The 68,760-nt window shown below is 39.6% G+C and overlaps 2 protein-coding genes across 2 annotated transcripts in view; both read left to right on the plus strand.

The window, feature by feature from the left end:
* The first annotated feature begins 28,021 nt into the window (after window positions 1-28,021).
* On the plus strand, window positions 28,022-57,610 carry htr2aa (5-hydroxytryptamine (serotonin) receptor 2A, genome duplicate a). Its single transcript, XM_027023301.2, has 3 exons — window positions 28,022-28,448; window positions 49,457-49,657; window positions 56,763-57,610. The coding sequence occupies exons 1-3, from the start codon at window positions 28,022-28,024 to the stop codon at window positions 57,554-57,556; spliced, it is 1,422 nt and encodes a 473-aa protein (XP_026879102.2). The 3' UTR covers window positions 57,557-57,610.
* A 9,552-nt stretch (window positions 57,611-67,162) lies between these two features.
* esd (esterase D/formylglutathione hydrolase) overlaps window positions 67,163-68,760 on the plus strand; it is a 4,000-nt gene continuing 2,402 nt past the window's right edge. Inside the window, exons 1-6 of the mRNA XM_027023269.2 lie at window positions 67,163-67,258; window positions 67,593-67,670; window positions 67,985-68,073; window positions 68,194-68,292; window positions 68,365-68,489; window positions 68,607-68,726. Of these exons, the coding sequence (XP_026879070.1) occupies window positions 67,603-67,670; window positions 67,985-68,073; window positions 68,194-68,292; window positions 68,365-68,489; window positions 68,607-68,726 (501 nt within the window). The 5' untranslated portion in view covers window positions 67,163-67,258; window positions 67,593-67,602. The remainder of the gene's footprint in view (window positions 67,259-67,592; window positions 67,671-67,984; window positions 68,074-68,193; window positions 68,293-68,364; window positions 68,490-68,606; window positions 68,727-68,760) is intronic.

Here is a 68,760-nt window from a genome sequence, read left to right on the forward strand (position 1 = left end):
ACACCATCTCGTTTAACTGGCCTTGGAGGAGACATTGCCATTATTTATACTGACATATTAAGCATAAACCAGAAAGCTGGTTATGATTTTGAGTCCTTTGAAATTATTTTTACTAGCATAATTAATGTAGCCAGCAATAAGAAGCCTGCCTAGTCTCTTCCACTAATTGGCACCTACAGGCCACCAGGACCCCATTCAGAATTTATTAACGAGTTTGTAGATTTCCTCTCTAAACTAGACACTCTAGTAGAAAGAGCTATTATTGTTGGTGATTTCAATATTTACATTGATAGTGCCCAAGACCACTGATCAAATGACTGAATGCATAGAATTAGTATTTCACTGCACACTTAATTATGTTGCTCCACTTAAGAATAAAAAATTAGGAACAAAAATTTGTACCTTGGTATAATAATCACATTCACAATTTAAAATAGAACACTTGAAAAATATAACTTAAATGGCATCACATTAAACTTGTAGTCTTCAAGCTCTATATTGTTACTACTGTGGTGTCCGTTGTCAGCCAGAAGAGTATGGACCTCCCTTTGAGTCTTGGTTCCTCTCAAGGTTTCTTCCTCGTGCTCTAGGGAGTTTTTCCTTGCCACAGTTGCCCTTGGTTTGCTCACTGGGGGCTTTGACCTGAACATTTGTAAGGCTTCTTTGTGACAGCAACTGTTGTAAAAAACGCTATATAAATAAATTTGACTTGACTGGTAGGAAATTAAAATAAGAGTTAAATGCCAGAGCTTTTTGTCTGTTTCTATGCAAAATGCAAATGAGTCAAATGAGAACATCGCATAGGCATTTCCTAAAAGTAGTAATGTAACATTAAAGCCTTTTGACCTGTACAAGTTCTTCTTTTGATATATGACGTAGATATAAACGGAATAAACACTAACATTCCTGGTTTTGACAAAATTTTCATCACTAGCTATGTAGGTGTTATTTAATAAATACCATGAAACCTAACACCTGACTTCTAGAATCCAAAGAATCTATAATTTTAAAGAACCTACATATGTGAAATTAACCAATTAACCAGCTAATAATTTCTAATGTGAGACAATCTTGTTGCAATCACCAGCTCTGACAAGATAGGTTGAGCAAACTACAGCTGATGTTGTAAAGTACCTTTCTGGAAGCTGCTCTTTTCTTTTGATGTTGTATTTAACAGTTTATTCCAAATTGAATATTGAAACTGGTTATTATAATTTATGAATTATTTATTATTTGTTACGACCATTTGTTATTTAATCCGAAGAGCCCTTAATTTGAAGTGTCTCTTTTAATATCTACTGATTTTGCAGTGCACTTGTGTCATCATTGCATTACACGACATCATTTCTCTTTCTGATTTTTTGTTTCCCCTCCCCCTCCTCAGTCTACTTTTTGCACGATGATGCAAATGATGGCGGGTGATACCATTTATTAACTGCATTTTATTCACTTCATTCAGTAAACCAGATTGAACCAGTAGACTTTGTCTGGAGCTGTGTCTCATGGGTAAAAGGAAAACTGGCTACATTGGTGCCAAGACCCAGATGCTGCGGAGAGGATCAGCGTCAGGGATGTACTTTATTCACATGCACATGATAAAATGGTAAATAAAAGTAGGTCTAGATCGATGCATGGATTTGGCTCAAGATAGTTCTCTACCATAATCTTTGGTTAAAATGGCCTGGTTTGCTCTCACATCCTCCAGGCTTTACACTAGGGGGCAAAAAAAGATATCTGCTTTTGCCACACAGCTGTAAATATGTGCAAAGGTTTTCTAAGTTCTACAGCCATATTAGTTTATAATTAAAGTTATATTAGGAATTTAAAGATATGTTGATTGTGACATAAAAAAAAAAGTTGCAGTGCAACTTGCAGGAAAAAATAGAAATACAAATAGATATGCTTGTTTGGTGTTTGATTTGGTTGGTGTTTGATTTGCCATCTTTTTAGTTTGGGGTTTATTAACCCACCACTGATCAATGATCAGTGTTACGTTGTCTACCGGAAGTTGCTGCATTTTGTCTGCAGATTCTAATTATTTTTTAGAATGAAAAAAGGACATTTTAGAAGTGCAGTTTGATACTGCATTTGTTTGTTTGTTTTCTGAGTGGCAGCTAAGTTGTGAACTGGAAGAATATGCCACCAACTTACTGTGTAGAACAAGAGAAAGAGTTTACTGTAAGAGTAGGCGATGCGGAATTTGGGTTAGGATGGGGAATGGTTCTTTGGAGAATTCGTAAAGATCCCAGGACCCATAACCACAGTAGATTCACTTGTAATGTTCTCTACAAGCATATCCGGTAGCAGTGTCCATATTGTATAAGGAAACAAGGCTGAGGTGTCGAAGATCCTAGCAAAGAGGTGACAATGATGTTTGTTAAATGCAGTCCTGATCCTTCCTTGTCTGTAGAGCTTAATATCAAGACAGCTGACAAGTGACAAGCTAACGAGGTTTAGAAATGCCTTGATGAATACCTTACTGTGGTGAAGGCATCATAGCTACAGACTAAAACAAGACAGTCTGCTCCAAGACACTATGTGGCAACTCATGCTCAGACAGTTGTGCCAAAAAAAGCTGCAGCGAGTGGTAATTTGTTGATGCCTCCTGACCACACTGAACCAGGTGTAGTCGCTCCACATCTGCTGATAATGTGTAAATGCTCATTGATCTTCTCAATTGTGTACTAGAGCAAAACAATCAAATGGTTTCCTGAACTTCGTACCATAACAACAGAGCACTATTGTTCAGGAAGCCATGCAGAGTGTAAAATGTCTCAGACCACTCTGTCACCATTCACTATAGGTGAGATGGGTTGAGTTTGTCATGTTTTGAGCCAGAACACTTAAAGAGAGATGGTAAATGGCAGGATATGAAAGCTACTCAGAGCCACATGCTCCTCACATTTAAGCTAATAGGCCCACATTTGGAGAGGGTACGTGTGGGCGAGAAAAACAAACCCTCAACACACTAAATGGAAATCTGGAACAGTGATATGCAGAGATATGCACCACTGTGGGAAAATATGTCAAGGTTGTGATGCACAATGCAGAAAATTTAACAATTTAGCGAGCTGTTGTTTGATCTGGTTACTATAAATGAACAGTTTCATCTTAAGGGAATATTTGATTCAGGCTCTATTGCCTGCACCTTAAGTGAGGGAGCAGAAGAGAGAATGCTTAACAATAATGTTATTTCTTAAGACACGCAGTTGAATATTGTGTTAGTTAGTTGTGGATACCACCAGATACACACAAAATGCATTTCTGAGATATAGTTAAATGTGTACTGGGCAACATATGTGGTTCCAGGAAAGCAGGATGGTGTCATCATTGGATTAATGTGATAAAACATCATACATAATATAAAAGTTAAACTAGCATCTGTATGATGAGACTAGTATCTTATGATGGCTCACAGCCCTCTTCAGATACTTCTCTGTTTCTCAATATGGTGACTAGGCTGAGAAGATAGGTGAAGGGGTGAAGACATCCCTAGAAAAATTGGCACAGTAAAACTCATACAGGCTGTCACGCCTACTCTTAGATGAGAACATCTTGTATGGGTAAAATCACCCAACATTGTTGAGCCCACATCATCAAAGTCTTTGACATATAACATCAGGTTGGCCAAGTTATTGCGCCCATATGGTACGTATAGATCAAGTCCAAAAATGGTAATCAATCTCTCAGACCAGCCTGTTACCCTGAAGAGGAACTGTAACCATATATTTCACCCTGTCTGGCTATTGAAGGGAATGGACCAAGACACAGGTAGTCATATGAAGTGGAATGCTCAGAACACTGAGTCTGGTGAGGTTGGTAAAGAACTTCTTCAATTGCTCGTTACTTATAGTGATGTGTTTTCAAAGCATGTGATTGTAGCAAAGCAAAAAGATTTGAGTACTATATCTACCTCACTGATGAGCAACGTTGTGTGAAGGATGGCAGGATGCAAATGTTGAGAGCGATTATTAGGGGCAAGTTTATCCTCATAGTCCATAACAAGGTGCTAGAAGGCAGGGAAGTCATCAGAAGAGACATAATTGTAATTATATAATAGAAACAGAGAACAGGAAAGAAAACACAAAACACACAAATGAGCAGAACTAGGAACAAAACAATTAACAAAGTGGAGAACATTGCAAGCTGGAACAGGAAAGCCCCTACACTGAACACTACATGTAATACAGTGACCAGCAACACAGTGTAACAGACACGGGGCTTAAACAGACAGGGAAACAATGAGGACAACCTGAACACAATAAGGGGCAGAAGCAGGAACAAAAGGAAAACAGAGCCATGAAGAAAGCAGCACCAGGAAAACCATGATGGATTGCTGGATTGATAAACTCGCTCCATACAATTTTGATTTAAAACATATTGCTGGCAGTAAGAATATTGTAGCAGATGCCCTCAGCAGGGACCCTTTTGCTAAAACTGTTAATCAGTAGCTGTTAAGCGAACAGTATGACTCTTTACTGTGTGAAACTGATGGTGTTGATGAACAGGAAGTTTGAGATGCTTTACGCTTAAGAGCTCAGTGTAAGCAAAATGGAGCTCAAGCCAATGAATGCCCCGAATTTTATAAGACCATGTTAGCTGGGAAATCAAACCTGAAGCCAGACAGGCCATTCATTGTCTTAACTGACTCCCACCTCCTGGTCAAGGTGCACTCTCAGTATTCTCTTTGAAAGAGCTAAGACAGAGGCAAGAAGAAGATCCTTCCATATCTTAGATACTATTTTGTGAATCGTCAGAGATGACCGGCTTGATGTGAAAAGAGGGACAATACATCAGTAACGCATCAGTCCTGGCTTTAGCCAAGTGGTGCAGAAGACTGCAAGAGGGAATGCTTTTCCAAGTGTCAAAGGAGACTTAGAGAGAAAACACTGAGTCATCTTCATGACCTTACTGGACATCAAGGACAAACCAGAACACTTAATTTGGCAAGGTGTCATTTAATTTGGCATAGGATGGAACAAGCCATCAAAACATATGTCAGATGATGTCAAAGATGTATCCCTGTGTAACCCTATTGTGAACTATTCAAATATGGCTACTGGAAAATCTATATAAAGGGTCTAGGATCACTATCCAATAACTAGGAAATGTACTGAGTTCTGACTAAAAAAAGAATTTTAATTCTCTTTTATGTTTTTCTGATAGCTGTGCAGTACTCTTTGTCTATCCATCCACACAAACACACACAGAGACAGCAGTTATGGAGTAAATGTTATTTTAAAAATCCCTCTTACAAAAGGAAGCCACCAGACTTTTGTCCTCTCACAGCACTAAACTGCACACATACTGCACATACATCGATGATGCATGAAATGTCCACAAGCAAACACCATTAGTCTACATGAAATCCATTGGACTTTAATAGTTATGCAAAACATAATAATTTAAGCTTACAGCACAAACACAATGAAATATCTGCAAAAATTGTTAATAAACAAGTTTGCAAAAGTTTATAACAAAGACGTTTGCAGAGATCACAACATGGTACATAACTCAGAGCGCAGAAGTAAATTACAGTATAGTGTCTCCAAAATAACTTGTATTTTCTTTCCTAATATGAAAAAATAATACATTCAGACAGAATATGTAGGTTTTTATAAAGTAAAACAGTGGATGTAGTATCCACACTGGATGCAAGTTCCTATGAGCAACCACCAGAGTTCTCTCATAATGCTAAACTGCACATGCATGTGACCTGTAGGGGGTACTGCAATATAGTTCTCAGAGCTACATACTATAAATGAAGAGAGTATTTGTCTGGGCAATGTTTCTGAATATAAATTAAAAGTCTTGCATAAAAAACAAAGCCACTTTCTGGGTGGGTTACACTTGCAAAAAACCCCTGATCTGTCTGCTAGAGCATTACTCAAAAACATAAAGACTGGTGTCACTACGGAGATAGCTTGTTGGGTTTTGTAGTGCTGAGGATAGCAAGAAGAATTCTGTTGATGCGTTCATAACAGACCATTTCACAAAACTAGCGCATGCTTTTCCTTGCACTAGTCAAACTGCTACACAAGTAGCCAAAAATTATGGTATAATGTTTCTATGTGGTCCCAGAACAATACACATAAATCAAGGGTCAAATTTTGAAAGTGAGTTAATTGTGGAAACTACGGATCGGCTGGGATTGATAAATCAGGAACCACAGCATGCCACCCTACAGGGAACAGAGGGAACGTGTTGCACTTTGACTGGAAGCAGCGCTTCCAAACATTCCCATTTATATATAATGCCACTATACATAAAATAACAGGTTATGCCCCATTTCACTTGATGTATAGGACCCAGACGTCCTATTCATGTCATTTTCAGACAAGTCCTTAAAAGATCCTGTGGTGACCAATTATGGAAACTATGCAACAACTCCTATGACACATCTGCATGTGGCAGGGATTTATACCAACAACTTGCTGAAAAAGAACAAAAAAAGCCTAAATAAATGTATGACAGGAAAGTAAAAGATACTCACCTCAATGCTGGGGACAGAGCTCTCCTGGCAAACAAGATTGTAAGAGGTAAAAGAAAGATAGTAAATAAATGGAATGCAAATGTAAGAATCCACAGATAAAGATAAGAGTGGGAATTCCAAAGCAATAAAACCTGCTGTTAGACGTGTTCTCACCTTCTTGTTAAGCTAGGGTTAGGGAAATCCATAGACCAATGACTGGAGAGTCAGATAATGTGGGATATTGAAAGCACTTATGTTAAAGTGTTTTACTTAATCAGAAGAGCCCTTAATTTGAAGTGATTTTTACTGTACACCTATTTTATAGTGCAGTTTGGTGTCATCGTTGCACTGTGTGGGTTTTTCTCTTTCTCATCCTGATTTTTATTTGCCCTCAGTCTACTCGGTGCATAACTGATGGGTGCACGTGTGAGATGACGAAAGCTGATTCCATTTATTAACTGCATTTCATTCAGTAAACCAGACTGAACCAGCAGTCTCTCTCCGGAATCAGGTCTTTTCACAGCACAGAGCCATAGCCACATCTCAAGGGTAAAAGGAGAGACCAGCTACGTTTGCAACAGAAAACAGAACACATCCCATCATTAAATTTAACTTGCAAAATTCTATACTACACATGGCTTCTTCTCTGACATGCCTCATTTCACTGTAACATTATGCTAAGGATATGGAAAGCCCCACCCCACAAAATGACGGAATTAGTTTGTAAAGACTGTAACATACGAAACCCTGGCTGTCTCAATCAGTGTTTCTGAGACCATTTGGTACATTTCATTTCCAAATACTCCGTTCTAAATACTGCTTATTTCACTAAGGAATTGTTTCCTAGCATTAAAAAAATAAATAAAAATTATTTTCAGTCTTTCAATCTTTGTGTGTACTGGTAACTGTGTGTACTGCTAACTGTTATCCTCACAGTACAAACATGTTTCCAAAAAAGTTGAGTAATACACTGGAATGTATTAAAAACAGACTGCAATGGAATTAAATAATATATATTAATACCTTGAAGGACCCTGTGGCAAAACTGAATTAAAACAAAACTGCAAAATAAGCATTAACTTGGTCCCATAATAATTTTTTTTCCCCTTGAAATGCAAGGATTATATTTAAATTACATAAAATAATCAAAACATGAATTCAGGTGAACATTCATATATGTTCAAATACCCATATCCTATACATCAAATATGTCATTAAATAAAATTAAATAAATGATGTGACATTTACTTTGTATATTTTTACGATGTGATCCATATATGTGATGTTTTCCCCAAATATTATAAATAAAATGGCTGTTTGCAGAAAAACTGCAGCCCTCCAATTTGCAGCATTTGCAGAACACAGTTATTTCTACATGGCGCAAAATTTTGCACAACACGTCCAGAATCAATGCCAAAGCAATTTCATTTGGAGGAAAAAAGGGTGCTATTCTCAACATTTCCTCATCTATCAGGCTAAGGCAATAAATAAAACAGGCTCTTGGTAAGTAGGCTTTTGGTTCTCTCTGAGATAAAAGAGCATTTCATCAACCTGTTAAAATGTTAGATATGGAGGGTCCTTGTGATTCTGGGAGTTTGTGCAATAAGCCATTTAATCCTGAAGGAGGAAGACTTCTATGGAGAACTAACACACACAGAGCCACACCAGAGTAGATGAGTGAACACACAGATGCTTCCAGACTGAATTTACATTGAAATCTGCACAACTGAGAGTGTGTGCAGTTCTCTTTGAAGCGTGCTGACATAGGGCACAGTTTGCTTTAGGAAGTGAATGTGTGTGTGTTTATGTGTGTTTGTGTGTGTGAGCAAGTTTAAGAACCTGACAACATGGTATTTTCAGCATACAAGAAAGAAATTCTGACTTGTTTAATGTTTTGAACCAGAAACCACTTATACAACTCTTTACAGCATTGTTTTATTCATTTCCATGGTCATGCTTAAATTAAACTAATTTAGTTTTCTGATTTCATTAAAGTAATTATTCCCCTATTATTATTTTTTATAATAAACATCTGATAGTTAAAACAGCAATGTTAAAATTCTGCTGGCATAGCCAAAAAAGAAAGGAAGAAAGAAAACCACCTCCAAAAAGAATTAAATAAATAAAATAACCAAAAAGCCCTACCTCACTGTCATAATTTTCTTGTAGCTAGACTGTTGAAAGGTGAATTTTGGGCCATAATGCTGTCCTATTGTTCTCCAGCTCTAGCCCTGTTAAATCAAAGCAATAAGTATTGTGAAATACAAGAGAGCAATCTAGTTCTTTTTCTCAGTATTAAATACACTCAGTATTAAATACACTCAGTATTAAAACACCAAATGCAAACTTTCCTTATAGAGCTGTTGAAAGAACTGTCTGTTTGTGAAAGTAAAAGGTTATTTTGGATATTTAAAAAAATTATTATTTTTAAAAAGCTTTACTTGTGCTTATATCTGATGTGATAATTAACAGTCATTGTTGGAAAATACAAATTCTATGTATCATCCGCATGGACTTTGCCATGGCAATTTGCACATTAACAGAAGACAATTGGGTAAAGCGGTACAGATTCATTAACCTCTTCACCTCTTCCAGCTGCTGTGGCTCTTCCCATTACCTCCCACCCTCCCTCCCTTCGCTGTGGCTCCTCCCATTACCTCCCTTCCCTCCCCTCGCTGTGGCTCTTCCCATTAACTCCCACCCTCCCTCCCCTCACTGTGGCTCCTCCCATTACCCCCCCTGCTGGGGCTCCTTTCACCTTAACCCCAGCCATCCACTTCTCTGTGACCACAGGCAGCTGTTCCTGTCTCATTCCTGTACCATATGGGTTTTGAACACACGTACACTCATTAAATCCAGACTTACTTGTTTACTTGTTCCTGTTATTTTGTTCTTTATTGTTCAAATTTTTGCTGTTGTGGTGTTCAGTTCTCACCAGATGAGAATGTTGAACTTTGAGTCTTGGTTCCTATCAGGGTTTCTTCCTGATGCTCCAGGCAGTTTTTCCTTGCCACTGTCACCCCTGGCTTGCTCACTGGGGGCTTGGACTCAGACATCTGTAAAAATGCTTTGTGACAACAGCTGTTGTAAAAACCGCTATATAAATACATTTGACTTTGACTCTAACACGAATCTCTGACACTAATCTCCTACATTTATTTTTAAATTTAGTCAGATTACGTAAAAAAATATTCTTTAGTATCTTTTATACTAAAAGTGGTCATGTGGTCATGTAGCTAAAAATGACATGTAATTAACACAGCCAGTAGGGAACATACCAAATTGTGTAGGTTATATCAGTGATTCGTATTTCTGTTCTCTCAGTTCATTGAGTGTGCTAAAATTAATGTGACAATCACAAAATCACACTTTTAAAGTGGGAATCCATAGCAATATATTTTTGAGAGGCTTCCCAAAGGATGAGTCAGAATTTAGAACTTAATCCAATCTAGGAAGCAAAATTCATCTGTATAAACAGGCCGCAGGTGAGTAAACGTCCTGCCCATCACTAGTTAATCAGATCAATATTCTACAAATGCTCATCTGCTGGACCCAGCCTTGAACATCTCTTTTTTAGTCAGTGTATACTGAGCACATTTCTGGTACAATACCAACTGGGGCACTGAGCAGAGCATAGACTGTCACGTGTTCAGAGTGCAACACGCAGCGCACTTGCTCTGAGAAGAGCAGGGCTGACTGGTCATGAACGTCATGCTTGCTAAATTAAGCAGAGAACGTGTGATTCACAACTATAAATCTCAGAACTGTGACCTAGTGATAATGTACTGAGAACGCTGTGAGAAGTCCCCATGAATTTGTTGGACCTAAACCTAAAACCAGTTACACCACATTCCTGTTCCTCACAGCAGAATGAGAAATGCTCCACTTCCAATATATTAGAAATAAAATGTAACACAAGTCAATTTTAGACAAATTTAGAAAACTAAACACCAACAGTACCAGTGTAACAGTGCAAGTGCAGAGATAAACATTTATTTTGAGCAAATTCATAATAGCAAACTTTGAAACAGTCCAAGGTCAAAGAACTGTGAGACAGCGAAGCAAAACCAGAGAATACGATGAGCTAAGCAAGAAGGAAAAACTAAATCAAAGATACAAAGCAAAAATGCGAACAGCCTTAACAAAAACAATAACTGCATCAAACACAACATCAATCACCCAACAAACAAGACCGGAGAACACAGCATATATGAATACAACAATGACAACCAGGAGTTATTACAGTGAAACCTCCTATTGATTATAATGGCAAGTAGCCAGTAAAATTGACAATAGCTGATTATGTCCAGAGAATACCATTCACTGATGAATAGATGCTGATGGTGTCAGAGACTGCGCCAAGGGACTATGCAAATGAATGGCAAATTGGTAACCTGGAGAGTGTCATATTATCTTTATTATTGTTTGGTTGTACACACTGGATCATATTATCAGTCAATGTGATGAGAGTATTGTTTTTGAGAAGGAGGTTTTATTGTGTATGAGAGACAGAAGCAAAATGAGAGACAGAAGCAAACTTGAACTCATAGCTTCAGCCACGACATTAAGAGCACCAGCTGGACCCTGGCTTTCCATGGCTCTTGATGTCAGTGCCATCCAAAGCTGTCTTATCTGTCCATGTGAGAGCCGAATATCCTCCAGTTTTGCAAAAGCCTTTCTCTCACAGAGGATCTGCATACATGTCAGTCAGAAACGTCCCACCTCTGCCATTGAGGAGCCTGATTCTTAATATGTAAGGCATATTCTTCAGTTGACTGAGAATGTTGATGCAGGATGTGAGCAGACTGTGTTAAAGGATAATACACAGGCAAATTCACAGAGAGAGATGTTCCAGTAAGGCTGCAGCGCATAAAACCCTCATTCCAAAGACAAATGCACATTTGAGAGTTCAGTAGTGCAAAAATCACACTACTGGTTAGCTGACTCATCCTTCCCCATACTCTTAACCAGTGGGGGAGGACATGTGGGACATGTGCCAGGAGAAAGGTACAGGCTTCTCGATCTCTACATTGGTGTGGTCTGGTACCTGTGTTGTGTTGTGTAGGGGCATTTTGCTGGCATGGTTTGGGTCTATGTGTTCCTTTAGAAAAAAAGGTCACTGCAACTCAATACAAAGTCATTTCAAATACCTTTATGCTATTATGGGACATTTGTGGCCTGATGGGAGTGGTCTCTTTCAGGATAACATTGCCCCCATCTGGATGTCATTGAATTGTTTTATAAGTGAAAATGATATAATGTGCTATGGTCTCTGTGGTCCCCAGATCTCAACCCAGTCTGACAGAATCCCTTTAAGATTCTGAAACAATGGCACTTCAGATCTTTTTGGTGGCTTGTGTAGACCCAACACTTTAATTGTTAAAGGTTTTTACTTTAATTATTTACTATCTTCAATGAGCCTGAACTACAATTACAAATTCTGTACCTGACAGCTGGCTAACCAGATATACTCCTTGAGACCCAACAGACTGCAGGATTTAATTTGAGTCCTAACATATATTCTAACATACCTTATCTTTCTATTAAAGGTTTCTGGTGCATCTGAATATTAGAGACAGGTATGTTAGCATATAAATATAACTAAACTTCTGCAGAAGAATAGATTTGGGCATTAGAATGTCTAACACTTTAATCTTCAAGGTTTACAGTATATATCTCCCAGAATGTGACAGTCATGTTAATATAGAGTGGGATATAATTTCTCTAACTTCAAAACTGGGGAAGTTATATTCAGTATGAAGGAATGATTGAGGTTTTACACATTGCCCTGATGGAAAAGTGGGCTGCTTAAAAATATCGGCGTGAAAATTACAATGTGGGAGTTTCCACAGACTTTTATACAATTAGAGTCGTTGTGTCAACAGAATATTGGGTCCTTCTTCTGGGTAGAAGTGAAAGGCTTTTAGATGGCAGTAAAACTAGCTGCAGGCATGATTTGCAAGATTCATGCTATTCATATACACACTATGAATATCATAATTCATTTTCAGTGTTACATTAATATTACAGATATTGTATGTGTGTTATCAAAATAAAATAATAGTTCAGAATGAAGGGATAAATTGTTGAGAATCTGAATAAATAATTAGATGTACACTACATGTAATTCCGCAGCTGTTTGTCAGTGTAAATTACTTCTTGGTATGTTCAGAATGACACTTTGTAGTCTCTTCTTGGAAATTAATTAAAGATGCATTCAACAGAAATGAATGAGTAACCTGTCATTTGATTAAAAAAAAGCTGCACTGCACCCTGTAACCTAGAGGGCACTATCCACTGCACCCTGTAACCTAGTGAGCACTATCCACTGCAACCTGTAACCTAGTGAGCACCAGCTCCACTGCACCCTGTAACCTAGTGAGCACTATCCACTGCAACCTGTAACCTAGTGAGCACCAGCTCCACTGCACCCTGTAACCTAGAGGGCACTATCCACTGCACCCTGTAACCTAGAGGGCACTATCCACTGCACCCTGTAACCTAGTGAGCACCAGCTCCACTGCACCCTGTAACCTAGAGGGCACTATCCACTGCACCCTGTAACCTAGTGAGCACCAGCTCCACTGCACCCTGTAACCTAGAAGGCACTATCCACTGCACCCTGTAACCTAGTGAGCACTATCCACTGCAACCTGTAACCTGGTGAGCACCAGCTCCACTGCACCCTGTAACCTAGAGGGCACTATCCACTGCACCCTGTAACCTAGAGGGCACTATCCACTGCACCCTGTAACCTAGTGAGCACCAGCTCCACTGCACCCTGTAACCTAGAGGGCACTATCCACTGCACCCTGTAACCTAGTGAGCACCAGCTCCACTGCACCCTGTAACCTAGAAGGCACTATCCACCGCACCCTGTAACCTAGAAGGCACTATCCACTGCAACCTGTAACCTAGTGAGCACCAGCTCCACTGCACCCTGTAACCTAGAGGGCACCAGCTCTGCATACAGCCCCTAGAGGACTCTATCCCCCCCAACCCTTCTTAGACGACACTGTCCCCACACCTCCTAGAGGGCTCTGCCCCTGTGCCCTGCTCTCAGAGGGCACCACCTCCTCTGCACTCTGCTCTTATGTTGATACCGCCCTATCTCCAGACCCGCCGGCCATCGCTGCACCTCTGGGTTCAAATAACCTGCCAGCCAGCCAATCTGCATACTCATTGGCTACCCCATTGTCTGACTCGCAAGGATCTCCTTTCCCACTCTGTCTATTCCCTGGTCTTCTACATGCTCTGCCTCCAACTCTTTACTCACACTGCTTTCCCATTCGCTGCCTGGCTGCCCATCCAGTTCCCAGGGTTACCACCCTTGTTCCAGTCTGGCCCTCACTATGCCTGTTTCATCTCTTGTCCCTAGTCTAGTCTTTGTTCCAGTCATTGTGTCTCTTCCTGTACCTGTCAATGTCACCCTCTCCTTTCCTTTGTCAGCTGCAGTGTCTGTCCCCATTTCTGTGTGTCTCTATCTCTGTTCCCATGTCTGCTTTCCTCCAGTCCTTTGGCCAGTCCTCTGTTGTACCAACTCTTGTCCTGGGCTCCAATCCTCGTTATCCAGTCTCCCATCCAATTCAACATTTGTCCTATCAATCATTCAGTCCCATGTCCATCCTGTTGTCCAGTGTCCTGTCTAGTCTCCTATCCAGCCCGTTTTCCAGTGTCGTGCCGGTGTCTGGTGTTTCATACCCTGTTCCTCCTTGCTTTGGGTCCTGCTCCTACTCTGGCACCTTTTCAAGGCACCTGCTCCAGCTCTCATCTTGGCTCCTGGTTCTGCCCCTGTCTCAGCTTCCATCTCTCACTCCATTTGTCTTTTCTCTGTCATTGTTTGTCTAGTCATACTTTGGGATTGTTGCATTGTGTGTGTGTGTGTGGGGGGGGGGGTTCTGTTGTCATGGATTCCCCCTCTTGCATTGCATTTCCCATGGTACTTAGTTCCATGTGGTTCTGTTTGTTTTGTATTTGTTCCATTCTATATGCCATGTGCATGGGTTTTCATTTTCTTTCTTATTTTCTTCCTTTTTTAATATAAAACTTCTACTTGTGATTATATCCTACCTTGCATATCACCTTCATCAAAGTATGACACATTACAGCATAGCCTAAAATGAATAACAGGACTTGGTGCCATTTAAAAAAAAATTAAACAGGTCAAAGAAATTAAGTGGTAGAGAAATTAACTCTACCTCTCTTTTACAGAGGATATTATCCATAACTGCTTTTTTCACTATCAAAAGGTCTGCCTATCTCTGTCATTACAAATTAGATCTTACCAATATAATCAATGTAATAATCAATCAAAAATAATGACATTTGCTGAATTTATCAGAAACTAATGTAGACAAGTAAACATTACACTCAGACTTGCATAGATATGCCTTTAAAAATCAGTTTCATTTTAGCAAACAACATTTACAGTGCATCAAATTTAACACACATTAAGCTATATTTATATTGTGGTATTCTTTGTGTGTACAATCCTGAATGTGTATATGACTGTAATGAGAAGCGAGTAGATACAGAGAGTGTGAGAGCATAATGCTTTTATTAGGGGTAATCTAAACATCACTAATGCCAAATCACTAATGCCCAATCTAAGAAATAAACGAGTATAAGTACACAGAATACCAAAAGATAACAGAAGAAAATGTGGTGTGTGGAAAACATTGCACATGAGGCAGAAACAAAACAAACAAACAAAAAAAACAGAATGGGCACCAAGGAAACTGTAATGCCAGAAGCGAAACCATGACAGAATCCCCCTTAACAAGCAGCCCATGAAGCATAACATCTTAAACGTGGACTCTGGGCCCTGGGACAGGATGGAGTCAACCGGAGGGAATACCGGAGGAAGCAGCTGGGATATGACTAAAGACAGGACCTGCGACATTGGCACAGCCAGGAACAAGACCAAGGATAGAAGCCAAACCAGGCGACAAGAGCGAAGGCTAGATCAGCAGCAGGAATAGGACACGAGCTATATCAGGATCTGGACCAGAGACCATATTCCAGACCAGGTCAGGAGCAGGATCCAGAGACAGGAGCAGGAACCGGAGTAGAAGCCAGGCTGGTAAGAGATGCATGAAGAGGGGCTGAAGTGGACAGGACTGCAGGGAACCCAGCAAGAGAGGTGCATGGATTTACCCAGACTCATGTCATGAGCAAAATCTAGCCGGAGAATCACCACCAACACAGAAACACAAAAAATATAAATATAAAAAACATAAGCTGGGGGCACCATGGGAACCATGACACAGAGGGAGAAACCATTACACTGACTGATGTGCAACAGTAACGTGAACAGAAGTTTGAAATTTTGTCATACCTGCCTCGGAGATCACCGACAGCTCTCCCCAGATTCCCCAGTCACACCTGCTAGCTTGCTCATTTGTTCCAGCTCACCTAATTTCTAATTACACACCTGTTCCTTGTTAGTCTACTTGCCAATTTGTGTAAATATTCCCCTTTTGTCCAGTTAGCCAATGTGAAGTATAGTATATCTGCCTATATTTCTAGATTTCTGCCTTTATTGTGTTTTGATCAATATGGATCTAAACTTTGGATTGCCATTCTACCTATGCACTATGCTCTGTTTCTATTATAAAATTGTACAAGTTAGGGATTTTAATCAGTATGCATCTCCTGTCCTTGAGCCAGGCTGGCACATGTGCCATTTAGTCACATTTTGCATTCCAAGATTTTTGTACAATTTTAAAAAATATTGACAGTACAATGTATTTTATCTTGACTCGGTTATTAGTGCAACTGCTGTTGTCATTAAAGACACATCATCCTATTGCACTATTGTTCAGTGAATTATGAACTGCAAACCAAATTATGAACTGCGGTGAATTTCTGATTCCCTTTTTTATGTTGTCTTACACACGTAAGAGAATATAAAATATTGCTGCACAACACTTCAAATACTGCCCCTAAATTGCTGAACTATGAGAGTAAAAGAGGAAAGACAGCAAGACAGAAAGAGCAAGAGAGAAAAAGAGCTAAAGGTAAATTACTTTGGTCCAACTGGTCTAAAATAAAAAGTTATTCTGAAAATATGTTTGCTACAACTCACAAAATGTGACTCCAATATTTTCTTCAGTACTGATCTGTTTCTTTTCCTTAAGATCTTCTTCCTTCCAACATTGCTTCCTCTGCTGCCCTACCCTTCTCCTATGAACTAGTCTGCAGATGTGCATGTTAACTGCTCTATGGACCTACCTATTATATCATGAGAAAATCCTTTGCTTCCCTAATCTTAGCACGAACATAATCTATAAAACAAAATCATCACTCATGAGTGCTATATTTGGAAATGAGCTGTGATATTGGACAGAAGGATAGTGCCCAGAGGAATTAAACTTGATTTTACAACTGATTTATAAACTATCCATAAATCAGTTTGTTATTGGCATATGAGTAGGACTCTTAATATGATATTCTGCATGATGAAAACATATTTATAGCTTTTTATTACATGTTAGGAGGATTGCAAAGAGCTCAAATGGCATTTGGGAGCAGTTACATAAGATTTTCTATACTAGCTAACTGTGCTAAAAGTATTTTAACAAATATACAGCAGCAAAATGGAGCTGAATAAAGTGCACATTTAGCCATTTACAACATAAGCATCAAGCTACGCTATTTACTATCAGTTTGCTATGAAGCTAAAGTTGATGATCTATTTAAATTTTACAATCCATCTAAAATGGAGCACTATTTTACTTGCATTCTGGTGCCTTCTGCACTTTTGAAGGTTGAATTTTCAAGGAAAATTCAAATAAGTCAAAGTTACATTTATTTATATAAAGCTTTTTATACCAGCAATTGTCACAAATCAGCTTTACAGATGTCCGAGACAAAGGTCCCAGTGAGCAAGCCAAAGGTAAAAGTGGCAATGAAAAATAAAAAAGTACGTCATAAGAACAAGTAAGTAACAGAATTCGATTCCGGGTTCCTAGAAGTCTTAGTTCAATGAGTGTAAATGTGTCTGATGCAGGAACAACACAAGAATCGCTGACCAGTCTGTCTTGAGTCTTCTCAGTATTCTGAGAGTGGAAGGAACCAGGGTGGATGGCTAGGGGTGGCGGTAGAAAGCGTCTGAGATGGGTTGAGGGTCAGCAACAACATGATACCAGGGGTAGATGTACCTCAGCAGAAGAGTGGATGGATTATTATTCATGGGTCAAATATTAAAGTGTGTAAAATATGAACATTTGCAAAGGTGGACTCCAGCAGATCTAGCTATGGCATCACAGCTAAAAGGAAAGAGCCAGAAGGAAACACAGACATGAGGGCTCCATGCAACATATGCATTCTGCCGCTCTCAGTCAACAAACTTGAGTGGCAAAAGAATGGTGAAGTAACCGCATCATACCATCCCAGTTTACCATAACTCTCAATGCCCATGGACCCCCAGATCTACACCTTTACCCAAGTGTGGAAGTAGTTAAGAAAATGCCTCACTGTACATTGGTTTTCAGCCTAACCTTATATATTGAGACTGTGTCTGAGCTTCCAACATTTACAGGAAGGCTTTTCCATAGTGTGGGAGCTTTAAAGGAAAAGGCTCTGCCCCCCTGCAGTAGATTTCCTTATTGCACCTTTTGATCTAAGCAGATATGGCAGAATAGTTTGCTAATGTACTATTCTGTGGGGCAAGACTGTTCCGTATTCTGTAGGTTATTAGAAGCATATTATAATCATTATGGTTTTACTGGGAGCCAATGCAATGTAGCTAAGACAGGTATAATATAATCAATATAATATAATATAATATAATATAAGCTTTCTAGTTCTAGTGAAAACTCTGGCTGCTGCATTTTAAACTAAATGACAGTTGTTTGTGCATTTAGAGGAACAGAGAGATTAAAGTCCAATCTGGAAGTGATAAACACATGAATTAGCTTTTCTGCATCATGTAATGATAGTATATTTCTAATCTTTGTACTATTATTATGGTGGAAAACAGCTGTCCTAGACATTTTTGTTTTTGCATGAGCTTTAAACAAGTAACTGGGATCAATAATTACCCCAAGATCTTTAACCATTAAATAGGGTGCACTTAGGAGACCATAAAGGTTTATTACATAATCAGCCATCTTACTCCTGGCTGCCTGTAGGTCAGAAACAAGAAATGGGAATTATGAGAAATGGGCCTATGGTTTGACAACTAATATGTGTCAAAAGTAGCTTTCTTGAACAGTGATTTGAATTATTCAAATACATGGCTAATGTTCAAAGAGGAGTTTATTATTTTTAAGGTTTGATTACTTTAGGTAATATTACTTTAAGAACATGTGTGGTCGAATATAGTAGTCAAGTGGAAGATTTTGAGGTAGAAATTAAGTATATTAATTTAATTATATTATTGGACAGTTTTAATATTAGTTTAATTATATTGTTGGACAGTTTTAATATTAGTTTAATTATATAGTTGGACAGTTTTAATATTAGTTTAATTATATAGTTGACACTTTTGACATTATTGTTTCGATCCCTATGTAATTGCTATGCTACATTAATACTACATGTTCTCTGTTTTTAATTATCTCATTGAAAAATATCATACAGGATATGTGCACAATGCAAAAGTGAGTTATGTATGCTATAAACAGTTTTAATAAAACTAAAATACAGCTTGACAAACAAAAACATAGCGAATACATAAGAACATTTACCAGCACTCACACCTACAAATGCTTACAAATGTAAACACAGCAGTATATAGTGATTTAGATGTGAGACCATGGACAGATGAAGCTGTCACATTCGCCCCTTCCTGGTGTTGCGGTTCCCACGGCAATGCCACTATGTATATTTACTTCCTGGTTTTGTTTCCTCATGTTTCCTTGTTTGGGTTTCATTTGGTTCCGCCATCTAGTTAGTTCCATTACTTGTTATTGTACTCACATGTATTGTGTTAGTTAGTCTCTGTATTTAAACCCTGTGTTTGTATTCAGTACTTGTGAAGTCTCATCATTATTTTATACGTTCTTGAGCCGTTGTTTTTCTGGTTTATTAGACCTCTGCTGGTTTTTGGATTACCCTCTTTGCCTGTTCCCTGTCTGTTTTGTTTCTCTAATAAACTGCATTCACCTTACTGCATGCGACTCCATCTCTGCTCATGCACAGAGAGTTACAGAAGCAAGGAACCCTACAAAAGGGGGCGTGGCAACATGTGGAGAAAGGAATGCAAATGCAAGGCATATGGTGACACGCTGACAGAAGAAAAACATAGGGACGATGGTGTAAAGAAGGGGAACAATGGAGGGGCAGTGGATCTGAGACCTGTGCTTCATGGCAAGAAAGGAAAGGAGCCAGAAGAGGAGATCTCCCATGGAGTGGGGCATGTGAGATGGACCTTGTGTCACCATCAGGGGTGACATGATCGCCTGCAGAGTGGGCTCGCTTGAGGCTGAGGAACTGGGCAGTACCAGACTCTGCTGCAGCATGGGGAAGGAGCCAGACAGGAGGTTGTGAAAAAGAGTATGTGAACAGAGGGTATGAAATAGAGGGTGTGAAACAGAGGGTGTGGCTGCTTGTGCGAGGACAGATGGGGTGGTGGGAAGGAGCCAAGAAGTCAGGTGTGGAAGAAGAGCCTGCCGAGGCACAGGGAGTAGGAGGAGTACTCACCCAGCCGTGGGGTGCTGGATATTGCACTCAGGTACATACAGTGTGCCAGCTGTGCCCTCCACACCTGGAGAGAGAGAGAGAGAGAGAGAGAGAGAGAGAGAGAGACACACACACAGAGAAAGAGAGATAAAGAGAGAGAAAGAGGTTCTTTCTCCCACAGCATCTCCAGCGTCACTAGCTGAGCATGCTGGGGTTAACGCCCGTTCTGTCTTGATTAGCCACTCCCTCTAATGAGACTTGCTGCATCCTTTGTGACAGTGTGAGGCTGGATGTGTGCATAAGTCGCACATGCTTTAAACGGCTTTAACAGAGTGAAAGTACAGCTCGACGAACACACAAGTATTGAATACACAAACAACGTACCAACATTTACCAGCACTTACATCTACAAAGGCTTACAAGTGTAAAATACAACAATAACCAACAGTGAACAGACGGCGCAGAGGGGTATATATAGACGCAGTGATTAAAGAGTGAGACCACACAGGTGAAGTGAGGAAAGCTTATGAGGGTGGCATGACAATATAAATGTGCCAATAAAATCAAGAGAAATTACAATTTCATTTTTACTTTCTAGACAGCAAGTGAGATCTTGTTCACTGCAGAAAGGTGCATACATTTTAGGCTGGCCATTTGGTCTGGGTGTGCTTATACAGTAAATGTAGAGGAAGGAATGATGAGGATGATTTTGTTTTGTCAAAGTTCTGAAAAAAATAGCATGGGAATCATCCCCCCCCCCCCCCTGCAGAAACAAGACCCTCCACAACTGAAACCCTGAAATAAACTAAATTGCAACTCAAAGATCCCATTTGCTCATCATCAAAACAGATCTCCTTAAGAGAGTTTTCTTATTATGTGAGTTATAGTCTGATTTATGTACAACTTAGTTTATTGGGATTAAAATAAAATGTGGGATTACAGTATGCTAGTGGTGCTAGTGGTGAGTACAATGGACAAGGAAAATTACAGTGAAAAACTACAGTGACATTCATTCATTCATCATTCATTACATTGGCTTGCCAAAGCAAACTTATTGTTCTTTTATTTCTTCTTATTATAGCATGCACAGAAACACTTGTTATCTGATGGAATATCCTTCTTATTTTCTTGCTGGCTTGCAGTTGTCAGTTTCATTTATTTAAGTTTGACATGGCAGGGTTCAACAGCATAAAATAAAACAAAAAGAATTGGTGACACTCAATAGACTCTCAGTAACATATCAATATATAATAATATATAATACAACATATTATATAATAATTAAATAATAATAATAATATACACCTACTTACAGGCCCTAGGTAAACTCATCCAGTGCTTGCATTGTTCGCCAATACTGCACCAAGAAGACACCCTTAGTGTCAAGTCAAGTCAAGTCAAGTCAAATGTATTTATATAGTTGCTGTCACTGCTGCTTCTCCACACCTGGAGTCTTACTGCCATGGTATTTACTTTTATTCTGTTTTGGTCAGTTCACCACTGTGCTCTTTTGTTTGTTTATTCATTTGGTCTGTGATGGACACTACAGACACTCCTTTCCCACGCTCACATTGAACTCCATGCCAGCATCCTACGTACCACCTTGGCATTAACATGTTGTTATAGACATGCTGATAACATTCTGCAGCTGGATTTTAACAGGATTTTGGATTAGGATTAGGGTCAGGATTGGGGTCAGGGTGAGGGTTAATATTAGGTTTTAGGTTGAGGTTAAGGTTAGTTGAGTTGCTTTGAAGTCTGATCGCTTGTGTCTGAATGGTGAACTGTTCCACTTCTGAGTAAGCCTGTCTGTGACTGTATCCCAACCCTCTTCTCACTTATTCATCACAATGTTACAGATACCCTGTTGAGAGTTTAATAATCATCTATAAAGGACCACTCAAAATAAAGTGTTACCAAAACTTTAAACAATGAAACCTGAATTTTGTCAAACATCACAACTTTGTCTTATAAACTAAAACAAAGAATTAAGAACAAAAACCCATAAAGTATACAAGTCCTCTATATATGTACATCTCATAAATAAAATATATCAAGATATCAGTTGTTATATGATATCTTGACATATCATATAACACTCTGCAAATGGCATTTTATACATATGGCTCCCAACAATATATCACTTCTACATTTTTTCTTCCCTAAATCTCGAATTGAAATTGATTTATGTATAAATTCCTTTAGGCTTTGATGTGTATTAATCCAACTTGATATAAATGATTAACGTATGAAACAAAACTACATATCAGCACATCATAAAGACAACTATACTGATTCTCAGTTAACATAGTCATAGTTTTCATGCTTGCAAGCTAACTCAAAGTTTGTTACAAACCTTACTATCTGGTTAGTCAGCTAATGTGCCATTTACATTTATTGTGTCTCTTTATTTCCTCTTGGGTTAATAAATGTTTGTCAACATGGAGCGAGGCTTCTGCATCCTGTTCCTTGCTCTGGCCATCACATTGGATTGTTGTCTGGATTGTATTTAACCACTAAAAATGTATCCTAACTTAAAATAGTTTTGTAATATGTGAGTTATATTCAGAATTATGCACAACTAACTTTTATTGTTGTACATAAATTTGTTGTACCTATTGTTCCTTTGGCGATTAAAGAAAATGTGGGATTACAGTGTGTAGTCTTGCACTGTTTATGTGTGCTTCTTCATGTGTGTCAGTCTGTTAACTGTGTCTGCGTCTTGCCTCGTGTTCTTTGATTCATTTTGATTTAGTTTTGCTGGGCAAATAAGTCTTTGTGTTGGTGTCAAATCTGTACCCTTCGTTACAGAAGGCTTTGCTACACACATGGATATGGACAAGAGCAAACATCTAAGCAGAGTTGTCTGTTCAGAGGATGTGATGTTTGTCTGCAACGGTCACGACTGCAGCAACAATAGCAAACTTTACTACAGCGTGCTTCAACAGAGGATTCATTCAAGCAACAGCTGACTGCCCTCTGTACTTCTGAACTGGCTTCATTAAAACCTTTAGCATTTCTTATAGACTCACCACAGCATCCAGTCTTTCTCAGACTTCTATGTGCTTCTTAAAAAAGCACAATGTTCACATCTCTCAGAGATTATATCTTTGCCCCCCAAGTTTAAGGGTTTATGCCTTTTTTTCCACGTGCATATCCACATTTAGAGAAAACCCAGCTATAGAGTTCCTAGCGTGGTTCCTACTGTTTCCTAGGGTTAGGGTTAAGATTAGCTAGGGTTAGGGTTAAGATTAGCTAGGGTTAGGGTTAAGATTAGCTAGGGTTAGGGTTAACTATGGTTACTATGGTTAGAGTTAGGATTAGCCTACATTACTAGCCTAAGTACCAATGCTCTGAGCATTGTGGATTTATTGGATTACCCCTATTAAAGCACATACTCTCTCGCCCTCTCCTATCTCATACATCATCATTGTCTGCTGCCCTGGGGCATCTGAGCAAAGATTGCAGGTAATCCAAGTTGAGTTTTTGGAGTACTTCCAAATTAGTGCCCATCTGGGAAGGAGGAAAATGGAAAACATTATTCGTTAATGCCCAAGCAGCACCTGTGACATCATGCCAAATAACTTTCTGAAATGATGTTGCATTGTAACTACATTTAGAAATATGGAGAATATCATTGAAATAATTGCCTAACATTTCATCAAGTCTGTTATTACATTATATTAATGAAAAATTTACACACAATTCTTTATTGTCACAACATCACCCATTTTAGTAAGTGATGGCTGTGATGGGTTGCCAATAGCCCATTATCACAGCTCTAACACAATATGAAAGGCAAGATCAGATGTATAAAATTATGCTTTGTGTTCTCTGACCCATTTTGTCTCTATTACTAGCTTTTTAATTTAATTGGTATGTAGCTGTTTGTAGCTGTATGGAGCAGTTTGGGCTTTAAATAGCATACGGATTTAATGTGTGTGTATTTTGCCTTCCAGAAAAAGTTGACAACCTTAGTGGAAGTCTGCCGGAACAAAAGCAAGATTTCTTTCACTTCAGTTGTTCGGTAGTTCTTTCTTTCTTGATTCTGAAGTCCTGTTCCTTTTAGACATGGCTCATTGTTTCTCTCTGTCTCTTGCTCTCAATCTCTTTCCTTTTCTCCTCTAAACTCTACAGCTATTGGCCTTTACAGTTTCACCCTTATCTGCACAGGTTGCTGAGTGTTGCCGTGGTTATAAGCTATGGATTGATTAAAAAAGAACAATTTGATTATTGGTTACCTATCTCCCCACCCCCGACGAGACTGAATGAGCTCTTTGAGTGTAGCCTTCACCATGGCAACGTTTCATACCGTATAAGCGGTGAATTCTGTGTCCAGCAGTGGTGAGGTTAGTAGAGCTTGTGTGTGCTTTCCGTAATATGTACCGTACAGCTCAGAGCGAGAGATGTCACCCAGCACTGGTTAGCCAGTTGTAAGGAATTAGACACTTTTTACCTGTGCCAAGAAATATAGTAGATGCTGTTCTGTTACCTGCATTACAAATTCAGTGGTATCCAGTGAGGCTATTGCACAGGATAATAGTGAAGACTCTGCATAAAGAATATGACCTCCTGGTTGTAAGAGAATGTGTTATGGGATTTGTAGTATATGACATAACCCTTAAAGGCATACCTCAGGTCACTAATGATTTGTAGTATATGTCATAACCTTTAAAGGCATACCTCAGGTCACTAATGATTTGTGACCCTATTTCCTTGACCTCCTCAACCTCATTTATTTTCTTTCCTTTAGGCCTTTTCAATCTGGTCTGAAACATTGCAGGCAGCTGCTGCTTTGTGTACATTTATTTGTGTGGGTTTTCATGTTTGTAAATGTTAAACACTGCTGGGTACTGTACCCCAGAGGCTGAGACAGAAGAGTTGAACTGCTTAAATACCAGAGAAAACTCTTCATATCATTTTTTTTTCCATTTTCCATTTCTTTTCCATTTAAACACTATAAATATATTAATAGATTACTAAAACACACTATTTCTTCTGGCAAATTTTATCTTTTCTCTCAGCATTCTGTCAAGTCTGTATGGATTTAGTTGAAGGCGACTACAATGTCATCAGCTAATATACTGTATGTTATCTGGCAAAGGTTTACCATATGTCCATATATATATATATATGTGTGTGTATAAAAAAATTCCCGCCTCACCCTTCCAGTGGGGGGTCATATCTTTTTCCTTGCACTTGGGCCTTCTTCAAGAGGCCTGGCCGTTTGAGGGTGCTGCACAGTAATATAATAATAAAATGTTATTTATAAGCACCCAAGGTACCCAAGATTTCAAAGTACACAGAAACAGAATACCAAGTTAAATAATCAAACATAAAATAAATACATACATGAATAAAATCAAACAGTAAATCAACACTAGAATTTGAGTATTATTCAGAACTAGGTATACAGAAGGCAATCTGGAAAAGGTTGGTTTTCAACTGCTTTTTTTTTTTTCTTAAAGAGGAGGATGTGTTAGTCTGAAGATGTAACAGAACAGAGGTCCAGAGTCTTGAACCTGCAACACCAAAGGTGTTTTCAATAATGAAGAATAAATAATAACAACAAAAATACAATACTACAATTTTGTGCATATTTGCATATAATTGCTAGAGCTTATAAATAAACTGCATTTTCATATTCACCATATTTGGTGTTTTCCTCTCAAATACAAAAAAAGCCCTCAAAATACAACAAATGAACATAAATAGGACCTTGTGGCCTAGACTTTTTGCATAATATTAGAGAGGAATCACCAATAACTACTATACATATCCCCAAGCTGTAACGAGAGGAGGTTAAGCAGGATGCGAGGACGAGTCACACAGAACAGAAACATAAGTTTATTCACACAGAGCACAAAGACTACATAGCACTTAAGTTAACAACATCAAACACCAACAACAGACAACAGAGCAATAGGGGTTTATATACACACGTAAACGACAAACAGGTGTGACACATGGGAGCGTGGCCACACACACACACACACACACACACACACACGGGGAGACATTTGGGAAAGCACAAGCAAAGCTGGTGACACACTACTTTCTACTGGTAATAACAGAGATAATGTATGTGAAATGAAAAGCATTTTAAATGACAAAAAGAATGGTAAATGAAATTCCTGAGTAAACTGGTGATGTGTTAGAAAGCTAAAATACATTTAAATAACCAATTAAAAAAAAGCACCACACTTTTAATGGTTTTCAGGTTTAATCACAAAGGTCTACTTAAGGCTTCACAGATCTGCAGTAACTGAACAAGGGATAAATGCAGGGACAGACCTCACCAATCCAGAACAGCAGCACCAGAGAGACAGAAAAAGAGAGAAAGAGAAAGAGAAGAGTCCGAGTGCGCTTACTTCTCCATGAGCACTGCTGTTTCTTACAAGCGCTTCACAAAATTAATTTAAGTTACATATTTGAGGCTAAGACTTTGTTTATGTACAAATAAATATATGTGTGTTGAAACAAATTGCCATAAATTAGGGTAGGGCATTTGTGCTAGAACTTACAAAATTAATCTGGCTATCTCACTGGGTGATTAACCTTTACACTTCTGCCCTGCAATGATCAAATGTGCACAAATCAAATCATTTGATGCCCTTTTTATTAGTCGTTGGCATACACACGCAACTCTTTATCTCTGCGTGTCTCACTCTCTCTCTCTCGGTCTCACACACACACAAGCAAAAATTCCTAATGTAAAGACACAATAGAACAATAAGACCCATTAAAGAGATAGGCAGATAGAAGGAAGTATGAGAAATGGGAGCAATGAGATGGTTAAACTACTGAAGGAGGAGGAGAAAACTGACAAATGGGAGAGAGAGAGAGAGAGAGAGAGAGAGAGAGAGAGAGAAGGAGAGATAGAAAGCAAGGGGCGAGAGTGAAAGAGAGTGAAAGAGAGTGAGGGATCAGGATCGAGTATGAGAGAGGAAGAGCACAGCAGCACAGCAGCAGAGCAAGGCTGGCACGCGTGAAGTGAGAGCACTGGGTATTTACCCTGGTGCGTGTGCAGGGATTCGCTCATCAGAAAGATTTTAACCACCAACCATAATGGACAACACTGGGAAATGGAGGCCTTCACAGTAAGTTTCTTTAATTGTCTGTGAGTGTGAGTGTGAGTGTGTGTGTGTGTGTGTGTGTGCAATAAAGGTATGTGTGGATATTTGCATGCATGTACATATTTGTTCATCAGTAGGTACAGAGATGTTATTCATTTTTTAGCTCTTTCCCCTTGAGTGAGCAGATGTGTATGTGGGTGTGCGTGCGTGTGTGTGTGTGTGTGTGTGTGTGTGTGTGTGTGTGTGTATGAGCCCATTGATCTGTCTTTGTGGTCTGAGACTCAGGTGTAGAGGAAACAGCAATTACCTAAAGACCTCTGACTCTCTGACTGACTCCTCCCTTTTCCTCTTCCTCTCTTCCTCTTTCTGTAACCCCTCCCCTATTCCCACAACTGGATCAGGCAAAGTGAACCAAGACCTGTGGAAGACCAGGCTTGCACATCCTCTCTCTGCAGTTTACCAGCACCCATATGAGAAAAGGAAAAAGAGAGCTAGAGACTACACTTTCACTTTTTTTTGCGCTTTTCTGACTGAGAAGAAAGAGAATTTGTGTTGCCAGACGACTTTTACCCATCGACACGGCTTTCTTAGGAATACTTGCATAAGGACAACGGTGTGTGAGAAAGAGTGGCAGAGAAAAAGCACATGCTCCTGCATGGTTTCCCTGAACAGTGCACTAGTCATAATGCTGTGTGTCCTGTCAGAGCTGTGGTGAACAGAAGGGGCGGAGCATGCTGGAGCTTACACAGCCACTGGAATGGTTGCTGCTCTCTCAGCGCCCATCCCAATCTCACAGATAACCCAGCCACAAGGGGTGCTGTGAGAGACTCATCTCATTAGCCACATAATGAACCTGAGCAGGGACATTTCTGAACTTGCCATGGAGACCATCGTCTCCTCTGTGACACTCCTGCCCTTTGGGTCTGATCCAGAACTAAGTAAAGTAATTAGTAATGCTTCGCTCAGCTGTAACCAAAGTGAAATCAGTGCAGAGCCATTGTTGATCAGCAACCTGTCAGCTAGTGGTGGCTCCGGCCAAGGCACAGGGGGCTGTCCGACTGAAGGGGCAGAGCTTCAGCAGAAGAACTGGGCAGCACTCCTGATCTTGACTGTGGTGGTCATCACTGTCACAGGGAACATTCTGGTCATCATGGCGGTCACTCTGGAAAGGAAGTTGCAGAATGCCACCAACTACTTCCTCATGTCACTGGCCATTGCTGATATGCTATTGGGCCTCCTGGTCATGCCCGTCTCCATGGTTACCATCTTGTACGGTGGGTTGGCTTCTATTTCTCTGACAGCCCTGTTGTTGATATTGGTGCTGTTAAGTGCTAGTGCCATGCTGCATGAAATTTACTTTTCTCAACTATTGTTTGTTTTATGCAATATAGAGCTGTATCTCAAGATCTCAAGATGTCAAATGAATTGTCTTGATCTTATCACTCATTTGAGTCAATTTTTTTTTTTTGGTCTAGAACGCTATAGATTTGAACTCATAAAATATGTTGTCCATTAAGGACAGTGAGGATGGTGTATTTTCTGCCTTTATCCTTTATAAAAACCGTGCACATGAACTCCACATAACAGTGATCTCAAAATGATAGTTTATGTTATAGAATTAACAATACTTTAAAAGAGGCATTTGATGAATCTTTTGAAAGGAATAGAATGAAATATACAGACTTCGCGACTGAAGAGAGAGAACGTGGGTGGCAGGCATATATTAGGCCAGTATAGATAAATGCTAGTTGATCTATATCTACATCTATAGCCACATCTTTGCTTGTGGAATGTGGTTTTTAAAGCCGTATGCTAATGCTAGCTATGAAGGAATTACCAGAAGTGGCTGAAAGGGCTAGTCAGTAACGGTGGATGAGAAGTGGACAGACTAGTTAGAAAAATGCAGCAGAAAGGAGTGGCTGGTATGCCAGTGGGCCTGGGTACGACCACAGACACTGGGGAGATCAGTATGGATTTTATAATTTAGAGAATGATTGGATGCTCATGGCTAGTTCAGTGGGTACATACAGGGAGTTGAATTCAATGTTTTCTGTTGATGTAGTGTGTAAAGTCCACATTGAACTGGCTGCACTGAATAAAACTAGTAATTATTTGCATTCTCTTTAGCATATGGCCTTCCTAATGCTTTCTGTAAATCACCTGCTTTTCCCCGTGCACCTGACCAATGCTCCAATACTCTCTTAGCTGATTGCTTTAACAGGGTCAGTGGGGTTGGGCATGACCTTAGTCATCAGGGAGGCACATGTGCTTTATGTCTAAAGAGGTTCAATAAGTGAGAGGTCCGTGGTTTAAAAGTGAGCTTGTAGGGAGTTTGAGTCTCGGATGCCAGAGCGCATTATTGAGCCTTCCAGAGGGGTTTTGTCTTAATTCAATGAACAAGAGATGAAGGGAGATGCCTTACTGACAACCCTTGTGAAGAGTTTGTGAGGTAGCACATTCTACAAAGTTTATTATGAGTGAGGTGAGCAGGCTGGGCCTTATGTAAAACCCTAACAGTTTGGGACAGGATATTGGTCATTTCAACCTTTGTATAAAATGCATTTGTCTGACACAATCATTTGTGCATGTGTGGAGTCTTTCATATGGCTCTACACACACAATGCTGAAAGCCAGAAAGCTAGCGATATAGTTGCAGAGATAGTTACACCTATAACAGCTTGCACAGCTAAACAAAGACAGAAAAGACAGAAAAGAAGTAGAAAAGGCTATGAATAAAAAAAAAAACGTTAGATGAAGCTATCTAGGTATCTAGGTACAGCAGCTGTTTTGTTGGCAAAAATTATAAAAGAAATTAACTGAAATTTTTAAATAAACATTTAAAAATAACTGGCTGTGTATTAGTAGCAGAACCAATCAAAATCTACATTTCAGCTGGGGGGTGGGACATTCCCCCCAAAAGTGAAAGTAGTATAGCTGGATGGTAAGCAGATGGCTGCAGCTCACCTGTCTGGCAAATGTCTTTACTGCAAAGTACTAACTAATATACTTTGGCATCTGCTCCCTGACCCAGAGAGAAAGAGAGACACAGCAGGCTGTGGGCCTCCTTGCAACTGTAATTTGATGTTTGATGTTTAAGTGATTAAACTGTGCTATTTTGTCTGTGTATGGTTTGCTTTAGGTGTGTCCTTTTTAATTAGTTAATTTAACATAGCTTTTGACTACTGTGATTGTGGTGTGCTTTCTTTTAGTTATCCTCTCCTGTTTTCCCCTTTTTGATCATTAAACTGCTGTGCAGCATTGAACAAGTAAAATGGCATCTCATGTTTTTTTGTTGGTTTGTTTTTTTGCTGACACCACACTGATGTCAGAAGTGGGATGGCGCTGCAGAGCTAGAAGCAATCGAGCAGCACATCAAAAAATTTGAAAGCAGATGGTGAAGGAGACACAGCCCAGAGGAAGGGGTAACGAGTGCTATACTAGCCCCATACCTGATCACCAAGTCATGAATTTCCATACATTTCATTTAAAAAGGGGAAACACTCTCAAATGCCACTATTGCACATTATTTCAAATCGGGACAATGTTTTCAGTAAAAGAAAGTTTTAGTACTCTGTTTTATTTTTGTTTTCTTTGCTATGTAAATCAAAAAAATATATAATATATATATATATTTATTATTATTATTATTATTATTAACAAAAATAAATAAGATAAAGCAATGGAATCCAAGAAAAAATGACAATAGTCTTTTATGTGTTACTTAAAATAGCAGCAAAATCTCACTGTTCAGTTACCTATAACCAATACTTTATATACTTACAGCACTAAACAAATTTTTAGACTATGTATAAATATGGATATTACTACTGTGGAGAAGCTTTGTGATCACTCTGTATTTGTTTCATGGACATAATAGGAGACTGAACTAGTCAACTATCACCTGTCAGTCTTTGAATTCCGGGACGTTTATCTGACAGATATTCGTCTATGTTTGACGTATTGCCTCCCTTTGTGAGACATACTTGTACTTTACAATGGTACTGTTGTGTTTAGGGGGCTCACCTTTTTATCAACTTTGAAGCTGAAATATCTTCATGTTTCACTTCATGTGCACCCCCCCCCCCACCACCATTTTGTCAATAATTCCAGGTGTTGCTGAAGCTGCAGCCTTGTTTCAGCACAAAACAAAAGTGATACACTCTCTCTACAGTTACTCTTGACTCACTTCATGCTTGCAGCATGCTACAAGCTCAGTCAGGGTTGTTTCCTGGAATGTCACACAAACCAACAGCAATGTCATTGCTGCCTGCATTGTGCTTAAATAAACATATTCCTATTAACAAGAGCAAATAACCATTCACAAAATAAAGTATTAAGTACTTGACTAGTAAATCAAAAAGTTACCAGTTGAAGCACCACCAATGCCAAGTTGCCACTGCTGGGCCGTTTAATGGTCAATTGCTCAAACCATATTCAGTCATAAGCTGCTTTGGATAAAAGCTAAATGCCATAAATGTATAGTACCAGTTTTAAAACTCTACATCTATGGTAATTTTTAAGTATCAGTATACCGTGCAATACTACGCCTGGTTAGCCATATCCTACTGGGAGAGAGGATGAATGTGTTGGCTTCTTAGCCTTCGAGAAGAGTGCAAAGGTGGAGTTAGCATTGGAACACTTCCTGAATGAATTGTTGCCAGAAGAGGCAACATGTTCAATTCACTGCATCAGTCAGTCTCCATGTAGCGGCCGCTAAGGCAGAGAGAGCAGAACTCATCCTTGACACAAAGACACTGCAGCGAGGAGCAAAGTGCTATGCAGCAAAGAAACTTGAGGAAGACATTACTTACTCAGTGGCTCTTGAATGAGTAACCGTGGAATGACTGGCGTGCTGGTGGTGCAGAAAAAGGATGTGGAGGCTAATCCTCCAAACTGGAACCAGTGGGAAACGAGGTGTGGGGCTGCTCAGTGAGTGGTGCGAAGCTTCCAGCAAAGAAAACCCTCAGAAGTGTAGGCTTTGGATCAATTTGAACACAAATGGAGAACAGCTCACTGCTCTCATCGACACAGGCTCATCAGTGTCACTACTGTGGCCCAGAGTCACCTGAGGACTGTGAAGTGACGACTGTTCAACTCAAGTCCATCGCTGGCAGCAGAGTGGATGTGAAGCGGAAAAGCAGCTCCTAGTCATTGTAGGGGGTCTCTTCTGAGACCCAAGTGAAGTTAGCAAACCATGTGTCTGAAATTTAATCGAACAGGTCTCAACCAGTTTGTGCTGTTGAATTTTTCATTTGTGCTGCTTTATTTTTTTGAGATGTAAACCTTTGTTGTTATGTAATCAGTGTGAGGGTGGCACCCCAAATAAGTCAGATTTTAACCAAACCAGTCCCAATCATGTGCTGTAAAATTTGTGTACGTCACTAGGGTTCGCATTTGTGCTGTTAAAATAATCAATCTAATATTTAAAAGTCACCCAGAAGTCCATTTATGATTTACTTTATATTGAATAGATATTTGCATTTTTGTCATGAATTTTGTCCATAATTCATCATTGTGTTCATCATCTTCAATTTGCTTTATATTAAAATTAATATATTTAATTATGGGTTGAAGGTGAGATATACCTGTTTGTTTCTGTCTCATGAATGACTGATGAATTAAACTAGATAGGTGTGTGTTTACATGCTGAAAAGAGAAGCTTTTTCATTTTGAATATTCTCCACCATGCTTTCAGAATTGTAGAAATTACTGTTTTCTAAAGCAGGGATATTTAATTGCTAGAATGGCAGATCAGATACTGTAATTGATTGACATTATGATTGTTTTATTTTTAACCAAGGATTATCATATTTATTATACTGAATCCATTCATATTGTAACTTTAAATAGTATACACAAATCGGGTGCTTCTAGTCCTCCTTTAGGTTTTTTTCCTGTAATGTGGCTAGTTTAATTCTGGGTTTCTTAGTTTGAATGTTATAATTACAGAGAATAATGAAAAACTGTTTGGCTGTTGGTTAAACCGGAATCATAAAGAAGAAATAATTGTCTTTGGGTAGTACTGATGTTTTGATTGTTGCTATTCTGTCGATGAAAGAAAAGTTTTTTTGAATGCTGTGTTGAAGTTAAACTAGAGATGCTACAATACCAGTTTTTCTGTACTGATTTGATACAGATATTTTGTATTTGAATGTTGCCCGATATTAATACTGATCTGATATTTTTTCTTTAAAAACTACCATGGAGCTGTAGTTCAGTTGTAAGGGTGACACTTGGACTGCTAGGGAATTTGTGTGAGGTGTATTATATATGCTATATTTTTACAGCTATCATGCATATAACTTAAATATAAATAAATTATTTTTAAAAAGAACAAAAAAAACCTCTCTCTCTCTCTCTCTCTCTCTCTCTCTCTCTCTCTCTTCAGTATGGCTGCCTCACTTACTGGCTCCTGAAATTCGTACTATAATTGTCTGCATTTTTGCTCATTACTGAATGCAAGTGACTTACACAGCAACTTAATAGTGATCTTTTAAATAGTCTTCTTTCAATTTCATCAGTAAATTGTTGTTCTACCCACTACAAAGCCCCCACACAGCAGGCACAGGTAAAGAGTCTACCTGTACTACGAATCTCTCTTCACTCAATCTCAATCTCTTCACTTAACCAATAGAAAAGTAGTGTGCTAACAATTACAAGATGGCTATTCTTTCTAGCCAAAAAAAAAAAAAAGATCTACAGACCAAATTAGCTGAAATTAACTTTTTCTCCAACTCCTTTTTCAAATTACCCAGTCCACCATAGAACTCAGCAGACCTCTGGCAAATTTAGCAGCTCTTCCACTTTTTCATGTGATTTTAATATACTGAAGTAATTACATTTATAAATTTAGAGAAGGACAGTGCTTTAAATGTTCTTTGCCTTCTCTGGCTCAGTTTTCTGTCAGGTTTCTGCTGCTCATTCTCCTTTCCCCAACCCCTGAACTTGCTTTACTTTACTTCAAACTGGAAACGTTTTTTTTAAAGAATCTATAAAATAAATCACTTGGACGCAGATCCATAGCAGTGAAAAGTGCTATATTCAATATTTTGTCTCCTTTATAATGCTCTCACTAAAAGGCAGATAACCTGGTCCCTCCAATGATAGTAATATAAGTCATGACGTGTGAGTGCATGAGTATTTGCATTTGAACATAATAATTCTAATCTTTAAATGTAATAAAAACTTTAGTTAAACTTCGTGTTTAAACTGCTCAAATTAACCTGGCTGTTCTCATGTGACCTGCGGTGCGCTGCTGCAAAGTATAGCAGTGGTATTTACAGGCTGGATTGTGACGGTATCAGATTGTCACCTGTAAAAATTCTTCTCCCAATATGATCCAAAAGTCATTGCTGACATTGTCTCAGTTCTAGTACATGGTATCGGATCTGTGCCATCTCTAGTCTGAATGTTTTTGTGTTTTCCATGGAATGGTATAATTGTTGATTTTGAGCAGTTGATGGAATAACTTTATTCAGTTAGAATTTTATTCGATTTAATGACTGTAATGGTCTTTGTTGGCTGAGTAATACAATCTACTAAAAGGCTTATTTTGAGTGCTACACTACAAGTTTTGATATGTTATGATTTTGTTTGATTGGTGCAGGATATGTTTTAAAAAGATGATTCTGTTGAGCAACCCTGTCTAGTACCTCTGTGTAATGTGAACTGCTATGATGTTATGCCATTGGAGATTACTGTGGCCAGTAGTAATTAATACAGTTGCAATCAAAGTTATTCAACACCCACTGCAATATAGTCTTCACCTGTTTCACCAACCATGAACAATTTAATTCTCAACACAACTAATTTAACAAGTTTTTTTTTTTTGTCAAAGTCAACACAACATGCCACTTTTAATGACAACTGCGGTCTCAGAATTATTCAACCCCTTGAACAGAATCCCTCATGAGAGCACAATTTTCAAATCAGGTGTTGCCTCACACCTGATGCAACAAATCAAAGACTTCATTAGTTGCATCACGTGTGCTTGAGATAAAACACATCAAGTACCTGGACTGGATAAGTCAAGAGAGCTGTCCAAAATGTTGAGATCACTGCCTGGCACAAACAAGGAAAAGGATACAAAAAGATAGCAAAGGCACTGAATGTTACTAGAAATACACTTGGAGGCATAGTTCAAAAGTTCAAAGTTAAAGGAACATTGACTACATTTACTGGACATGGCAGAAAGAGGAAACAGCAGCTGTCACCAGACTCTTGAGGCAGGTGGTCAAAAACCCTGAAGTGATTACAAAAGATATGCAACAAAATTCAGTGGCAGCAGGCAATTAAGTTTCATTTTACACTGTAAGGTGCATACTAAATGGTGAACCTCTCCATACCTGAACTCCATGATGCACACCTGTACAGATACAAAAGAACAAGAAAAGTGGCACCAGTATGTACAGAGCCATAAAAATAAGACACATATTATTGGGCTTTCTTTTCTGTGGAGTGATGAAGCAAAACCGGAACTTTTCAAGCCTGTGGATCAGCAGTATGTCTGGAGGAGAACGAATGAAGAATTATGAATTATGGCAGTGGCTCGGTGATGCTCTGGAGCCGTTCTGCTTCCTCTGGCACTGGAAACCTGCAGTGTGAGGAGGGCAGGAAGCATTCAATCAAGCATCAGGAAACCCAAAGAGAAAACATCAGGCCTTTTTTGAAGAAGCAGATGTTTGGGCATCATTGGACCTTCTGGCAGGGCAATGATCTCTAGTATACCTAAAAGTCCACAAAAACTTTGTTTCAGAGAAACTCCTGGAAGATTCTGGAGTGGCCATCACAGTTGACTTATCTGAACCCCACTGAAAATTGTGGTAGAATTTGAAGAAAGTGGTGGCAGTACTAGTTGTTTTAAAATGCAAATATATCATTACACAAACAATACAATCAAGCCTTTTAATAACAAACTTCACTAATTTACAGTATAACCAGTCAGTCATTCATACAAACAAAAAGCTACATAAGTAAGCCTGCCATCAACAAAATACAACATTCTGTAATAATATATAAAATGTGTCACTGCCATATGCCATCTGAAGGTCAAAAGGTTGGAATCTCAGCTTATCTGGTTTCATTACAGACATTTGGTACCCTTTTTCAAGTAAACAAAATGCATAAAGCTAATGCACTGCTATAAGGTGCTTCAAATATACAGTCATCCTCCCTGTGACACTGAGAGAGAACAATATTTTGATTATGTCCAACAACAGTACCATCAAATTCAAGTGTCTGTTCCCCTCTGGAACAACATCCCTAAATATTAGAGTAATGTTTAAAAATGTAAAACCTTGATGCTCAGATACAACCCAGATGCTCACCAACAAAGCCAAAAATGGACCAGCCTCTCCAGACATGATGTCAATGGTCAAAGCCAGATTCGTACCATGAGGACTTCGAACCTTGAGTACTTCAAACTTCAAGTATGTCTCAGCTTGAAACTCCATGCTTCAAGTCTCATGGAAGACAAGCATTGAGACTTTTCTCTCTGTCCTGGCTTCCTGATGGTGGAACCAACTTCAGCCAGCAGAGTCCCTTGCAGTCTTCAAATGCAGAGTGAAGACCCATCTATTTGTGGAATATTTAATTGACCACTGATCCTGCACCTATGTTAACTATGAGTAACTGAAATTCTAGTACTTACTGTAGGGTATTGTTTCTTGCTATTTTTGTTGAGATAAAGCTTATATGTGTGTTTTGGCATCAGCATTGATTCCTCTATTTCAACAGAATTCTAGTTCAATGGTATCTTGAAATCTAACTTACTGTACTGGCTAGGATGTATTCAATGAGTAAATGACCACGCACTTTTGTAAGTCGATCTGGACAAGAGAGTCTGCTAAATGCCTTAAACGTAAATGTAAATGCAATGGTGGCACAGAATGACATTTTTGTTCCAGTGCCAACAAGTAAAAATGGAGCATTTAACCAAACAAAGAAAACCAACCAGATACTAACCAACATTATGACTGCCAGCAAGCTGTCGAGTTGCTAGTGTTTAGCTAGCATTCTTAGCAGTTAGTTTGCATACACAACACCTTGATATCTAACAACAATCCAGCAAGAAAATGAGATGCTACTGCAGAGGCTAGCTAGATGGCCACCTGGACATTTCTGAGAACTAAAATCATATAAAAATGACTGTTTAAAAACAAAAAGCAAAACCACAATTATAATAGTGTAGTGCAGTGGCAGACTGCTGCCACTTACAGGTAATGAGCATAAAATGTAGCTACTGAGGAAGTGCATAATTTTATACAGATAAACTCTGCCTACTGGATATGGTCTGAAGTTCATTATGCCTCCAAGGTAGAGTAGCCTTCATAATAATTTAGATTAGTGCTTGTGTACATGCTTGAGCAGATGAGACACATGCAGGCAGAAGAACAACACACAAACTCCAATCAAGCGATAGCTAGGCCAGTAATTGATCACAGGTCACTGAAATTGTGAGGTAATAGTGCTAACCACTGTGTTGTGATCTTTATTTCAAAATATTTCATTCAGCTTAATCTTTTTTTAAAAAACAAATTTGCTACATGGGTAAAATGATTATAGTATGACATTTAGTTTCGTGAATAATTATGTATCAAATTGTACTACACAGTCTAATTAAAGGTTAGGTACATTTGTGTATACATGCATATATCAATAATATATGAGTGCATTTGTGACGCTTCAAGGACAACCAGGATGCGGGGACGAGGCATGATAAAACTTTCATTTCTCTTACTAACACACAACACATACGACAACCTCACAATGCTGTGCACAACTCAAACACCAACAACACGCACTACAACACAGGAGACATATATACACTCAAGATGATTACACCTAACACAGAACAGGTGAACGACATGAGAGGGCGTGGCAACAGAGACGAACACACACACAAAGACATTTGAGGAGGGGGCGGGGCCGTGACATGACAGCATTTCTCTTAGTTCATGCTTAAAATACTCTCTATGTAGACAGAATAGGAACCCCAAGCCTCTGGCAAAATATGTCCAGTGCCAATTTCACACATAATGCAGAAAGCTGTGGAGGGAAGATGAGAAGTTGGGTTGACCAGCTACACCTGCACAGGAAAATGTTTGCAAACACTCATATAACTACACAGGCTATGGCAACTTCATCTCCTGTGAGCTGGGATTAATGGGTTTACTGAGTCAGTTCTGGTTTAGTGATTTAGTATTAATGGGTTTATTGAGTCAGTTCTGGTTTAGTGAATTAGTATTATTGGGTTTATTTAGTCACTTCTGGTTCTGTGATTTAGGATCAATGGGTTTATTGAGTCAATTCTGGTTCTGTGATTTAGGATTAATAGGTTTATTGAGTCAATTCTGGTTCTGTGATTTAGGATTAATGGGTTTAGTGAGTCAATTCTGGTCCTGGTGCTGTGACTCATGTGTCATTTGATTGCTTAAGGCAGTGAATGTAAGAGCATCTGTGACCGAGTGGTGGAAATGTGAGACCAGTTCTGTGTCCTTTATTTGTTGTTTATCGCTTAGTTCCTCTCTTGTCTTAGTTCCTCTTTCTTTAGCTCCTCTTTTTTACCCTCTTTTCACTCTGCCTTTCTGTCTCTCACACTTGCCATTGATTCTCATGCTTTTCCTGATCTGTCCTGGTCTCCCTCTGAGGGGAGGCTCTCTGGCAGCTCTGTATCCCTGTGGAGCCCAGTTCATATCTGCAGACTCAAAGTGCTGCCCAGATTGCCGGGTTTATTTGGTAACCTGCATGACAAAGAGAAAGATCATGTGTGTGTGTGTTTGTATGTGAAGCAGAGGTGCAGATTGGTGACAGGGGCTGGGGGAGGGGGGGTGCACACGTGCACATAATCAAGGCTTTGATTTCTATTGTGTGATGTGATTAATACTGCTGCATCAAACAGCTTTTCTCTTTCTCAGGATGGTTTTTATCATTCATCTTTACCTTACCTTCTTTCTTCTCATCTTTCTTTATCCTGATCATTTCCATTGTATGTTTGGTACTTTCTTCTATTCCTGGGCTCCATATTCTAAACACCATCACAAACTGATTCACCTTGAATATTATTTGAACATACTTGTTGTTCATAAATATTTGAATGCTTACTGTGTGTTGTTGTTTGGTCCAATGAAGTCCAGTGCTACTCCGCTTATGAAACTCTCAGAATATGATGGTACTTTTAGCAGTTAGAAACCATGAAAAGAATATTTTATTGTGAACACTGAACATTAACAAAGTACGAGGAAGCTGGTTAAGGTTATAGGTGAGTAGGGACAGCAGAGTGGACCGTTCTTATTTACTGGCAATGAATTGTTTGTTCTGTATTGGTTGAATTCTTACTCACCTTCACAGGATTTGTGGGGTCATCTTCCAGGCACAAAGGGAAGAGAGATGAGGGTTTGCAAAAGTGTCTCGCTTAGAACTCCACATTAATGGCATGCAGTCTAGCCATCCAAAGCAAGGATGCTGAACAGCCAATATAGGAATGTAGCACTCCCTACCTCTTAACTACTTCCTTGTAGGTAAGGTGAGTTAATTTTCATCTGCACAACTATGTATTATGATTATGATGGTTAGGCTCTCCTGTCTAATCAGGATAATGTGGTTCTACTATAGTCCACTAGTCATTAGGTCTACTAGCTAATTATCTCATTTCAAGCTTTAGTAAAACTCTTCCCTGAAACATTAAAACAGTCAACTGTCCCATACAATGAAATCAAAAGGAATAGAGATTAGTATTTTCACCAATGAGCTCAGTTACTGCTTAAACCACACATATTCTTTCGTGTAAAGGCATTCCTGAGAAATCACATTTCAACAAAGAACATTACATATTTCAGACAATGCCACCTAGCTAACTAGGCTGTGCAGTAACCTCTGAGCGTTGATTAGCTCATATGCTAGCACTCAGCCTAAGACACTCGTTGAACATGATGCTCTGTGCTGGAGTTTTCTTCAGCTCTCCTGTGTCCTCAGCAGTGGGTGGACAAGACCATCTGACCATCCAACCCCACAACTCCATATTTCAGACTTATTCATCTCCCTTTAATCTTTGCCATCTCCCATCACCCCTCTCCTTCCTCACTTTCCCCTCCTTCCCGAAGTCACCCTGATTGGCTCATCCTAACATTCAGTGACAAAGTAACAGACCAATCAATAACGCTCATAAATCAAGTATACTAACGAAAAACTAAACAATTTCACCGTTTCTCTTTCAAACAATGAGAAGAAAGAAAAGAAATATATACATATACTTACACACACACACATTCCTTTCCCCACAGGGCTACATCCTCCCCCTCTAACCGTCTGGATGTCCTCATCAGACGTCCACTCCATTTTCCAACAATAAAACTACCTAGTCTACCTAGTTTCTAGGAATCGTCACTTCTACCTTACTTCTATCCTGGATCTTGGGCATAACTTAATAAAGATGCCTCTATGCATTACAGTAATTGGCTCATCACATATTCTAATATATTTATCGTAAGTAAGCCTCAGAACTGATTTTCGCTTTCTCTTAGACTGGGTTTGCAGTCCATGTTGAGCCTTAGGACTCTCTCTAGAGCTGGATCTCTGACTAATGGGGAATATCAGAATCACTTTCCCTCCCTTTCCTCTTCAGGCTCAGATTCTGATTCAGTGGTCCCAATGAGATGATCCCTACTCTCTCTTTACACCTGACCATATGGATCAGGGCTATTAATCTCACTGTCACTTTGCTTTGATACATTATTTTGGGAATGGTAAGACAGCATCCTTTGTAAAAGCCTGAGCAGGTTTATGTACCCTGGCACACTTTTGCTCTGATGATGAATATACTGACTCTTCAGACTCTCCACTTGGTTGTTTGAACCTTTTGGCTTTCACTCTTACTCTGGGAGCGTGTCTTCCACAGTGCCCAACGTTCTTCCGTAGCATCAGGACAACACAGCCTTACTGTTTGTTGAACTGGCAAAAGGTTATCTCTATGGAGAGTTCTGTCCCCTCCTTTGGTGTCTGACTCTTTACTTGTTTATCATAGACTCTCTTGATCCTCTGATTAATTTTGTTGGAAGCCTTGGTAGCCAGTTGGTATCCTCGCTGAAGATCTTTCTTTAGCTTCCCCACATACCACACATAGTCTCTTATTGCAATACAATGAGGGGAGATCCTGAAGCAAAGGTCCACAGGAAGCCAGGCCTCTCTCAAACATTGAGTAGTAGAGAGAATATCTAGTGGCATCACTCCTTGTACTATTATAGGCGTGGACTACATGCTGACTCCACGTATTTCTCATCTCCTATCCTAAGGTACCGAGCATGGACAGCAGCGTCCAGTTAAAACGCTCTGGTTGTGGGTCTGCCTGGGGGTGATATGAAGTTGTGCGGGACTTACTCACACCCAGCATCTTCAGTAGGTCTTGAATTAGCCTGCTTTCAAAATCCTGCCCCTGATCAGAGTGGATCCTTGCAAGCAATCTGTAATGAATAAAGAACTTCTATACCGGTGTTTTAGCCATAGTGGCTGCTCTCTGGTTTCTATTTGGGAAGGCCTGGGCATAACGAGTAAAGTGATCAGTAACCACTTATACATTACATATCCTTCTTGAGTCTGACTCCAATGTCAGAAAGTCAATGCATACCAAGTCCGTTGGGCCATTGCTAGTAGCTCTTTCTGTTTGCCGTTCGCCCCGTTTTGGTGCATAGCCTTTGGTGAGGTCTGTCAGTGGTCTCACTACAGCTGAGTAGTTACCTATGAAATGGCGGTAATACCCAGAGAAACCAAGGAATGACTAAAGACTTCAGGTCATCAGGCTGAGGCCAACTGGTGACCATGTCAACCTTGGCAGGGTCAGTGGCGATACCATTGGCGGAGCTATTTTACCTTAGGTTGACAAAACTGACATTTGTCAAGGGAAAGAGGCAAACTTCTTCTAATCTATCATGGACCTTAACCAGCCTCTCTTCATGCTCTTTAATGACTTTTCAAAGACTGTTAGGTTATCCAAGTAGACTGTCACCTGCAATAGGTTCATGTCTTCCACTGCCATCTCCATCAGCCTCCGAAATGTTGCCGGGGCCCCAGTGATGCCTTGAGGCATGCGCTCAAACTGATAAAACCCTAGTGAGCAGATGAAGGCAGTTTCCTCTTTATCCTCTTCCACCATAGCGATCTGGTAGTAACCGCTCTGCAAAACCACCTGTTCCCAGATAAACAGTCCAGCGCATCGTGCATCTGGGGAGCAGGGTTCTCATCAGGTATTGTTCACCTGTTCAGTGTCTGATTCTGTACACATTCTAACACTTCCATTTTTTTTTTCTGGCTATCACAATAGGAGATGGATAAGGGCTGCGTGACTCCTTAATGATGCCAGACTTCACCAGCTCCTGTAGGTGTTTCTGAACATCATCTACATCGGGGGGTGCCAGTCGTCTAGATCGCTCCCAAAAAGGCCTGTTGTCTGACACTCTAATATGGTGTTCCACACCCTTGGCAAGGCCATTCATGTACAGAAAACATGCCAGCTCACTCAGACAACATTTTAAGGAGGCCCTGCTTCCACAACTCTTTGAGGGGTGAAATTACTGACATCTCTGACAAACCCTGGTACTACCATCAGCTGCAGCAGCACTCTAGTGGGAAGAGGCTTATTGGGAGAAACCTCCATCATTAGCATTGTATCTATTGGCTGCTCCCATTCAAACTTACAAGTAGACTGACAGTTACTGCCAGGAGCAAGATTCAGGGAACTGGCGCCTATACACTTCACATGTCCAACTTCCCCATCTTCTCCTTTATAGAAGCAGTGTAGGGTGCTTTTTGTCTCTACTGCCATATTTAGGTCTGCCTTTATGCTCAGTGTTTGTGCAATGTCTACTCCTGTATCTTTCTAGCACAATCTGGCCAACCTCTTGAAGAGACTAGCATTAGAACCCAGGATAACAGATGACTGATCTAAAACTGATATGATCTCTATGGTACCAGTGCCTTTTTTCTGGGAACTCCATTTTCACTACAACATAGCCTATATATGGGTAATCAGAATCACTCAATCCCTATATAGCTAGACAAGATGGAGTGTATGGCCACATTAGGGAGGTGTTCCTTATACCAAATATTATAGTGACTTGAGAGCCACTGCCTAGTAAAGCATCACATAGGAGACCATTTACTTTACCTGCACCAACACAATAGGCCCCATCAACCCTTTCGGAAAGTTTCTACTTTCCACAGGTTCTATGGCAGTTTTCTTCACAGAGCAGGCTGCATCTTGCTTGCTCGCATCACCAGAGTACATCACCCCTCCTCTATACTTTCTACAGGACTGAATGAACTTTTGAATAACCTTATTCAGGTTTTCAGGATTTTGGCATTTTGTGGCAAAATGGCCGTTTTCACCACATAATAGATGTTTTCCTGCAGGTCTTTTTAAAACCTAGAGTGCGTCTGAGGTTCTCAGATCTCTAAATTGTTCCACTAACTGGGCAGAAGCAGAAGTAGCTGAGGTATGACTCTCTTTGAACTTCTGTTGCAACTTCTTCACCAGTTTCTTCTTAGCAGCCTGGTGAGGCATGGTGGCTAGGGAAGCAAACCGTGACTTCAAATCTTTTATTTAATTTCTTAAGGTCAGTATATAATTCTACCTGTCATCCTCCTTCCAGTAGATTGGACAGTATGCACTGCTGGTTTCAACTTTGCTCGGGAAGCATTCAATTCCTATTCGATGCGGATTTCTCTTAGAAGCTCTACAAAAGGATGGGAATCTCTCCTTCCTCTCCCAGAGCCTAGGCTGAACCAGCATCATATCAGGATGTACTGCACCTCGAAACAGCTTTTCCACCCTAGCCTGACCCACTTGGCCAGCAAGGACACGACCTCGCCAAACAGCTCTGGTCAGTGTCTGGTCTAGTCACCTATGGAAACCTGACAGTTTCTCCCCCAGTTGTTGTTGCAACAAGTAAAAAGCAAAAACAAATGAAAAGCAAAAAGTGTTCACCTGATTCTGCTGTTCTAAAAGCAATTGCAATAGCATCTAAAATTTTCTGAGAGCCAAACATCTGGGTCTGCTCTATGTGCTGCTTTCACAACACCAAATGATGTGCCCTTTAAACTTTCTGTAATGCAAGGCCTCTTTGGCAGAGCAGTCGCTGTTCTATCATATGATGTGCCTGTTCAAGCCAACTTTCTAATGATTCTTCTCCCATAGGAGTTGGTGAAGTTCCAGAAAATGGGCATAGGTGATGGTAAGTGTTACTCTCATTAGAGGGTTTCTCTATTTGAGTTAGCAAATCACCAACCACTCGAATGATTGACTCTGCAGAGCTTCCTCAAGGCTGTCCCATGGGCTCCGAGTCTCCTGAGCTGGAGTTGGCCACTCATTCACAATATAATGGGCCAAGCTTCAGTTCCACTTGCTGTGACCACTTCAGCAGGTACACGAGTACAGTCAATCTTCTCCTTACATTTATGTACTATGATTATGAGGGTTAGGCTCTCCTGTCTAATCAGGATAATGTGGTTCTACTATAGTCCACTAGTCATTAGGTCTACTATCTAATTATCTCATTTCAAACTTTAGTAAAACTCTTCCCTGGAACATTAAAACAGACAACTGTCCCATACAATGGAATCAAAAGGAATAGCAATTAGTATTTTTTTCACCAATGATCTCAGTTACTGCTTAAACCACACATATTCTTTCGTGTAAAGGCATTCCAGAGAAATCACATTTCAACAAAGGAAAAGGAAAAAAAACCCACAGCCCTAGGCACACACACTCACAGAGTGCAACTCTGGACTATAGTTTATTCTTTTGTCCCACGTTGCGATCCCGAAGTGTTGCTTGGGTGCATAGAGGCCGGAAAAACTAAAATGGTCGCGTCACTCCGCACGGAGCAACACAAAACAATTTACTATAACTCACTCAGTTCAGCATGCAGAGGAGGAGGAATCCAAGTTCAAGGGTGTGCAGGGTGTTTCAGTGTGTACGGAGGAAAGGTGACTGTCTCTGGAATCGCAGCCCTCAGTCCAGATATTCGCTTCTCATTTCGTCGTTTTCCACGTGAACCATTACATTACCTATTTCAGACAATGCCAAGTAGCTAACTAGCCTGTGCAGTAACCTCTCTGAGCGTTGATTAGCTCGTATGTTAGTCCTCAGCCTCAAACAATTGTTGAACTCCGCACTGGAGTTTTCTTCAGCTCTCTGGTGTCCTCAATAGTGGGTGGACAAGACTCTCTCTCTCTCTCTCTGACCATCGAACCCCACAACTCCATATTTCAGACAAGGTTTTCCATATTATATCCCACAGCAAACTTCATCTCCCTTTTTTCTTTACCATCTCCCATCACCCCTCTCCTTTCTCACTTCCCCTTCCTTCCTTCCTTCCTGAACTAACCCTGATTGGCTCATCCTAACATTCAATGACAAAGTAACAGACCAATCAATAATGCTCATAAATCAAGTATACAAATAAAAAACAAATGTAAACAATTTCACCATTTCTCTTTCAAACAAAAAGAAAGGAAAGAAATACATACACATACATACCCATACATACACACAACATCATACATACATTTCTTTCCCCACAGGGCTAGAGGAAGATTTCAGCACCCTGGAAAATACACCCTGTAGTCTTGGGGTGACACCTATTCCAGCCTTTGTGCATGGATATCAGGATAGAGAAAATACTTTTACAAGAAGGAAGCAATCACCTCTGCAACCATGGAAAACCTCAACACACTCTCTCTTTGATGTTCTTTTTGGTGTGCCAGTATTCTGACCTGTTATTAGTGTTTAACAATGTGCCACTCCCCTACCTCTTTACACACCCTATATGTGATAAAATTAGCAGAGGGAGCCACGCCTACTTGCTCATCCTTACCTTCTCTCCAACCAAAAGCAGGGCTAAGAAAGAGTACATCTTAGAAGCCCTAGATCAAGGGTATATTAGGACCTTAGGGTATCTAAGTCACCTGCCACTACTGGCTTATTTTTCATGGGGGAACAAATACAGTAGACTATGCCTTGGTATATGGTCACTGTTAAAGTACCCATACCTATTGCCTCTAGTGGCCCCCAACTATCACCTATAACATGGAATAGAATAAGGGAGGGCAGTGAGTGGATTGCTTTTATAACAATTTCTGACAATATGAAAATGTGTTCATGCCTTATTGGTTAGCCAATTGCCCTTTTATTAATAATATTTTCATGGATATGTTAAACTGGTTTGTCTTATAGAGAACAACCTGTTTGTGAAAAGGGAGGAAAGAGGGAGAAATGTAAGAATAAGCAGCTGTCCATCTGCTTTTTGGTTTATATTATCACTCTGGCAGGTGTAAGCATGGAGGTGCAAGTCATTCTGGGTTTGTTTCATCTCAGTGCCATTAAAGAGTAAACCTTTTCTGGAGTTGGTTAACTTTTACAGCTGATTAGTCCAAGGACGTATTATAACCTCCCAGTAACCTCTCAACTCAAGGGAGGTCCCATGAACCCAAGGTACTTTCCTGGAATACCTGAATACATGTGGCTGAAAAGCCACAAAGGAGGCTTTACATATGTCCCCATTCTAAAGTACCCTGACCCAAAGAAACCATTTGTTAAGGGAAGTGCATCTACTGCCAAGATCAACAAAAGGAATGGCTATGTTAGCTATCCTGGGCAGAGATGGGCAACACAAACACTCCTTTAAACTCTAAACTCTATACACTAAAATGTCTAGCACAAAAGAATACATTTTTATCACCCATTCCTCCTCATGCATCCCCATTACTGCAGGAGTTGTTTATTCTATCTTTGGCAAAGGAAACTGACAAAAGGTTTGCTGATCATTTTTTAATGCAGCAACAACCACAGGAGGAAGTGGCTCCTAACTGGACAGAAAACATTACAGGAGTGGAGGTTCTTGCTCAAACAAGAGGAATCAGAGGACCAGACATGGGAGTCAATGAAGGAATCAACTAAACTAGAGTGCCACACTAACCACTATTCCACTGGGGAAGAGGGCAAGGACTTGCAGTAGGTGGTAAAGGAAGGCCTCCCCTTAGCAGACTATGATTAGGATAAACTGATTTTATGTAAGTTATTTGATGATACTTAAAGGGGTGTGGTGTGAGGTGATATAGGTTGACTTGACATCTTTTTTTTACCTTCCACTGTGTTAATGTTGACGGTTTGATTTGACATTTTTGAAGTAAAGCTATATCTTGGGGTTAATTTCTTTACTATTTGTTAAGGTAGCTAGCTAAGTGGCTATCTACTAGCATGAACATTCCTAATGTTAGCAAACAAACTAGCTAGTTAGCTTGCTTGCCAGCTAGCTACATTGCTAATACATTTTGCTAAGATATTTTTATGATGAAGAAATTTCATTCGAGTTTCATCCCACAGTGTTGTTGATGTAAATGAAAAGCAATGTTTACTGATTATGAATATCATAGATCATTAGCTAATGTATAAGGGCATATTCTTTCAGTGTTAAGTTGTATTTGCTCCCAGCATTAAAAGAGAGAGAGAGCATGCACCAACAAATGTAACCAGTTTGGTTGGAGATACAGCCCTACTGCACATGCTTTGGCTCCAATTTTCATCTACTGCGAAAGCACACCCAAGATGGCAGCTCCTATGTCAACCATCTTGGTGACTTCAAAAATTCACAATGGAAGTCAACAGTGATGCACCATATAGAGTATTGCTCTATACTCAGAGAATAGGTAGGATACAGAGCACTCTTGCAGGGACCAGCCCACTCAAACTGCATGTCACCAGCAAGCTCAGCACCATTTCATTACTAAGACCATGACTTCCCATTTTTGTGAAGCCTTTATATAGCTAGATAACACCTGCTGATGATCCTGTTGATTGCAAATTTGCAGGGTGTGGCCTCTCCCTGGTGGCTGGAGGTCTGCACTGCAGACAGCCCCTTACAGTTCCTTTCCATCGTAACTAAGGATTTGTCATTTCAAGTGGCAAGGCGTTTCAGTGCTAATGTACGTGCATTATTGTTGTACCTTTTTGCATTGCTTGTTGTTGCTACAATAGCAATTTACGGTTTCTCAATTTACCCTGCAGGACATAAACCTGTCTTGCTTTGCTTTTTGGGGCACATTTAAGATATTGTTTTTAATATTGAAATGATTTATGTAATGTGAAATGTATATAATGTGAAAAAAACCACATATAACCCAATAAACTTTTGAGGAAACTTATTTTATCTCTGTTGAATTTTAAAGAGTGGCCTTTGTCTGTTCTTTTTTACACGAGCATAATTATCCTGGCTGTGTGCAGTCCAAAACATATTTCTAAAGGAAAACAATCCTGCTGCTTATACTGGAGACCTAAATTATAGATGGTGATTTGAATTGAAGAACATGTTCTAAAACTGAGGAGATGTCATACACTGGCTACACACAGTGGACCAATCAGAGTGTGTTTCCAGAAGCATGACAAATATTGAATCAGTGTCTTAGCAAACTCTGAGGAAGCTTACACTGCCTCAAGTGATCTCTCTCTCTCTCTCTCTGTCTCCTCTCTCTCTCTCTCTCTCTATCTATTCTTCTATTCTCCTCTCTTTGCATTTTATGCAGTCTCGTAGTCCACATCTTATTTTTCCAATCATTTTATTCGTTCTCCCTTCCTTCCTTTTCGTCTTTTCTTATTGTCTCTGTTCTCCTTTCTTCTTTTTTCCTCTCTTTCTCTGTCCCTCGTTCTCACCCACTGGATGTGTGCAGAGTAATAGAAGTGTGTGAGTCGACTAATCGGTTTCTGAGGGCATTCTAGAGGGTGGCTATTTTCTGCTTGAGTGCCCTGGAGTTTAACGAGTCTCTCCCCTCCCTGAAGTGCCTTTAGAGCCACTGTTTCAGATGTAAATATAGTTTCAGTATGTGTACATTCACACAGTTTGTGTGTCCATAATGAGATTTGGGAGTGCCATAGTGGCTGTTTATTTTATGTGTTGTAACTATGAGAGGGATGGCTGCAAATTAGTAGATTTCTCGATCTCATGGCCGTACATTTTGTCCTAATTTGGCATGCATATGATGTGGCCATGGGAGACTACACTGCTGCCATGACTTTGGGTTTGTGTAATAAGGAGGTTGAAACTTTGTAGCACGAGTTAAAATGTGGGTATATAGGTGAAAGAGAAGATGTTCTGTACTAAGATGTTCTGTATTTCTAAAAGTGAGTATACATATTAATGTACACTGTAAATGTCAGTAAGATTTGTTCAGAATCAGTTAAGAATATTTGGTATTTCAGGCAGCTTTTTAAAATTTTTATTTACTGTGTGTGTTTCAGGTTACTCTTGGCCACTCCCTGCCATTTTGTGTCCGGTATGGATCTACTTTGATGTGCTGCTGTCCACTGCATCCATTATGCACCTCTGTGCCATATCTCTGGACCGCTATGTGGCCATCCGAAACCCCTTCAGTCATACCCGCTCCAACTCCCGCTCACGTGCCCGTGCCAAGATAGCTGCTGTCTGGACCATCTCGGCCGGTTAGTGTCTTGATCTTTGTTGTTTTGTGACATCATAATTTATTATTCACAATCACATAATCACTATTTCCTCATTTTACACTCATGCTTAATTGAATGTAAATTGATTTGCATATGAGTTGCATGTGAGTTATGCTGCCATGATGTTGATCTGTTCCTGTTTGCTCATGTTTATTTGAGGTCATAAGAATCTGGAGTAATTTGCAGCATGAATCATCTTCATGGTCTGCACATATCAGCAGTAGTTCAGCAGAGCATGGAAATACTTAGAGGTCTGGGAGTGTAGACACCGCTGAGCTGCTCTCTTTATCTGAATAGGGGAGTAGATACAAACACCCAAGGGTTAGTTAGAGTAGAGCCCACTAGTCTTGTCATATTTAAGCCAAGGATAACACAGAGCCTGCAGCATGGTGGCCTTTAGTGGAGAAGTGAGGTAATAAAAATGGTGAATAATAACATGCTTTAGCTTTAATTTTATTTAAAGCAACAGAAATGCAAAGACATCAGGTCTATCCCAAACTACATCCCTATTCCAAATGCATCCAGAAAGTATGCTTCTGTAAATGTCAAAAACAGAGGCGCATGTATGTGTACATATGTATGTTTGAATCCATAGGGCTTTGAAGACTTGTTGAGAAATCCTCTGTAATAAATGCCTGATGGGGAAGATTTTTTTTTTTTTTTGGGGGGGGGGGGGGGGGGTCAGCATTTAGATGTTCAACAAAGGCACCAGATTTTAATACACAGGGGAAGGGGGCAGGTAGGCCATAATGGAGCTGTCGTATTGTTCTGTGCCTTATGTACTGCTGCAATAGAGTGGGTAACTATTACAGTTGCAAAAGTGACTACTGTCTCATTGATATCTGGCCAATTTGTGTCATCAAACCAAAGGTAAATTATTGAACCACAAATGACTATAGGGAAAGGGATCAAGATATAGGGAGGGAGACAAAGATATAAAGAGGATGCAACATTCGTACTTGATGTTTTTGCATTTGTAATAAAACCATATTTACAGTTCAGCCCTTTGGTCTGAGTTAAACTTCAACCAGTCATCACACATAGGTACACACAGTACTCTCCTTTGTATGCTGATCTACAGATCAGAAAAAACACAGAGAAGTTGAGAGAGACAGACTTAGAGTAGCTCAGCCACCATGTTCCAGTAGTCACTCATATTCTGAAGGAGAGCCCTTTAAGGCGATGTTCCCCTTGGCAAGTTGTGTACTGGAATGAAAGGCCTGTTTGATAAGAAATAGTCTCAATAGTTTAATAAAAGAAGAAAGTTCTGGTGAGATTAAAAGGTAGAACAAACATGCAATAGTCACACATCATCTTTTCCAACAGTAATATCTTTTGTAGCCCGTCTTTCAGTCCTTGGTATTTCTCACGCTTTCCATGTTCCTTGTTCCTGATGTTGCTATCACTCAGGATTGCCACATCTATCACTATGGCCCTTCTTTTGCTGTTTATCCACCACTACTATGTCTGGTTGGTTAGCCATTACCATCTTGTCTGTATCTGGAAGTCCCACAGGATCGTAGCATGGTGATTCTCCACCACCTTTAGGGGTATATCCCAATTAGACCTTGAAACTTCCAGCCTGTACTCAGCATATATGTTTCTGTATACTATGCCTGCCACTTGGTTATGGCGTTCCATGTACACTCTGCTTGCTAGCATCTTGCATCCTGCTGTTATGTGCTGGATTGTCTCATGGGCATCTTTGCATACCCTGGGGTCCTTGCTGTAGTGGTAGAGCTTCTACTGATCTCTTGTTTAGCGCTTGTTCCTGTGTTGCCATGATTAGTGCCTCTGTGCTGTTTATCATCCCATCCACTTGTTGGATATACCAATGAAACTGGTTCATTCTCCTACCTATTCATTCCTGGAAACTGCCAGAGCCACCCCTCAAACTTAGGGGTCACAACTGCAAGTGCCCCATCGCCACTGGGGTAACCTCGGTGTTAATCCTCCACATTCACTCTCTTTCCTCCTTGGATTTTTACAACTTTTCATATATCTTTCTTTGGCTGTTTCCATCATTTTGGACTATCACATCTATTACCACTACCACTATACCACATCTATTTGACACTGGTGACCTCTGCCATAAGGCTGAAGCCTTCCTCAAAGTTTTGGCACAGATTCGTGTTACTTGTTATTACATGTCCTACTCAGTGGTGTTATACCAGAAACGCCCACAGTTGATACCAACATCCATACCTAAGGGACTACTGGGCCAGGAGCATCTGTTACATAGGGTGGGTAGCAACTGTTACATAGGGTGTGGAACATGACAAAAATTAATATCTTACAGTTTATTTTTGAGCTTCAATATATTTTTCCTCATTTTATCATTAATATAAGTTATTTTGGTTTCTTGGAAATGCAAGAATAGACAAACTAGCGAGGGACCATGTGAAACAGGTGAGGTGTATAAGCAGGGGAATCAGATCTAACATGTTTGACAGGAGAAATGTGGGAATGGGAGTACAGTGGCAGGTGCAACAGGAGGGGCAGACATGACAGCACCCCTCATTCCCCCTACAGTGTCAGGGTTGGCTACGAGACCAGAGCAGTTGTAGAGATGATCCCTTGGCTGGCACCATCTTGTCAGGGGGCACTCTGTAACAGTCTAACAGGAGGAATGGGTCCAAAACATCTCTGTGATGGATCCAGCAGCACTCCTCTGGACCGTGACCCTCTCAGTTGACGGACAGTGTCCCTGCAATGAGTGGAATCGAGAATCTGGTGGACATCACAGGCAGGAGACCTGTCCAAGTCCAAGCAAGCAGAAGGATTGTCAGGAGCCACCTCACTTGTAGCACCTGTAACACAGAAACAGAGCAGAGAAACGTGGAATGATGGTGGAATGCGATATGAGTGGTAAATACAACCTCTAGCACTAGAATGATTAAAGCTAATAAAATGTTCGTAAGGCAAACCAGCCAAACCACTAGCCTGCCCCTAGCTGGGAAATGCTTAGTGCCTGTTGTCTTGGTAATGACACAGTGCATTGGAAGCACAAACTCCCACATCCACAGAAAGATTGTACAATACTGAAAATGACTAACATATTGCCTAAAACTCAGGGCATGTTTACGTGTATAGCATTTTTCATACAGGGCTTCAAGGTGTGCTTCAAGAGTATCAGCTCAGTACTGAACCTATAGGGCATTGGTAACTGCTGAATCGCTTTGTTGAATACAAAATCTCTGAGAATATATATTCAAATAAATATATATTGAGCAACAATATCTTATTGTGAACATTGAGCGAGATCCAGTAACATCAGTAACACCTTGATGATTAAAGTGTGTTTCAGGCCATCTGGCTGGTGTCTCCTCTGAGCCTATGAGTTCTCCCAGCTTCTTTTGGTGATCATGCAGACTGTCACTACTTTCGTGTCCCACACTGACTTTATGTGTAATGTTCTCCCATATTAATAGAAAAGAGAGAATGGACCGAGATTTACTAAAAAACTAAGTGAAAATGTTGCACCCATTTTTACTTGTTTCTTTTTCCTCTCCTTCCTCAGAGATTTTGACATATGACTGAATATGTTACAGATACACAGATGTAGGTAGTAACAATTTATATCTACTCAGTTACATGTCCTTAAATACATTTTGCACATATTGTCAAAAATAATACTTACCCTACACTGAAGTATTTTTTACAGGGTGATGTTTAAATTTTTTGATGAATGTTTTCTTTTATATGTTTAATGTCATATTTTGGTAGTGACAAAATATAGTTACTGCTTTACTGTTTGTCGTATCTTTCATGTTTAAGCTTTTCATCTTTTTTTTAGACCAAAAGTATCACAAAAAGAAAATGCCACCTAATAATGTTCACCCCCTATACTGATAGATTCTATCTGTACTGGGAAGAGGTACTCTAGTTCCATAAGTAACCGACCATAGGTACTAGAACAGTGCATTGAACTAACTGATAAGTTGTTTTTCAGTGGGCTACTTTTTCCACTTAAATCATTATTTCACTGAATTATCACACTGAATGTGCTATTAGTTCAGCCTATCTCTGCAGATATGGCTCTTCATGAGATTAAACCAGACCCGTCTAAACCCGGCTTCAAAAACATATCTTGTCATACCTCAAAAACACCACGAGAAATCAGTAGTTTCTTCCTGGGGCATTCACAGCACTGACACCCCACTTTTCACAAAGGCAGAGATTTATTGTCTCCATGGAGACCTCTTATTGCCATGGCAAATTTAAAAATTACTTATCCTTGAGTAATCTCGATGTTGGCAATAAAACGAGTCTAAACTATGGCTGACTTTAGGACCCAAGAAATCCAAAAGAAATGAGTGAACACATTTACACAAATACTTCTCCACTGCTGTGATAATTGTTCATAAATTAGCAATAATTGCTGTCACCAGAGTAGTACACTAGGCTATTAAACGGGCTTTTCTTCCCTTCTGTAGTGACAGGACAGCTGAGAGCAGCTGTGTGAACTCAACTACATGTCTCCAAGCTTCTGCTTTAAAGTAGGACTACCTTACGTTCATTTCACATGCATCCACATTCATCCACATTCACACAGTAATATCCATTGGTTAATGGTTGATATTAAAAATGGCTACTGCATGACTGCCAAGAAATAAAGTCATATGAGAAATTATGAAGGCATAAAGTTAGAACAAAGGGCAATGGTTGATATTTGGCATCACAATACTACAATATACTTGGTTCAATAGAATTATATATACATATATTTCCAGGTTTTTGCACAAAGGGCTGACAGGGGCTTGTTAAATCTGGCTTTATACCAAACAGAAGTGCTGTTATGAAATAAATGAACAGAGGCATTCATAGCATGCCTGTGAGTTCACTGTCTCTATATAATAACTCTGATAGCAATATGTAAACCTGCAGGTACATACTGCACTGCTGTGGTGGCTTAATTTACACCACCACTGATGAAGGAGTAGTTGGTCACTTTCAAAGTCTTTTGTACAAAAACATAAAGCAAACCTTGACTCACTGTGTGGCTTCTTGTTTAAAATGATAAAGAATTTAGCACTGCATTCAGCACTGGTTCTGTAATTTTGGACATTTTTCTTTGTACTATCACAAATAAAGTTGTGCATGTGTGCACACACAGAGAGAAAGAGAGAACTATCTAGGAAGGATGTGTTTCTGTAGGGCAGAAACACCTGGGAGATCCAATGCTGGATTTCCATTACACTGCAAAACTCATTTCAACCAACATAAGCCATTTTTGATTGGTATAGGCTTCAGGTCAGTTTCCTAATTACACATAACCACAGAAGCAAGGTAACAGACGCACACACACACACACACACACACACACACACACACACACACACACACACACACAAAATAATCTAAATAAAAATGTGTGTTGTGGTTATCTGTGATAGCAAACCAATTTCCTGGAAACTGGTCACTTGCTCAGGTGAATAGTGTTCTTTACGCACAGCCAATACAAAACTTGTAAAAATGTTTTTGCTATGTTGTTGCAGTTTGTTTTTAGATGATTTACAAACAAATGTTGACCACATGCAGTACATTCCCAACTGGTGATTATTATTTATAAATATGAGATTGCAGCATTATAAGACAGAGCAATAATTTCAAATTTCAAAGAAGAGCATTTGCTGAAGTTATGCTTTTATGAAGTTATAATCCCTCATTCACATAAGCGTCTCCCCTTCTTGTGTAGGTATTCGAATTATTTTGGATGAGTGATGATTTTATAAGAATAGGCAATAGGCCTAGACCACATATTGAGAGAGATTTTATGATGTCCTCTTCAGCAAATGCTGACTATATACAGGGACCAACAGTCCATAAAGACATGTAGGTGAGGGTAATTGGTGAGTGGAGACAGGTGATGTAGGTGAGGGAAATTGGTGGGTGGAGAGAGGGTGCAGCTGGTGGAGTAGGACTAAATCTGAAGCAGCAAAACAGGCAGTGAAGACTCCCTGCTGGATTTTATGTGACAGAAATACAACCTGTTTGTGGCCTTTTCTTATTCTACATATTATGCTTGAATTTTTGGAGGTATAAGTTGAGTTATGCTCTGAATTCTTGGAGGTATAAGTTGAGTTATGCTCTGAATTTTTGGAGGTATAAGTTGAGTTATGCTCTGAAAAATTGGAGACATAAATTGAGCTATGTTCTAATTTTTGGAGGTATAAATTGAGATATGCTCTGAAATTTTATACTTTTTAGAAGTATAACTTGAGCTATGGTCTGAGCATTCTACTACAACCTTGCTCAAGATGTTCTGGCTTCCTGTTTAATTTAGGACCAACTCTTTATGTCATTATAAGGCTCTTAATGACTTACAGTTCCTTAATAAAGCTCAGACTGATGGCCTGGAAAAAAAAACAAGCTTTTCTCTTGCACCTTCACATAAATATCCCCAAGATTCAACTCATTAAAATTTAAAATATTGCAGTATGTTGTATATTCCACAATATAAAATACTGTAATGCATGTTTAATATATCCATTTTCCAATGAATGGCACATGAATGCCTAATTGCTATTGTCATTTCATTATATCTTCTTACATTGTTTTGGTATTTTTTTAACTGTCTACCTTTTGTGTATTTTCTTATTTTGATCAACTAATTATTATTTATTTCATGACATACTTCTTCCCACCCCCTCATAATAGTGGCCAGCTGTGTGTACAGGCTACATCAAATCAAATCACAATTACAACAGATGTTGTCAGAACACAGGTCAGATAGCTCATACATATCATCCTGTAATTAAAACTGATCAGATGAAAGCTTCCAGTCAAGAGAAGACAGTGTATTTGCATTTGCAATGCTGATTTTTGTTGGTTTACTGTACCAATATTTGTATGAACTAGGTATCAGAAAGAAGTTGAATAAAACCATATGGAAATATGTGGAATACCAAATAAATTCTCATGAAGGTTATGTTTGTGAAGAGCAAGAAAAAAAATTGGGTTTTTTTTTGGTGTATTTTTCTTAGAACTCTAAGTAACATCTTTTTGTATGTTTCCCACAGGCATCTCTACACCTGGAATGCTAAATAAAATTGTTTAAAATTGTTATTAATGTCTTCAACAGGTATCTCCATGCCCATCCCAGTCCTGGGTCTCCGTGACCAGACCAAAGTTTTCAAAGATGGTAGTTGCTTTCTGACAGACAACTCCTTTGTGTTGGTTGGGTCTTTTGTGGCCTTCTTTGTGCCATTGACCATCATGGTGGTGACCTACTTCCTGACCATCAGTGCCCTGCAGAGTGAAGCCACACTATGCCTTGACCAGCTGGTGCCACGACCCAGATGGAGCACTGGGTTAACACTCAGCTTCCTACCTGGCCCTGCCCTCTCACCATCTGAAAAGAAGCAGTTTCTGCGCCGCTCTCTGAGCCGTGAGGAAGGAGGTGGGGTCTCGCCATTTGGACGTCGTGCCGCCCAGTCCCTTGGCAATGAGAGGAAGGCTTCTAAAGTTCTGGGTGTAGTTTTCTTCCTTTTTGTGATTATGTGGTGTCCATTTTTTGTTACAAATGTTTTGGCAGTAGTATGCCAGCCTGCCAGGTGCCGTGGTGACATTGTGGGTAGACTGCTCAATATTTTTGTGTGGGTGGGCTACCTGTCTTCTGCCATCAACCCGCTGGTCTACACACTCTTCAACAAGACCTATCGCTCAGCATTTGCCAGATATGTGCGATGTCAGTACCGTGAGGAAAGGAAACCATTACAGCTCATTCTGGTCAATACTATTCCCCCACTAGCCTATGAATCTACACACCTACCACTGGCTGGACCTCTGGGCAATGGAGACTTCTCTCCACAACTTCCAAATAAAAAGCCTCACCCCTGTAACAAAATCACAGATGAAAGTATTAGCTGTGTGTAGATTAACACTTGAACTGAGGAAAATTCTGCAGGAGGTGTATTTTTATCATAACCTAGTTCCTGGTGGTCATGCTGGGCTTTTTTGTATTTGTTATCCTGTAAAAGAGCAACAAGCCTGGGGAGGTTATTGTCTTGGGAGACCAGAATTATGTAAAACATACATGCACACATATGTAGAACATGCATTAAAATACCCATGTCTGGTGTGTGTTTGTCATTGTATTCAGGATGAAACTCCTCAGCTCTGTGCCAGCTTACCAATGGTACAAAAACAGGTTTGTGTGGGGCATCTGAGGAACTCAGGCTTAATGTGCTTAATTGTGATCCTGAGGTAAAAGCACAGATCAGAGATCTAAAAAGAACTCTCATCAAATATGAAAAACAAGCCAACTTTATGAAGATTATAAACCTGATTTCAAGTGTATACATAAAGTGTGTTCAACATTTGTGAACAAAATTAGTTTTGTATTTTGTCAAGATGTACGTATTTTGTATAAGTCATTGTACCTAATGGTATTCTATGACAGTTCTTTAAGTCTTAATCTTATAATGTCAGATTTTTAAAAAACTTGTAATCAGAAAATATGTGATGTGTTTTGGATTTTGATTGTGTAAAAGTGTTTGGTAACAATGAGCTAATGATTTTACAGAATCGCTTACCAAGCTTGCAGATATCTGTCTAGTCACATACAGAACACTGCACAAAACGCCTCAAGTTGGAACAGATTTAAAAAATGGCACAAGTTCTTTATGAGGACTTTACTTCGAGTTAGTGTGATTGTCTGTCCTGCAGGTGAATATGAAATGTTTTGATGTAAACCAAACATGATGTTTTCCATATCAGATATATAAACTCAAGGCACCTTTCATATTTTCCCTCAGTAAGATTATAGGCTGAGTATTGGCTTTAGATATTAAAATACCATTTTTGAAATCCAGTTCTAAATCACCACTACATAACTGTTCATGTATTACATATAAGACCCTGAAGGTTTTCCAGATATCTCTCAATAAAGGTTCTCAAAGAGTGAAGGGCTGTCAGAGGACTGTTTTATGCATATTATTATTATTGTTGTTGTGTTGTTATTACTGTTATGAATTTAGTTAATTTATTGGTTGTGTTTAAGTTGTAAGTCCATGTGGTGAACCTCTCCACTTGATTTAGTTGGTTGTTTTTTTGTTTTGTTTTTTACATGTTATCTGCATGTGTTTATTGTTCCCACACATGTTGGCATGCCCCCTTTGATTGCCTGTTACTCATTTCATCTGTGCCTTGTTCTCTCCCCATCAGTGTGTGTATATAAACCCCTTTGTTAAATGTGTTAGTTGTTGGTTATTGCTTGCTGCGTAGTACGTAGCTTTGTTTTTGTTTGTTTTGGTTTGTCAATAAATGCTTTAGATTTGGAGACTTGTGCATGCATCCTGCCTTTCTTTGTTTCTCTCCAACATCACAGATATAACTGAACAATGAAGGAATCTCATTGGAAGGACAGTTTGCAGGAGTTTGGTATTGGATGGACTTTCCTAATAACACTGAGCAGGCACATGTCATGATTGGCCACCCTCCTGGCGTCCCTGTTTTCCTTTACTGACTGGCTCGTTCTCATTTCAGGTGAGCACTGAGGGCATGGCTGGCACACCTGATATTTCACCCTGCATCTTAACAGGAGCTTCTCCTACAGCTTGTTTCAGTGAATGCATCTGCTTGGCAAGACTCCTCGATGGGTGCTCCTCCGGCACACTGTGCCTTGTTGGTGGGTGCTCCTCACATGTCCAGTACCCCAGAATGCACACTTCCATGCCCTGGTAGCGAGAGGGCACTCAACCTCCAGATGCAGCCCCTGTGCACCCTGCTCACTGGAGGTGGATCATCTCCACCTGTTCCTAGTTGGCCAAAGGTGACAGTGGCAAAAAAACCTCTCTGGGTAAAACTAAGGAAGAAACCTTGGGAGGACTCAAGAGAGAAGTCCTCCTGCATTGGGTGGCCCAGCTAGTAACCCATGCAAGTCCAGCCATTTTGGTGTAGATGTGGAAGTTACTCCAGTGGGTCTAGGGTGGGCAGCCTGTTTCTGAGATGAAATCTGAGCATGAAATCATCTACTGTGAGCGTTGGCTTATTCACTGGCAGCATTGGCTCATCCATAGGTGAAACTGGGACACTTTCCAGATGCTTCGTCAGTGAGCAGAATTAGTCCAATGTTGACCATCTCTGCAGTAATATGCAGAGATTAGATTAGGTTAGATCCGTAAAGATGAGTATCACATGGACTATCTATATATAGTAAATGTGCCAAAAGTTAGCATTTAGCTATGGAAGGTTTTTGTTGTAGCATAACTAAAAGGAAAGGCCAGAGGGTGACCACAGTCCTGAGGGTTCACAGAAACATTGCATTCCTCCCATATCATTGTCACAAACCTGAATGCATGAAGTGACTGGACAAGTGTCAACTCAGATTACCAGCAAACTCTACGACTGTGGGCCCAAGGCTCTGCACATTCATCTAGAAACATCTAAAGGCTTGAGTAAGTCTTAAAAATTGGGAGTGTCTGAGTCTCAGATTACAGCTGGAAGGTTATCAAATAAATGAAGGACTTTATAGGAGAAGGTGATACTCCAGACTATAATTTAAGGGACCAAGAGAAACCCTTTTGAGAATGGGTAGGCAAGGTGAAATTTAACTATGAGCCAGTGCTGAGCTTTGGGTCCAAGAAATGGCACCTCGTAAGGAGAAAGTAGCCATCCAGTTTTGTTTTCCTTTATGCAGTCCTCAATTGTTAACTGTATGGACATCAGGATTAGTAGATATGTGTGTATGTGTGTATGTGTGTGTATGTATTGTCTGCATAACAACTGAGGCTAATGGCATGCTTATGAATAATGTGCCTGAAGGTAACATGTATAATATGGGACCCAGTACTGACCCATGTGGGTCACCATATTTTTACTTTTGACAGCTCAGTGTTCATTATGTATGAGAACAAATTGATGATGATCTGTCTGATAAGATTTGAATCAGAAGAGTGCTTGACCTCTAATGCCAGTGAGTATTTCCAGCCTATCCAGTAAGATGTTGTGGTTGATGTGCTCAATACCATGAACCTAAACCTTGGTTTGATACCAGCACTAAGATCTAAATTTTTTTTTTTTTTTTTAAATGTATCCTTTATCAGATGAGATTAAGAGATCATTATCTACCTTAGCAGTTTCTGTGCTGTGATGTGGTCTAAATTCAGACTGCAATAGTTCATGGATGTGTGGGGGGGGGGGGTTGCAAAAAGGTGCATAATTTCAACAAATCAGGAATTTCTTGTACTTTGGAAATAAAGGAAAACTTTGTTTCATGTAATTGAAACGCTCATGAGAATTTTTTTTTTTAATTAAGGGTTTAATGACTGCAAGTTGTAATGATTTTGGAATATAGCCCAGGACCCAAAAAGCGTAGGTACTATAACAATGGACAATGATTCTTTGGGTAAATGAGGTGGGACTGAATCAATATACATGAGGAGGGTTTGGAAGAATTTATTAAAGAAATGAACACCAAGACTGATTGGGGGAAAGAATTCTAATTGCATTTATAATTTAAGTCTAGGGAAAGCACAATTAATTTTATTCCTGATTATTTCAGCCACATTGAGAATAAGGAATTCAAGAGTTAACCTTGAAGCCTGATTTTTGAGAAACAGCCAAGTCATTGTCATATACTGTGTCTACACCACCTCCACAACCACTAGGATGGAAGTTATACGCATAACTACAGCCAGTGGGGGAAGCTTCATTTAGCGACAGTCATCTGGTCTTGTGTAGGTTTTAGTTAAGAAAACAATGCTCAGGTTATGGTCAGTAATTATTTAATTATTAGTGATTTAGATGAAAGATCTTTTATTCAGTAACCCTAATTTCAGATTAAATTGGTTGTAGGTATTGCCATCCTGTAGATTAACATTAACATTAATTATATTGATCTTGGAAAATCTTCATTTAGCACCTTAAGATTTGCCTTGATATTGCTCTAAGCCCCCATGATGCACTATGGCTGCAGATGTCTATAGGAAGGTTGCTAAATTCATGTGCCAAAGCTGAGTCACCTATAACAAGAGCTCTTCCAACAGGAAACAGAAGCTGTGGTGAAATGCCTACCAATTCTCAAAAGGGTTGCTCTTAGTCCAAAAAAGGTAAACATAGATATTGAGTTGCTAGTAATGCTTCTTCTGGTAGTGGCCACATTCAAAAATTGTTTTCATTACTTTGTGAACAATCTTTGATGCAATCGCCATCTAACTAGTGCATCCCAATAATCTGTCTAATAAAGTTTCATGACAGAATCCTTCCTAATTTTGATATTTAAGTTATCACTGCTTGACTGTGCATATCTGATCACAACACAAATGATGCACATGTGCTGAGAACAAGATATCTTTCTAAGTAATGGCTGGATTGCTATGAAAAACATTGTTGTGCACAATCAAGAGCCCAAGTTTTAGAAACCTACTGATTTGGTGACCACTTAAGCATTCTACCATTAGGCCTTTTTCCTTTCCCTTTTGCTTTCTACTTTTCCTGCTGCTTATTTTCTAGGTGCACCACCATAATGCAGTATGCTACTGATTTTATTGTGTTGTATCATTTTATTTCTTATATATAACTATCATTTAATGATGATGTTAATTCACATTATTAGAAGTTAAAGTATAATTTCTGTGTTGGATAATCAATACATATACACATTAGTGAGAACAAATGGCAAAAAACTTAAAAAAGCCCCATCCACAGCTTGGCCAGAAAACCTGCACCATCCCAAAGCTAATTAACACTCACCTAGAAGAATGTGTTTGAGTGTGATAGAGACAAGACAGGTCTCATAAAGACACATGCACATCTGTGTGGGCTATGTAGATGTAAAAGGCTGTCTCTTAAAAACATTGCTTTGAACTCAGCATGAAATGCCAGCCATCATGACTAGTGAAGAGCAAGTGAGAGGAGAGAGAGTACTCCATCTGGCATGACTTCTGTGTGTTTTACTGGGGTCTCCTAACCCCTACTGTTAAGGTAGCACTAAATTATTCACATATGTCAACTTGCATTTGTAATTTGAATGAATGAATCCCTCCTTAAGAACTTGATGTGCTCACCTGATCATGTTTGGTGCTGGTATAGGAGTGAGTTCCAAACAGCTGTACAAGAGAAACCAACAGAACACTGTAGCACTCAAGCACCATGATGCCATCAATTAACATACATTTGTCTACAAAACAACACACCTGCCTACACACATCAAGACCAATGCACACAAACCCATACCAAAATGAACCACAGAATTCTGTGTATGCATGCTCGTGTGTGTGTGTCGTGAGAGCGAGAGAGACATGGAGAGAATGAATTCCAGGAAGAGATGAAATGCCAGGAAAACAAAACTAGTATTTCCTTCTCTCATTGGTCCATGTTCCACTTTGCCTGTTTCATTTCTCTTTCTCTCTCCCTTTACTTGCCCTTTTCTCCCTTGTCTGTTATAATTTTTTCACTCATCTCTCTTTTTGTTTCCCCATAAAAAGCAGCTTCTTGGAGTTGATATCAGTTAACACAGCTCTCATTTCTTAGTTGACTCAGCTCTTGAGATATTGTATTTAACAGCATATAATCAGTGGATCAGTTTGAGACTACGTTGCGCGTGCAATGGTAGTCGAAAACTGATCCATCGAATACATGCTGTGAAATTTACAATATGTTTTCACAGATGCACACAAAAACTGTTTAAACCTTATAAAAGCAATGTTATTATTAGTATTGGTACTGTTTCATTGGCATTTTTGAAGCTATTTGGGGAAAAAAAGTGCATATGTGCATACACAAAAAGGAATTCCTTATTAATGCATAAGTAATTAACAACCATTAAAGAGTGAAGAAAACAAAACCATATATTACACAAGGAAGATATTGCAAGCAAAATCCGTTAGTCAATTAATCAATTAGTGATATGTCTAACCAGAAATATGCCCCAAATTAAACGTCCCTTCCCTGCATGAACAAGGAAGAATGGACACCATAGGACGTAAAAGGAAACAGCACTTCTCCAAATTCGAAATAAGTCAGTTGTTGGAGGAGGTTGAAAATGCAAAGAAGTGCTGTTTTCTAAAGCTCATGGTAATCTAACAAAACAGAGAAGAAAAAGGAAATGGGAAGAGATTGCAAATAGCTTTAGTGCCTGCGGAGCTTCCAGGAGATCTGGCAGACAAGTCAGGAAAAAAAAACAAACAACCAAAAAAAACCTTTTCAAGTTAGGCAAGAGAAGCCTAAAATTGGAGGAGGGCATGGAGGAGGGTGTATGGGTCCAACAGCAACAGAAGGCATATCTGGAGATGTGCATGTGTGCCTAAATGAGTTTCCATCCACCTCACCACAGCCTGCCTCTCCAGAGGCTCCTTCCTCAGTACTACCTCACCTCCAGGGCCATCACGTACAGGACCCACCCACTACCTCTTTGAGTTGATCACACTTGACCATGAGAGGTTTCAACCTGAAAAAGAACAGAGCTCCAATTGTAATGGGAAGAACTACTGCTCTCTCTAGAGCAGCGAGAGAGAGAGAGAGAGAGAGAGAGAGAGAGAGAGAGAGAGAGAGAGAGAGAGAGAGAGAGAGAGAGAGAGAGAGAGAGAGAGAGAGAGAGAGGCACCAGGAGCTGATTCTGATCAAAAAGGCCAAGCAGAGCAAGAGATCCTGGCCAAACAATTAGCACTGGCAGCATAGTTCAACATGAAATATACTACTAACATATACTCATTAAACTGTATAAGAATTTCTAGTGATGCCAGTAATACTGACAAATTGTTATTCTTAATAATGTTTTATATGAACAATTATCTTAAATAATCTCTTATAGTTGCACGTTCATGGAAAAACATTCACAATAGTTGTCATCATATATATATATATATATATATATATATATATATATATATATATATATATATATATATATGAATGATGAAATAAATCTATCTTGAACAGAAATGAATAGTTAAGAGCAGGGCTAGGGCCAGGAGCCTGCCATGTTAAAACACTGAGACTGAAGAACATGAGATCCGGAAACAAGAACCTATCATTGGCTACTCGGACCAAATAAATCCTGTTGGAGATATTTTGTGTAGCCCTCAGTGTCAGACACTGAGTTAGTGTTAGTGCAGTGGTGCAAGCTAGGAAAAGTGATCAGAACCCAGGGTTTTTCTGGGCTCTGATCACAGAAAACATTAATCTGAAAAAAATAATCTGAAAAAACAAAGAAAGGGATGAAGCAGAATTTATCCTTTCTCATTTTACGTTAAAGCAGTTATCATTTGAAAATCTCAGTTTGAGTGAGAGTGATGCTTATCATTTGTAGCAACAGAGTAACACCAAGGATATGCAGTGCAGCCTTTTTGTTGCTACCGTGGTTATTGTTGCCGTGGCAGCGCAATGACTCAGATGACGATGTTATGTTCTCCTGCTGGTTGGTTTTCTTTGTTCGACCAAACAAGACGAATGAGGTATATAGAGAGACAGAAGAGGAGTAAGATATAAAGCAATTGAGAGAGAGAGAGAGAAAGAAAGAAAGAAAGAAAGAAAAGGACTTGTTTATTGATTTTCAAAATATATTCTGGTTAAGATGAAAAATGCTCTCAAGAGATCCATTGTGTTGCACATCAATTGTGAGAATAAAATCAATAGTTAAAATTTTCTTTTCACTCTCTGGAGCTTCGGAAACCACCTGCCTATGTGGTTCAGTGTGAATGCAGCTCAAATCACTAAATAAATCACTTTTGCTCAGAAATCTATGACTCCTCATTGCGTGTGTACCAGTAGTAATGGAAATAAAAGCACAGCTCTTCTCTCTAGCAGTGTTGAGCTTTAAAGTGTGTGGATTAACCTCTTCAGAGCAGCCTGCAATGCCCTTCGGATATTAATGATGGTTTATAACTCCATCAGATCCGTCTACCTTCAATACAGATGTTCGTGACATGCTCTCAGCTGGAATGCATAGACTCCTTCAGACTTGACCTGTGCAGCATGTATGAATTATACCAACATATTTTTTCAACAAAGACCACTGTGATCTGTATTAATAATATGCATTATAATCAACAATGTAAATTAATTAATTTAATTTGAATTTAACTATTTTGGTTATGAATATTTTATCATTGATCAAAATGAACAGCACTCTCTAGCAGGATTATCAAGAATCAATTACACCGGTCTAACTAGATGTAACAGAACTGTGTAAGCTGACAAGTTTTCTCTCATTTCTCATTACTGATATGTAAACATGTGATTAAACGTGTAGCCAATTTGTACTGAGTGCAGCAATTATTTGCATCAGCGGGTGGACTGGGAACAATTGCTATTGCTTTTTGCCAGGAAAAAAAAAATGTGACTGAATTGTGTGTCTAATTGGTATATTTAGAAAAGAGAGAGGCAGAGAGAGACAGTCATATACATATTTTATGGTGCACTTCTATCCCTTGGAATACATATTATAGAATGTGTATCAACAATACAATAGGTCGAATATTCCATTTTATACTATAGCAATAAAATTAAATGTTTATTTAGAAGGAGATGCACATACACATTCTAATACACCTCAAGGTGGTGGGGGACACATTTTATTGATGTTGGTAGCCGACTCTTACTCCTACTGCTTACTGCTGATTTGTTTCAGATCATGCTGGTTTGTAATGCCTAGAGAGACGTGTTTCCATGGAGCTGGTCATCTCATCCTGGTCCCATTTCAGCTCAGCAAAGGAAGATGGGCCTGTGTCTCTTGAAAACCTTATTGGCCTCTTAGGATAGCGATGCTTGAAAATAAGCAGACAGAAGCAGAGAGCGTGAAAGTCCTAACAAAAGTTGTTTTTTATTAAGTGAAGTGTATAACAAGGGGCTGAGAAATGTAGTTCGGGGGAGCCCTTTTCAGTAATATAGAATGTCTTTCATTCACAACCTTTATATCAGCCACTATAAACTCATCACTGGATTTGGAGTTTAACATTGCTCATTTATTTCACCAACTCATTTAGTTCTCATCCAGTAACTCCAGTAACTTTGACATCCTACTGGACATCCAATCATTGTTTCACTATTATTACTGCACTCATTTAAATTCTGAATGGGGTTTTAGAAAACCTAAAACACAAAATAAGGCAGAGAGAAAAAAGCAGGCAAATGAACTCCACCATGTTTTGTGTTTGGCTTTATATCACTGATGTGATATTTTTATTTTATGAATTTCAGAAAAGCAGGTTTTAACCGTGCGGTCTATGATTTTAAAACTGCATTGTGTTGAATAAATTATTAGTTCGAAGAGGTAGGCCTATCAGAAGGGTATGCACTTTGGAGGATATCTAAAGCATGTACTGGAGCATTATTCTACACCTCCAGCCTACGTTTGAACTAGACTATAAAGATGAAGCAAACAATATGTCAGTGGTGTAAACGAGCTGCAAGGTTCCACTGTAGTCAAGTGTTCAAGCTCAAACCTGCGCAGAGCCCGTAATAGATGTAGTCATGTCGCCCTCTCGGGGTAAAAAACAGAAGTCCACGCAGTTTGTGGCTGTGACGCAGCACGTTAGTCACGAGGTTGCGACGTTTGTCTGGATTGTGAACGCCGAGACAACTGCGAAAACGTGCTGGACAAACATCCCCATATCCGAGGCATTGTTAGGGGGAAAGGTGCGCATGGAGTGTGTGCATATTTGACTAAATCTGTTTGGTTGTAGTTACAATCTTCTGTAGCCGTCTGCATGTATATTATGGCATGCGTCCACTTTTGGCTGAACGGTTAGAGGTGGCCTCAGGCATTAGCAAAGTACCTTCCCACTTTCGCATTGCATGAACGGGGAGTAAGCTGGCTGAGGCAGTGCCAGCTACGTTGGTCGGGTTTTCATTTACTTTACCAAATGAATACAGATTTGTTTCCTTCATCTATCTGCTATCCGTTTCATCGTAGCCTTTACCTTAAAGTATGTAACAAATGTAACAAACTTCTTGGTTGCTTCCTTGCAAGGCGCGGTGCAATGGCGTTAACACAGGTGTCTTCCAGCAAGTGTTGTGGCGGCTACCAGAAAGTGTTCGAGCACGACAGGTAGCGTTCGTATTAACAGACCAAATTACTGTTAGAATTTCCTAAAGCCCATCAAATCTTGTATACATCCCCTTGAAAATTGTGACATGAACGTATTTTACATGGTCTAATTCGTGAAAGCAAAAAACAAACGTACGTTAAGACTGGAAAGTAGTCCTAAAAGCATTGCTCAAGCAAAACCAAATGTAAATAAATGTCAGTGTGGATGGATACTAATTGGTCCAAATTGGCTGGCATACTCATGTTTGTGTTTTATAAAATTTTTTGGACTTAATTATTTGGTCTGTAACCTCATTGGGGGTTTTTTTCCCCAGCACTGAGCTGAAGTGCAAAATGAAGTTTGCCATCTACCTTCCTCCTAAGGCAGAGAGTGCCAAATGCCCTGTTCTTTACTGGCTCTCAGGTACCTCTCTGCCTCACAAGCTAATAGGCTAACTTTTTCTCTGCACAATTACGCAAGTAGCGTTGTAGTCCGAACAAAAAACTGTAGTCAGCTTTGAATGTGTGCATTTCCGTGTGGTAGGATTGACGTGTACAGAGCAGAATTTCATCACTAAAGCTGGAAGCCAGCAGGCTGCATCAGAACATGGCATCATCATCGTGGCCCCAGACACCAGCCCACGTGAGTAGGAGACTGCAGAAGTGTTATCACTTATCCTGATGACACCTGCTCATCGGGACCGTTCTATGTCAGGGGGCTGCAGCATTGAGGGGGAAGATGAAAGCTGGGACTTTGGAACCGGTGCTGGTTTTTATGTGGATGCCACACAGGACCCTTGGAAGACCAACTACCGCATGTACTCCTACGTCACAGAGGAGGTATGTGTACGCGTATATTTCTTAAAATGTGATGCATGAAACCCCTGGACTTTACAAAGAAAGAGTTGATCGGTCACTAGTCATTAATCACGATCTCTCTTTTTCTGTCACTTTCAGCTACCACGCCTAATAAATTCTAACTTCCCTGCTGACCCAGAAAAGATGTCCATCTCGGGCCATTCTATGGGTGGTCATGGTGCCCTCATCTGTGCCCTGAAGAACCCTGGGAAATACAAGGTATGTCTGCAGGACACTGACTGGTTTAACCTAG

The sequence above is a fragment of the Electrophorus electricus genome, chromosome 25 (genome assembly GCF_013358815.1).
Source record: "Electrophorus electricus isolate fEleEle1 chromosome 25, fEleEle1.pri, whole genome shotgun sequence".
In the NCBI taxonomy this organism is placed as follows: Eukaryota; Metazoa; Chordata; class Actinopteri; order Gymnotiformes; family Gymnotidae; genus Electrophorus; species Electrophorus electricus.

Coding starts and splice junctions, on each gene's coding strand:
- htr2aa (XM_027023301.2), top strand. CDS start 28,022: ATGAACCTGAGCAGGGACATTTCTGAACTTGCCATGGAGACCATCGTC. Junction 28,449..49,456: donor CATGGTTACCATCTTGTACG/GTGGGTTGGCTT, acceptor TGTGTGTTTCAG/GTTACTCTTGGCCACTCCCT. Junction 49,658..56,762: donor TGTCTGGACCATCTCGGCCG/GTTAGTGTCTTG, acceptor TGTCTTCAACAG/GTATCTCCATGCCCATCCCA.